The sequence below is a fragment of the Sinohyriopsis cumingii genome, chromosome 1 (genome assembly GCF_028554795.1).
Source record: "Sinohyriopsis cumingii isolate HCF-2022 chromosome 1, ASM2855479v2, whole genome shotgun sequence".
Lineage (NCBI taxonomy): Eukaryota > Metazoa > Mollusca > Bivalvia > Unionida > Unionidae > Sinohyriopsis > Sinohyriopsis cumingii.
Window position 1 is genome coordinate 16950579 of NC_142961.1, and position 55415 is coordinate 17005993.

General features: G+C 34.4%; 1 protein-coding gene across 2 annotated transcripts; it reads left to right on the top strand.

Moving 5' to 3' along the window:
* The first annotated feature begins 5408 nt into the window (after window positions 1-5408).
* On the top strand, window positions 5409-44303 carry LOC149806491 (transitional endoplasmic reticulum ATPase). Of its 2 annotated transcripts, none has more exons than XM_089953811.1 (19): window positions 5409-5563; window positions 6779-6881; window positions 14704-14876; window positions 15350-15430; window positions 16184-16376; window positions 17296-17427; window positions 20586-20688; window positions 22185-22318; window positions 23148-23283; window positions 24671-24783; window positions 25325-25489; window positions 28079-28201; window positions 30872-31084; window positions 32253-32337; window positions 32819-32912; window positions 34168-34297; window positions 36204-36362; window positions 37089-37246; window positions 39667-44303. In XM_089953811.1, exons 1-19 carry the CDS (start codon window positions 5547-5549, stop codon window positions 39761-39763), a joined length of 2409 nt encoding a protein of 802 aa, XP_089809937.1. In that variant the 5' UTR covers window positions 5409-5546; the 3' UTR covers window positions 39764-44303. The 2 variants fall into 2 exon arrangements, with proteins under 2 accessions (XP_089809937.1, XP_089809946.1); XM_089953820.1 differs by lacking the exon at window positions 5409-5563 and adding an exon at window positions 6230-6252.
* Window positions 44304-55415: the final 11112 nt, after the last annotated feature.

Genomic DNA, 55415 nt, shown 5'->3' on the forward strand with positions numbered 1-55415 from the left:
AGTGTGATGAACGAATAGAGAGAAACGTAGGCTGTGGTTATATATTGTCAAGATGTAATGTTTCTAAATTGGTTCATATGGATTCAAATGAGGCGTGTTTCCTGGCTGAAAATATAACTGAGTGAACGGAGACAAAAAGGAGACCGTAATTAATAATAATAATAATAATAATAATAACAACAACAAAAATAATAATAATAAATTAAAAATTGAGTTTGGGTTACCATTTTTGGGTGAGTTGATATAGCGACATCCGTAAATCTTATGTTTATAAGTTTTATATTTTATAAATCCTTTATCAAATTTTAAAAAAAAGGGGGTTATAAGTTTTAGCTATTGTGAGATTCTCACCGGCAGCCAATTGTAATTTTGCATAAGGTTGGCAAAGTTTTCATTGATTCGTTTCTTACAAATCTAAAACTGCATTAAAAGCAGTGGCATCCTGCGTTAACATTAGTACAAAACAATATCCCTTTTTATTCTTCTGATGCAGAAAAGAGATTATGCCGAATTCTATATTGTTTTGGCACTTTATTCCACCATTTTTAATTTTAATAAAATCTATTTTCGACTATAATACCATCTACAGTTTTTAGCCACTTCATCAATAACTTATTATGATTAGGTTCTCATGCCAACCTCTTATTATCTTCCAGACTTTATCTGTTATCCTCTTTAAAATTCATATTCGCTCTCAGTTCCTGTATCTAATTTCTTTTGACGCGTAGTTGAACATTTTATAAATACTTTATTTAATGATTATCTCTGTTTTAAATCGTACACTGATGTACAGTTCATATCTTATATTAAGTTTTACCCTTGCTAGTTTAATCAAATCGGTCTTTACTAAGCCATATTCTTATGGAACTGCCTCACACAAGGAAAATAAAGAATCATTTCTAGCAATATCAGTAAATTATTTCGGCTCTATTTTCAAATATTTATCATTTTCGATTGATTCTATATAGTTTACTGGTGAGGCATGAAGAAAAACGCAGAGAGACAAAAAATGAATGACACCTATGTTCTTTTCATCGCAAACCTCTTAAATCTTTTATTCTAATCGTTTAGTTTTAGTGGGGTATATGTGAGCACAAAATCCATTATGCAAACTTTGTTAGTCTTGTTGTGTACTAAGCTAGAGTTTGGTTATTGGGGTTGTACGTCGTCTCCAATGTTTTGTGAAACTAGCTTTATAAAATATTCAGTCATCTATAATCTCTCAATTTAAATGTCAAAATTCTAATGCTCTTTTATAATATATAAGTGCTCCCTCTAACGTTGTAAAGCCATATTCTCTAAGTTTTGTATTTGCAAATATGGAAGATGGACAATCTATTCAGTCTGTAATATGCGTGCCAATCCTCTTATTTATTTGTGAAGATCTTAAATGACATTCTGACTTATTTTAAATATGCGTTCTTATAACCATCATAATGAATAGATCTCCAATACTATTATATAGCTATTATACAGAGGACGGAATCTTACATTTCTTCTTTTCAATATTAACATGTTCCTTAATTAAAAAATAATCATCAATTTCTCGTTTATTACATGTCCCAGAAAAATCAAATGTACTAAGTCCCAAAATAGGTACTATCCAGTGTCATCTCCCACTAATCTCCCTGTTGCTGCTTGAGTAGTATTAGTAGTAGTAACTGCTGCTGATGGTATCTCAGTTGCAATGAGGATGGATTAACTAACGGAAAGCTTAGTATCTAAGCATGAGTAGGATCATTTGTCACGGATACTTTAACTTCGCAAAAATGTCTCGTACCACACACAGCGTATTGCTTTCACCCTTTCCTTCTCTTCTTTACACTTCAGTGTTATCCTCGTCTCTTCTTCTCCTTTGAATCCTTTCTCTTCTTGCTATTGTTGAACAAATACGTCTTCTGCTTCATTATAACGCTGCAAAACTCTCCAATTCTTCCTTCTGTCATTTTCTTAAATCATCAACCAATAGTAACAGTGGAGAATGGTGACAGCTGCATTTGTAGTCGTAGTACTGTCCCTCTGAGTATGCAAGGTATCCGCGGCAGGTTCAGCCCAATAAATAGCCTTCGTTGTTTCAGCGTAGGTATGGACTTAAACTGTTCCGTACTGATAAAACGCACGAAAGCTGGTGCGCCGTTGTACTAAAAGTAACGTCGCTTGTCAGCTCTCTTCTGATTGCTCTGACTGAGTTTTCTAACGCGCATTTGGATTGTTGGAGCATTTCAGTCTGGTCCTAGGAGTAGTTTAGCGAAGCTAATATATATTTAACGTCGACATGATTTAAAACAACAGTTCAGCATAAGTTCTAATGAGCTTTTACCAACATTAAAGTGGATTGTTCCATTGTCTCACCTGTTCGCAAGACAGCTCAAGAGATGGACTACTGGAATCTTCATCGCTTGTTTTAGACATGATTTTTAACCTGGACTACCTAGTCAATGTGAAGGCATCATGGGCCATCACATGATAACGGACATAGTGATATGGAAGAGTGTACGAGGATAGGCAAGGGTGTCTGAAGAGAATATTGCTGTATATATACAGCGTGCGAAGAAGTTTGAGGAGAAGAAGACCAGTGAAGAGGTGCAGTTTCTGCCTCATGTGTTAACTAATTTTGGTTAATAACTCCATCGGCCTTTTTCATGACCACCCAGATTTCTAGAAAAGATAGATACTATTTTTAATTGCCAAAATAAATTTTTGTCTTATGTTTTGTCTGTGTGTTTGTCAATGCCTATGTTGTTGACAACTAAAACTCAGAACCATATTTACCCTTTCTCTTGTGATAGTGTGTGTTGTATATAAGGATATAGTAGAGTGTGTCTGTTGATTTTGCCTAACCTTTGTGTGTGATAATATGTTTGTGCATCCACGCGTAATATCCTTTTCGTTGGATGATAGGAGTGTGTGTTTGGACCGTATAACTGGTGCGTGTAGATAACAGATCACAACTTAGGTGCTGGATTGTATAAGTCGTGTGTTTGCATAGTAGATACAAAATTATGTGCTGGGTTGTATAGGTGGTGTGTTGGATTGCACTAAAACGCTAGGTGATGAATTGTAGGGATCTGTGTTCAGAAGGTAATAAAAAAAAACAGGTGCTGGATTTTATATGTGGCATTTTGGATTGTAATCAAAAGCTGGAGCGGGATTGTAAGGTGTGTATTTGGATTGTAATAAAAAAGGGCGTTCTGGAAAGTGCTCAAAAGAGTGTCTTGAACAGTATCTACAAATTTTACCATTATATTAATCATAGGACATAAACACTTTTGATCCTAATATACCATTTCTCGTGTTAAACCAATGGACACACACACACACACACACACACACACACACACACACACACACATATATATATATATATATATATATATATATATATATATATATATATATATATATATATATATATATATATATACGATATGACCACCAAGTAACCCTGCATGTTAACCTATGGACGCATATGCGCCGATATTATATGGTATGACCCCAAAGTGCTCTCTACATGTTAAAATACAGTCGCTTATACAGACCCCATATGACACCAACTACCACATAAACCTATTTTTAAGGTTCCCTCTAGCGATGTTCATTTGTTGATAAATGTGATTAGAATTAAGGTTAACTTGGGTTCCTCTGTTAATCCTTTACTTTACGTCAGCGTCAACCGCTCCGGTGGCCTAGTGGTTAGAGCGTCCGCCTCGGAAGCGAAGGTCGTGGGTTCGATCCCTGGCTGAGTCATACCAAAGACTTAGAAAAATGGTACTAACAGCTGCCTCGTTTGGCGCTCAGCATTAAGAGATTAGTGTTAGGACTGGTCGGCCTGGTGTCAGGATAATGTGACTGGGTTGGACATCATGCTACATGTCTGCGGCATGATATCCCAGTGCTAGACATCACTATAAACTCTCACACTGCAGACATCGTAGCAATATGACTGAAAATTGTTAAAGCTACGTTAAAAATCCAAGTCACACACACACACACGCACGCACGCACACACACACACACACACACACACACACACACATCAGCGTCATGTATACACAGCGTGACGTAAAATTCGTCACTAATGATTCCTGCGGTTTTTTCTTCTTCTTCTAATAACTGCAACAACTGCCGCGGCATCATCTCCACTTGTAAATTCATTGTGGCCATGCTCTTTCATTGTTTCACATTTCATGACAGTGGTTTTGCATTTGTAACATATTTTACCATTGATGGGCATCTACCAGAAATGATGTTTATCACTTTTTCCACAATTAAATAATCTGGTTTCCAGTTTTGGTGGTAGTATTTCGTTTTTTTGTTTTGTTTTTTTTTTGGTTGTTTTTTTTTTTTTTTTTTTTTTGCATCTGTTGCAATCTCTCTTTTATCCCTGACTGTATTAATAGCTGATTTAGCTGCCTTCACTCGACATGTTTCGAATCTGACTTTTTTATATCTCGTCTGCCTTACAGATTGTCAATGTTCTTTCAAGGCCAAGTTAGTCCTCTCTCAATTATATTTACTTCGCTCTTTCAGAATGTGCCACACGCTCTTTTCTGTCACGAATATATTCATTTTGCAGGTTTTCAAACTATTTTATTCTCAATTTTTTTGTGTTTGTTTGATTCATGTCAATTTAATGTCATATTGTTGGTTATGATTCTTTTTTTTTGGGGGGGGGGCGATTGTGGGGGGTTATCGTGTTGAATTTATGAACTTATCCATATAGTGTATAGTAAGAGTCTGCTAATTTGTTTATGAGTGCAATTTTGATATATTATAAATATCTCTGCCATCTTGTCCAATGATAAGCTAAAAGTTCAATGTGTTACATCACAATTTCTTTGCATGCGCATTTCCTCAAGAAGTTTCAGTATGTTGATTTCGCCGATATATAATGATTAAATGAAATTAAATTTTCTCTGTTTAAGGTCAGTGGTACTGGATATATACAGTTTGATGGTATAGGCCGTACTGAAAGAAAAAAAAAAAAAAAACGTTAACATCTAACATGATGTTATGTTTGGTTTTTATATTTGCAGGCCACAGACTGCTTGACATTTGTTGTTGTCATTGGCCATTAAATTAAGTACATTTATTCAGTGCTTGAGTAATAGAACCAACCATAACGTTCGTCACAGTTTGAACATAATATGACGATATTCAACCTCAAGACTAAGGACAAATTTATGAATAATCCGAGTACCACGTCTACCAGGATTAGACTGGTACGCAACATTAGAGATAGAGTTCAATTTTGAATGTTAAATTTCTGAATCTCGTCCAACTTAATAGAGACATTTGAACGAATATAGGACTAATTTTAATTTATTCGTTTGATAGTTAATTTCTGTAAAATATACATGTAGTAAATTTTAAATTGTGTGAAATAGATAATCATTCAGAATTAGCTTGAGTTTTCATGCAATCACAGTCACGTCAATCGGCGAGACTTATACACCGACCATTTTCGACGCAACAGAGCAGACACGAAATCTAGCACTCTATTTTGTAAATTAGAACAGCATTTACAGCTCATAATTTAAAACAGTATGGCAGAAGGTACTGGGTAAGTTTATATTAACCGTTTCGATTCATCATAATGAAGTTTGAATTTAGAAGTCTGATGCGGAATATCTACAGTACAGGTCAATTTCACTTTGTCATTCTCATAATGGACGGTGTCATTATTAACATTTCATGAAAAAAATATACTTTTCATTACATATAAGCATGTAAAGAGAACTTGTTATAACAGAACGAGAATATGTGTAGTTGTCTCAGTAAGTACGTCGATTTATTTGGGTTCCTTTTGGGTATTTTTGAGGGAAAAAAATCGAATATAAAAAATGGACCTTTGTTTTGTGGACCGGTGCAAGCATGTTCGGGATCAGCTGATCTGCCGGTTATAAAACATTAAATTTATCATCAACGAATAATATCGTTCGAACACACGTACAGTTGCTGTTAATTTTACCATATAAAATGTTTATTCTTGAATTGTGCTGGAATAAGGTAACTTTATGGGAAGGGGATTCCTTGTTTCTAAAATTAGGTTGCTACGTCATCCGCAAGGTATGGTTTGTTTACAGGTTTTATACACGTGTCATTTATAAGAACGGGAGCTATATAAGCGTCACAGTCATCATGGCTTCTTTCAATTCTGTCAAGTCATAATTATGACAGGTGCATATAAATCAGGAGAGAATTACTTCATGAAATTTTTGATCACATTGAACAGGAACACAAAATGGAAAGGTATATTTTATTCAAGATCTACTGTTTTTTACTGTATGAGGAGAGATTGTTCTCCAGATATCTGCATATTATAAACATTGATCACTGGAAGCAGATGATAAAAATGTATAATTATAATGACTTGTACTTTGTATTTAACATGGTCCATTTATCAAAAACACTGATGAAAGTAAATACTACAGTAGGGCATGTTATAGCTTATACATATCAGGATAGAGGCCAGAAGGAAATTTGTACTTCAAATGCCATGGGAAAAAAAGTTTTGTTTTTATTCTGATGTTATGTAAAATTTATGTTCCAAGCACACTTAAACTACCATCACAATGTCATTAAATTTATGTAGAAAAGTTGTTTATCAATTTGTTAAGAATAGCAGGCAAATAAGTTTGATATATGTGATAGATTTTACACTTTGATCCTCTTTGTCACTGTTAGAAAGCTTGAGGAAGGGTTTCCAAGTTCCTGTAAAATGTGTGAAGATTGCTATGCAAGCCATTGCAGATGCTGATGTTTTCTTTCCTTTCAGTGATGATCTTTCTACTGCGATTCTTCGTAGGAAGGAGAGGCCAAATCGTCTCCTTGTTGAAGAGGCAATCAATGAAGACAACTCAGTTGTTTCCTTGTCTCAGGTAATATATCATATATTATTCTTTTTTGCCAACATTCATGGAATAACCAAACATTGCGATAAATATTTCTAAATTTTGTGTTGAATTTTTTCATGTGATCAAAACCACAAAAGGCCTTTGCCATAAGATTTATTTACTTGAATATTAACCATTAACAGACATTTAAGTGTATTATATGCCAGATATCTCCAATTTGTCCAGAATACAACTACAGGATGGCTTAGAACTTCCCGCTACTTTTATTACCAAATCAATAAACCCATGTTACCCCATCAACTCTCAAATGCAGTGTCTCTGTCATGAGGGTCAGTTAATTGTGCTGTAAATTTATTTATATCACAGTGGTCTTTCTCATACATGGCCCTCCTCTTCACTCCCAGTTTCCTTGACACAGTACCCCTCATGGACCTACACCCTTCTGATGCAGCATGTGGCCTGCATTTTAGGCAAGAAATGTCAAATTTAGTGTTTACTGGACATGGGCTCAACAATTTTGTGATAGTTTTGAGCTTCACACAACCTTATATAATTGTCAAGATCATAACATGGTCTGCAGAGGCTAAACGTAACTTTTGTGGATTCAGACAAAGAGAGAAATGAACGTTGAACAAAACAGTACCAGACCAAGACCGAAAATCTTGTGACAGTACATGTACCAGTTTCTTGATAAATGAGGCGTTTCATCTACTGTACAAAAGTTCTGTTTGCATGAATAAATTGCAGTACAATTAGCAACATATTAACAAATCATGCCATTGATTGAAAGTTGTATATATTTACATGTCTCGTTCTTGCATGTAATGAACAGTTTTATTACAAAGATATAAACATATTTTTTTAAAGAATGCTTGTAGAGTAGTAGGTTTTTTCTTAAACATGACATAGCTATGTGTGGCTGCATTACAGACCTGCCAACTCTTACAATTTTGCCATATGTCTTATGAAAATTACCCTTAAAAGATGGACTTATGGCATACTAGCAAAAACTATGAAAAAATAGTCATTGCCGAAAAATCCGGATAATTGGTTCATCTGTGTTTTATTTGGATCTGGGTTTCATGTTAGAATTAGTGAAATAAATCAGGGAACCAGACTAACTTTACAGCAGCACCACAGACGCTTTAAAGTGCACTTATTTGTTCATGCAAAGTGTCTGCATGATCTAACTGTTTATTACAGAATTTTTAAAAGTGGCATCCAGAAAGCTATGCATGTTTAAGACGAAAGGGAAAATAAGCTTCTAGAAAAGTGTTAATAATCAACACAGAAGAATAAAAAGAGTATTCAGATTCTTGTGAATAAAAGCTGGAAAGGACACAATTACATATTTTGGACATCACATGCCAATTTGAGTATGTCGTGGTGGGAGATATGATTGACATCATCATATGAAAAGGAAAAGAATTTCCAAGAATTATGTCATGTTGAGAGATAGTAACAAGCCATTGAGCTGCAACTGTACTAGTGGTAAATAAAGTCTGCATGTACTTTACAAACTTTTCAGTTGAACATAATGTTTATTGTCGAAGCATCGAACTTTTAATTATGTTTTCCAGCTTTACAATAGCAGTTATTGATATTTTGTTACACCTTACCGAAAACTGGTCAATCTTACAGAAAAAAAATAACTGCCTTACTGAGATGGACTCATCAGGGTTGGCAGGTCTGGCATTAAACCTTTCAGTTTAATGTGCTGTATCAAAAGATTAATGGGGACAGCAAAGATTATATATGGTTTGCTTTATATACTGCTTGAAGCCACTTTTACAAAAGAAAATGTAGAAACTTAACCTGATATTCCGATCCCAGCCTTTTTTAAAAACAAAGTAATATCTTATTAGTTTTGGCTCGTGACAAACAAAAAATGTTTTCACTTAGCAGTTAATGTTGTTTTTTTATTAAACATCAATACTAAAAATAATAGTGAAGTTATGCGCCTTCCTTGAATGTTAGAAACTGAATATATGTACATCCTGACTTACAATTGTTGGCTGAAAAGGTAGGAAGCTAATGTGCAATGGGGCTGACTTTACAGCAAGAATGTCATGTCTTTACTTTTTCTTCATTGTAAGAGTGATGAACAAAGTAACCCTTTTTTTGTTAATGACATTAATGACTGTTGATAGAACACATCTTTTAATACAGAGGATGCAAATTCCACACATTCAAAGATTGTTATCAGGGATGGTCCTGGCTTTTAAAAAGCTGTCGCAAAAAAAATCGCCAACCTCAATATTTTGTCGCCAATTTTCAAAAAGTGTCACCAAAACAAGTAGTGTACATTTTTTCCAAGTGTTAATTTAGTCTATTAATGTAACAGGCAAAGAAAATTACAAAAGATGGGTTAGTTAATACTTTAATTACAACAAGCATTAACAAAATGTTACAAAGTGTTACATGAAGATCCGTCGCGATTTTAGGGCTGCCCACTTGTTGAATGCAGTTTCAAAGTCTAATTTTTCACATCTGTACATGCTGATTCTCATTTAATTCTTGAGAGATGAGATGTAGAGCTTATTTCTGATGTCAATTTTTATGAGGTTCATCATACGGAATCCACGTTCACAGTGTACAGTGCTGACAGGTGACACCAGTAGTCTCTCAGCAGTCCCCCCCCCCCCCCCCCCGACTAGCTTCACAAAGCTTGTAGCGAATTGCTTCCTAACTCCCAAGAATGATCACTGAATGCTGTATAAATTTTCTCGACAAGAAAAATAGGATCTCCATTCCCACGAATGAAACTTACACGAGTCAACACCTGGCAATACTGGACCGTATATATAAGCATAAATTCACACCCAATTTAGGAATTCTTTCACTCCTGTATTTTGAGAAATAAATAATTATTATTAATTATGCAAAACTGTTTTTTTTTTTTTTTGCTATTTCTTGTTGCGGAGTGTAAGCCTCTGCAGCCGTAACACGGGACTGATGGCAAAAGGAAAATATCAATGAGTAAAATGCTGCACTGGCGACAGATGTAATTGTGATTGAGATTTTTTCCATTTGCTTTGTGTTAATACACAGTAGTCGGTACTTCAAAGGTTATCAGTTTTCTATGAAGGTTCAGCAAAACTATTGTATTGGTATATGTATAAAAAAACAGAAGGATTAGCCATACAATTAATTGTATCTGTTCTATTCGCGTCTTCAGAAGTCGGTCAGTTGTAGGTATAGTGCGGTAGCATGATTGACTGTATCGCAGCATACAGTCCTCAGCCCAGATGTCAGCATAAGCAGATTATGATGTAACAATGCACTGTAAAGATGGGGTTGTCAATAAGAACAAAGGATCGTTTGTGTAACAGATTGATTCCAATGCATTGCTTAGTCAAGTTTGTGGCTTCCTTTCGTTCTGCCTTTTAATTTAACCAGTCCAAATCCATGATTGTATGTACAGATTAAATAACCAAAAAGTATGTCGCCAAAAAAATCGCCAGATGGGATATTTTTGTCGCCAATAAGAAAAAAAAATCGCAATTTGCGACATTGGCGAAGCCCAGGACAATCCCTGGTTATACTCTTTACAAATCAATTTAATTTTCGTAGTTGTAATAACTGATTAAGCGATTGAAGAACATTTGCATCTTCAGTTTTTAATTATTTTATTGTTTGATGCGATGTCCAACACATTATTATTGAAGTATACATCATTGTTTAATATCTTATCTAAAGAACAGAAGTAATAAATGGTAAATATGTCTCTTACATGAATGTATTTCGTGTTTGTGATAAGATGCTGCTCATTTGTTATTTGTATACTACTTTCAGTATTTTGTTCAGTGGGGGGTCTTGGAAGTATGATGTGAATTAAAGAAAAACTATGACAGATTTATAACCAATACAGTAAGTATTTTTTATGAAGCATCATTTATAGAGAAAGAACATCAAAGGTACCGCCTGATGCTGCAGGGTAATAAACGACCTGAGCTTCTAGGTAAAATATGGATCAAATTCTCAAAGTTTGCATTATTTCTCTCAGAAAACACATTCCATTGACATGCATCATTTCCACCTACTTGATATCTTGCCCTGTCCATATCTATGGTATAAAGTGGGCATTCCAAAACCCACAATGTGTATAGTGTACCAAGTAAGGCCATCTCACCCATATTAAGCAAGAAATAGGCTGTAACTGTTACAAGTTTTTCTTGGTGAGAAAATTACAGAGACTTGTGGTGAACAAAATAAATAGACCTGGGAATTTTGGCTGGAAAGAAACATACATTTGTTACAGTTAATGATGTATGTGGCAACATTATCAAAATCTAGGCACTTTACAATACTTTTGTATATAGTCTTGAATTGGCAGATTTATCACTTTGCTAACTCTATATAATCAGTTACTATCAATAAAGTACTGCTCTAAATAGATAATTAATCGGAAAAGGCTACAATTTGTAATTGTTATAAGGGCTATTGGTTGCACGCTCCCATTATAGAGATTAAGTTCAGTATTGGAGAAGTGGGACAAGCCCCATTTTGTGTAAATCCATTGAGTTCCATTGGAAAGGGATGCAGGGCTATTGAATGTTTAACCCTTTACCTCATAGAGCATAGTGACAAAGTGCAGCTCGCTATACATAGAACACAGGTTACCTAGTCGACCGCATACGCATAGCTTGCCTGTGAACTATTAAGCAATGTAGTGTATGTTACGTTTAACAGCAATTTTAACCATTTTACATTTTTGGTACACATCTATTACATGTGGAACAATTTAAGAGTAAAGTCTGATTGTTATAGCTGTGTAATTATTTATCACGGAAGAATTTGTTATGTGCTTTAAAATCTGGAGAGAATTCATTCACCGTCATGTCAGTGAGGCTGTGTGACCAACCGTAGTGCTGCCATTTCTCATACTCGAAATTTACAAGTTTTTCATCTGTGTCTACATCACTAAGTCATCTAAATTTGATAATTTATAAAAACTAATTGCAGCCTATATTAATCTCAGAGCCTTTACCTAGGTTATTGAATCTTTCATAGTTGTGATTCTAATCATGAAAACTTCGTAAGTACTGAATGAAATCGCGACCGCCATTTTGGAGAGTGGAGATGACGACCCAGTTACTTTAAATAGCAGATATCAACCAGTACATAAACAGTGACCACATGATCTGACGTAATTGTCATTCACAGAAATGAATGTAGTATCTAATAAGGGGTTTTCCCCGAAGGTGGCGCTACGAAAACCGGCTTAAAATGGCTGATGTTTACAGCAGACGTCAAAAGGCGCTTCTATGGGACTTTTGTAGAAGCATCAAAAGTCGCTTCGATGCGACTTTTGTAGAGGCGTCCAAAGACGGTTGTATGAGGTAAAGGGTTAAACAAAAGCTATGTAAACATGGGTTGTATTTTAAAGTTACTTTGTCAAATATTACAAGAATTTTGTACAACAGTGTTAATTTAAGCAATTATTTAACTAAGATCCCATCAATTTTCAAATCTGGCTGCATTGCCAAAATAATTCTCAGTGTTTCCCTTTACCCTCATTTGCGCTTCAGAGACCCCCAAATTTTTTATTTGACCCCCAGTTCTGATACCAGAGTTTGTTTTTTACTCAGCCTGACCCCCAGTTTTGACTCTCAGTCTTGCAACCTTAAGGGATACACTGATTCTTTTTTAGTAGCATTCAAACACAGTAATGAATAGTAACAATGCCTATACATTGTGACTTCAATTTATACACACATCACCATTAATCATTTGTGTGGTTGTCATGAGTGATCAATTATTGTATAGCAGTGTACAATCTCTGGTTGGCAGCCGTGTTGTTTTGATTGGTGAGTAGTGGCACAAAAGGAGTTTTAAAAAATGAGTTCAGAGGAAAAAGACTGGTGATAGAAGAGGCCTTCAAAATTTTCTGAAATAAACAGGTTCAGAATTGATAGAATCATGGAGCTTGGCGGACGAAGAGGGGAGCTTCACAAATTTGGGCCACCCACCAGTGTGTTGCCCTGGATCCACAAGGACTTCATGTGACTTCCTTAATCCCCAATTTTCTGCATTTAGCAGAGATAGAAATTTTCTGCTTTAAGTCAGAAATCCAGTTTTTTAATACTGACCAATTTTCCCTCTCTTTGGTAAACTTTCTGGCCGACTTTTATCTATTTTAAAATCAGAATATTTGTTTGTTCCTGAATGTTATTTGAGTAGGAAAGAAGGTAATGAAACACCAAGACACCACATACCAGAAGTTAATTGTGCAGGCAGGTATTGTTCATTGTTTCAGTTGCTTATTATGCAGTTTCTAGTAATGTCTCTCACACTCAGGTCTTTTTGTGGCATCTTCAGATTTGAAATTTGTTGAAAGAGGAATGTGTATGGATATAACTTTGACCAGTCTGTAAGAACAATCCATTCAGATGGTGCTGGCTAGAAGAAAAATGTCACAATCAGGAGATGTTTTATTGTTTTCTTCCCGGAAATTGGAGGAACCAGAACTTGTCTGGTGCTTGGGCTGAGAGACAAAATTAATTTTGGATCAGCTGGCAAGAAAGTGCTCCCTAACCATCCTAAAATGATAAAGCACAGACAGGAAAGATCAGGTTTATACAGATGTTTCAGCAGTATTTTGGTCACTTTCATCTTTGAAAATGGCAGTACTGCCTCAGGCCAAAGGAAATTGTTTCCAGTCAGCTGACCATCCCAGTATTTCCTTGCCAACCCTAGCACCTTTTTCACCACAGGGTAAAAAAATATTAAACACAAAAAACTGAAATTGATATGTGCATCAAATTGATCTTGTGTATTCTTTATAATTTATAGAACATTAAAAGAAAGCTAAACCCTAATTTTAAAACCAGTGCAATAGGAAACGTTTTTTTGTGTGCCTCACAGCAGGCACCCCAGGATATTGAGAAAACAGTTAGATACAAGCTGAAAGAAGGGTTATCAACATTTCTTCACAGATGACTTGTCAAAACAATGAAAGTATTCAAGTTAATAAATGAGAATAATAATCTTTTCTTACATGTTTTAGGAAACTTGCACTGTACAAGGCCAGTGACAATCAAAGAAACTTTTATACAACCGTAAACCATCATTGTATAACCATCATAAACTTTCATATTTCTCCAAATACTCATGTCACAGCTTTTCCGTGTCTCATTTCAGCCATTCAAAATAATTTTCTTGGGATTACTGGTACTTTTGCCCTCTCCTCACTGGATCATAATTTTACAATTTTACTCTTGTCATCATATTTCTGATATATTGGTGGCTGCTACACACCTTACAAGAACTTCATCAATTCATTTGTCACGTGACAGTGTAGTGACTGTTTATCAACAGAGATCTGGAAATAAAACCTGCTTTCCAGTTAGCCAAGTTTTGGCACTAGCCTGATACCCTAGATTATTGTATATTATCAGAAAATGAATTTAGTACATTTAGCCAAAATGAAAGATTTTTGCTTTGTTTGGATTACATTGCCATGTTTTTTTCTGCCACAGACATTCATTGTCGCACCTCAGTTGCAGGTTTAGGCAGGTACTCCGTTCTTTTCAGTAGAGCATCAGTGCTTTCGTGGGACTCTTATTGTAATTTTTGCAGCTCACCTTGCCTTGATACTAACAGTTTTGACTCAAATGTAAAACATATTTTATTAGTACTTTCTGATTATAGAGGAGATACATAATGATACAAGTAAAAATGTTTAAAATAAGAATGACCTTTAGAGAATTTTTGGTGAACATAAAACTGCAGTACACTTGGTATGGATTCAAAGGTTGATAGACTTTGTTATAGAAAACTCTGTAAACATTTTTGCCATGTTGAATGTCAGTTGTTTCAAGTATCTTTCCATTTTGATTTGCAGAAAAAGATGGATGAACTGCAGTTGTTTCGAGGAGACACTGTGTTATTGAAGGGAAAGAGGCGAAGAGAAACTGTTTGCATTGTCCTTTCTGATGACACAGTTTCTGATGAGAAAATAAGAATTAACAGATGTGTCAGGAACAACCTGAGAGTTAGGTTGGGAGATATTGTCAGGTAAATACTATATATTCACCAGCATGAAATGTTTGTTACAGCTTGCCAAATTCATTCGTCAAGGCAGACAAATTTCATTATTTTAATCTGCCATTTGTTTGGTCTATTTTGGTAAACGTGATTTCAGTCTCAGACTATGCATGTATTTAAGGTGGATCTGTTGTTTCAGCCATTATGAATGCATTAAAATATGTTGAAGATGTGCTTATATTTGCTTTAAAATGTGTAGATGTACAGATATTTCAGTTCTTAAGGAAGAATCACATAATTTCCTATCTTTGCCTTTCTCATATGTACAGAAAGCTGTTCAGTGATGTTATTGCTATTTTTAAATTTAATCCACTGACAGAATATCTTTCTGTGATTGTAATACATGTATAATCAACTTTTTTTTATTTGAATTTAAATACAATAAAATCCTATGCATTCTAATTAAGCCATGTATTTTGCAAAATATCATTACTTATTTTCAGTATTCATCCATGCCCAGATGTTAAATATGGCAAAAGAATTCATGTTCTGCCTATTGATGACACAGTTGAAGGGATCACTGGGTGAGTAATTTGTAAGCAAAAAATTAATGAAAGAGTGTAAACTAGTTGAAACTTTGGCAGGAGAAGACAGAAAGTAAAAGTTACACCATAATGTAAATTAGCCTGGGTACAAAATTGTATAACTAATATAATTCTTGTGCTACACAATTTAGTTTTGAACAATTTTGAGTGTGTCTCACAAAAATTATTTGTTCATATTAAGTAATTTTCCTGATTGGTTCTGTATGGCAGATATTTCATTCAGTTTATATAATTTGTGAATTGTAATTAAAGAATTTTAGAAATTCTATATCCCCCATATGTCACTAAGAAAGTATTAATAAGTGCATTTTCAAAACACTCCTTGTATGTTTATATTACTTTTCTTTTGACCATAATTTTACATTAGCTGATAGTGAGACATGGGCATCTCTCTCTCTCCCAACTGCAGAGGCAGCAACAGTCTCAACTTGACGATTTTTAGTGAAAGATTATAGTTAAAATATTTTGAGTGGTCTAAAGCATTCACCATTATGGATCACTGCCATCTCACCTCTATCTGCGTAGGTTTGAGTCTCAGGCTTGGACTATGTAGGTATCTGATAAAGATTGCCAGTAGCTTCTCGGTGGTTCTTTCCAGGGATTTTGCCTGGTTCTTCGTCCACCATTTATACTGGCTGCCATGTATAGCTATCTGGTGCTGAAAAATAGTATTAATTCTTATAACAACAACAACAACCAGTACATGAGAAATTTTGAACTCTTTCTTTACAGGAATCTCTTTGAAGTCTACCTGAAGCCCTACTTTCTGGAGGCTTACAGACCAATAAAGAAGGGAGACATCTTTTTGGTCCGTGGTGGTATGCGAGCTGTGGAGTTCAAGGTCATAGAAACAGATCCTTCCCCATACTGTATTGTGGCACCTGACACTGTGATCCACTGTGAAGGAGAACCTGCAAAGAGAGAGGTGGGTAAAAACAACTACATAATGGTTATCCTTGCTTGGTTAAAAAGTCCATTTGAGTTGTTCAGTCAGAGTTTGGAGTTTGATATTTGCAGTCTATCATAAATGTACACACATCACCATCGGTACCCTTGTCTTTTCCAAATGTAGGATGGGAATTTGTTTTAGCACACTTAATAATTAGATATTTTTGTCACAGCAGATAGAAATAAAATGCTTGCTACTGTTGATAATTTTGTATGCGTATAGAAACGTATTTGTATAAGCCTTTAAATGTTAAAGGTTTTGTACAGATGCTTGCCATTATTCTAATTAAAATGAAGGAGTTGTGTTAAATAATATAAATTGTTTTTCATAATCATTTGCAAGATCTATATTTATTTAAAACTTGACAGATTTTCATAGAGCATTGCTCATGCTACGCCATGTACACATTGGCAATCTTAGGTTTGACTTGTTCATTTGCACCTGTATTGGTTAGTGGCTGCCAGTCCTTTGCCAATTTTGTTGTTTTTCCTGATCCTGCCACCTCATTGACTACCTTAAACACCACCATAGCTGTTGAAAACTTTGCATAAGTGGTTACTACTTCATGGTGAATATAGAATTAATTGAGAATCTCACATGAATACTTTATGCCTATTTTTTTTTATATGAAATGTAAGATGTAAAATTCTCTAAGCTTTTATTTATCAGTCTGTGATTTAATTTATTTAACTGAAAATAGTGTGGTGATGTGATTTTCAAGTTTATTTTTGGATACCTCATGATAACATCTTTACCTATATGATCATGTGATATTAAATCCATTTACCAAAAATGAATTTATTTATATTGATGATGTAAAAAAGTTAAAGCAGTTTTGCTGTCATTTCCTTCAAGATTTTCAGCATCATTTAATCTGATAAATGTTTATCATTAGGAAGAAGAAGAAGCACTGAATGAGGTTGGGTATGATGATATTGGAGGCTGCAGGAAACAGCTTGCCCAGATCAAGGAAATGGTTGAGCTTCCTCTGAGACACCCACAACTCTTCAAAGCCATAGGTGTGAAGGTAATGATCAACTGTTCAAGTACATTTTTAGCTCACATGACTGTAAAATTATAGGTTTATAGCATCAGGATTTTAGCCAATATTGAAAGCAATTACAGATTTGTGCATAATAATGAGGTAATCTTGCATCAGATTTGTTGAGCTTGTTGCTATTCTTTAAGGCATGTTTTTGATCTGATTGTCAAAAAACTTCAGATGTAGGCTATATCTATGTGATTACTTGCATATGATTAGCTAAGCTTTGTATCTCTCTAGATTTAGAGATTATGTTTCTCATCCTGTTTCTATTAGATTTGGTAAATGGGTTGATGTCATCCAGATCTTCTATGACTTGGATTCATGAGCAAGAGACAGTGCATATGAATTATGTCATTATCGTTCACAAGAAATTTGTATCAGGACATAGTAAATAGGTAAAATCAAATTATAATCATATGGAGTTTGCTTCAACTGAAATTGAACATTGTTTGGCATCAAGCATGACCACTGGTGGGCATCATGAAAGTCTCATTTTAGAATGATCTTTATAGCAATAATGTAAACATGAATGTGTGGCAAGAAGGGACAAAAGCAGATTTCTTCTTATTCGTCTATTATAATTACAGGCACAGATTTAATCTTGATAATATATCTAGATGAATTTTAAAAAAATCTGATGTAGAACATCATGATTAAATAGGTCTGATTATCATACATTTGACTTTTTATATCAATAACTAGGTAAATATTAACATTTTGTTGACATTTTACATGTTCAGGAGCATAACAAGTAGAACTGATAAATATATTTGTAATGTACAGTCAAACTTGTCACTAGTGGCCACTCTTGGGGGAAAAGATGGAAGTGGATGTTTCACACAGGTGACCACTGTATTCAGGTTCACCTTTTAAAATTGGTTTTTCAACAGATACCACAGACTGAATATCATTATTGTCAGAATTACATTACCTAGATTGTTTTATGTGTGCTGTACAACAAAATCATAAATTATGTGTATATGTTCTCTATCCAACTTGTGTTCCACACATGATTACTGTATTTGGCTCACTTTATTGCATCTGATAAATGAAGTCATCATTGACTTAAAATCTACGCCGATACTTATTCACACTTTACAAACAAATCTGGGTTAGTCACATGCTCATCTCACCGATATCAAAACACAGCCGCGGCTTGAGTGAGAAGCTTGCATTGAATCGGAAATCAGAGAAGCTATCTATGGCTATATTTTTTGTGACTCGTGAACTTAAACTTCACCTGTCTTTAGAAACAAGTTTAGAATATTGAATGCCCACTGACTTGGATGAGAAAGGTATGTAACTTTTATCTCTTCAAAACAACAAACTTTTTCTTTACAGATAGTTTTAATTGACAGACAGACACATAGATTAATATATCTAATTATGCCTGTCACACTGACACAGTAAGGTGAAATTTGTTTCTGATGTGATAACATCTACTTTTACCACCATCCAGCAAACAGATTGCTTTGACCATGTCCCCTAATGATAAATACTGCCTTGCTTTTGGATTTGACTTAATGACTTCTAACACTGTCAACATGACTAGAGTATGGTGAATAAAGTGAGATAAGAAATGTTTACAGATTGATTTACATGATGTTCCTTTATCTAAACAATGCCTTCTTGTGAAGCAGGAGACTGTGGTCACTGTTGTAGACATGCATCAGAGTGAGAAACCATTGACTGGTTAGGAAACACCTGGCCACTGACTGCAAAAGACAGGGGACTATTATATACAGTACATTTATAGAGAAAATTTGTTGCAGGAAATTAGAATTGCTATTGTAAACAGGTGGCCACTGAGCAAAGGTGACTGTTACGACAGATTTGACTGTACTTTAATTGAATACTAACATTCATAAGATTTTATTTATGCTTCACACCTGTTGGAGTTTCAATATTGAGCAGGGGCTTGGGAGTTTCTCACAAATTTTGTACCTGTGTCCTCCAATTCTTGCCTGGCATGCTTTATTGTCAGAAAAAAATTCAAAATACGCCAGAAGCTTTTCATTAGTGGATGTCTACTTGTGTCTCTGTTACAAAAACATTCAAAGTTTAGTAGTTGGCTGAGTGTAACATATTTAGTGATTGATGTCACCCCTATGGCAAGGATGATTAAATTTATTTTGAAGTTGAAATAATGATAGAAAATACTAAATATATGTTGTTACGTGTTTAGACTCTTTTAAACAGTAACAAGAAAACAGTGAAGACAACAAGCTTTGTAAAATTTAACAAATAATTTATTTCCCCGAGAAAAACAAGCTAAAAATGAGAAAAGAACATACTGTTTTATGAATCAAATCCAAAAATAATCCAAGAATTTAAAAAACGTCCTAGTAATAAAACGGAGTTTGAATCCTGATGAAATCCAAAATGGAAGGCAAAGAAGTATGCTCTGGGCAGTGTTGTACTGATCTGTCAACAGTTCTTTGTTGAATCGCAAAAAATAATATTCCAGTGTTTGAATTCTGTAAATTTCGATAACTGTCCTTGTCCAGGAATTAATTTAGAACACAAGTATTTCTGGGGAAAAATAATCTCTTGTAATCCAAATAATTTGAAGAAAAATTAAAAATTTCAGCTCAAACTGGTCTCAACATAAAACACCCGGATGTCTCCAGTGCTAAGTCAAGAATAATTATTCTTTTTCAAAACATCAATATTAAATCTGGCTACTGCACTAAACAGATGCTAGGATGTGGGTCACTCCACTGGGAAACCCAGAGTTTGAAACAGTTGCTACATGTTATTTGTCACGTACTCCAAGTATAGCCTCGATTTCACTATTTAAAAAAAAGTCGTTTGCTTCAGCTCATGAATCAAGGTCAGGAACTAGGTCAGCATGTAATTTTATAAGAACAATGAGTTCCAAGATTTTATTTTTTGGTATTGTTGAATATAAACAGATACCACTATATTTTATTTTCTTGAGATTTTTAATCAGCACCATATTGCTAGTATGAAGCGGACACGCTGTTTGACTCTAATACATACATACATGACCTTGAAGGTTTTGGTATTCATCCAGTCTGACTGTCCACCCACCCACCCCACAATTAGTTGAATGAATTTTGTCACTTAATTGTTTAAAAAAGAACAAAAAGAGCTTAATATGTTGTCTTTATATGCAGCCACCAAGAGGTATCCTACTGTATGGTCCACCAGGTACAGGAAAAACTCTGATAGCAAGAGCTGTGGCTAATGAAACAGGAGCCTTCTTCTTCCTCATCAATGGTATGTGCTGTGTGCTTTACATTAGTAAAGTGAAATGGAATAAATAATACTATTCCATATATTTCATCTGGTCCACAAAATTTGCTCAAAGTTAAAAGAGCATAATGGTTTGATTGTCTTTCAGAGATATGAAATTATGTTGATCCATCATAAAATATGGCTACATTTTTAAAAAAAATAGTAAAATGTTGGTTGGTTGATTGTTGGTTGTAAATGGCACATTCAGCAGTTTATTTTTCTGTATCACTGAGGAAATGGGAGCCAAGTATCATTCAGCAGTTTATTTGTCTGTGTCACTTAGGAAATGGGAGCCAAGTGTTAATTCCAACAGTACACTGTGGCAGCAGGTAGCCAACTGGGCTGACCTGGAGAGGTGTCAGACATGTGATACTTGAATTAGAGTTTGATATTCTACTTTCAACAGCTTCACAGTAATTATTAAACAGAAACCTAACTTTTTAACAATTTTACAAAAATGATCTTGATATGAAGGCCTTTCATAATAGTAAAAATAATGCAGTTCCACCTTCTAAAATGGCTACTGTTACTAAATATAGAACTTTAAGTGATTTTTCAAAAATTGTTCAGCTGAATCTAACCAGATTAAACAGTAAGCATTTGAGGTGTTGTCAAGAAAACTCATGGATAGTTTCCAGATGGAGTAGCACCCCTTTGCTGCAGTGGCATGTTTCTTTGTCTACTTTTGTTCTTCTGTATGCAGTGATAAACAAAGTAACTTATGAAAAATAAAATACTCATTGAAAATGTTTGTAAGACCTTATAATCTTCTTCACAATGAACTCTGCAGCTGAATGAACTGGTATGAAGACCTTTTATGGTTATGAAGATGTGCTATTCCACCACCAAAATGATCACTTTTATTAAAATGAGAGATTACATTTTTAAATTAAAGAAATCAGGTTCCAGCTTATGAACCCTGTTATTGGTCATCATGTTTTAAACATTTTAAGCCCTGCCACAAAGGGGACATTTTATTCCTTTAACACAGTTTTGTTTGCATTGATAACACATCAGAGATAATATTAAAGGATTTCCTCATTGCCTACGAGAAATATAACTCTGTATCAGTCTTGAGTATGTCCATGTCATTAAGAAAAAGACATTACAGTTAAAGTAGAATATACTGTTAGGTGTAATTTCCTGTCCTATTGTCTCAACTTATGATTAGAATTTAATTACATTTGACTGTTAATTGCTCCCAGAGTTATTCTGCAAGGTCTGTTATATGTTATTCAGATTAAATATGATATAAGTACTACTTAATCTAGTTGGCTGTGGCAGGATCATTGCTCTGTTGGTAGAAATGTCTCAAGTTAGCCATCGGACTTAAAATAGAAATGGCATAGCATATAATTTTTTCGTAATCTTAAGATAATGTTTCATGCATGCTTACAGATGTTGTGATTTGTTACTTTGATAGAAAACAAATAAAGATATCTTTTATATTGAGTCCTTCAATATGGCTTTCTTTACAGGTCCTGAAATCATGAGTAAATTAGCTGGAGAATCAGAAAGTAATCTCAGAAAAGCTTTTGAAGAGGCAGAAAAGAATGCACCTGCCATTATCTTCATCGATGAATTGGATGCAATTGCACCCAAGAGAGAAAAGGTATTTAACTCTGCTTTAAAATGCTATCGAATGTTGAACAAAAGCTTTTTCATCCCCATGCTTTGTTGGAATATATTGTGATACTCTCCATCTGTTTTTTGTCAGTCACCACATTTCCATGTAAACTGCTCTATGGCAAAGTCCATGGGACTGTGTTATTTTTCATGTTTCTCTTCATGTTGCTGTTAATAATTGGGGATGCATATCCTTGGACACACACCTGGGTCCCCTGTGATGGAGTTAAGGCTCAGTTTCAATTATAAAGACATTTCCAAAATATTTTCTCATCAAACTTTATATATGCAGCCATAGTAGAAAGATACATCATATATCTGACAGTCCTTGTATTTTGACTCATGGGTTGCTATCCCAGGGCAAGGGGGATATTGCAGTGAGATGAACTCTTTCAAGTAATCAGACTACACTGTAGTGGTATGTATATTTAAATGGAACAGCCATAAGCTTTTAATTTTCAGTTGCTAAAGCTTAATTGCCAAGATACGCTTTACATGATTTTACAATTGCAAAATCTTATTGGATCAGATATTATTAGAAGAAGCTTCATTATTTCCTTGAATCTCACAAGCTTGAAGTTGTTAATATGAACAAACCATAACTTGCTTTGATATTTGCACAACCAGAATAAGCAGTCTCCAAATTCTTTACCCTAACAAGTTACTATAAGCACCATAGTTTACATTTACATGGTTCCTGGACATGTTCAATCAAGTTCACTACATTTGGTATGGGCATTGTTATATGATCTGTAGAATAAATAGAAAGAACAATTTTTGTTCATTTTTGTTAGGTAGATATTTCTTAATTTCAGACACATGGTGAAGTAGAAAGGAGAATCGTTTCTCAGTTGCTCACTTTGATGGATGGGTTGAAACAGAGGTCCCATGTGATAGTCATGGCTGCTACTAACAGACCAAACAGCATTGATGCAGCTCTTCGAAGATTTGGTATGTGTACTTATCAATTTTTAAGAAAGAAAAACAAAAATAAGTAGACTTATTTCTGCAAAGTACCGCTGCCCAGAACAAAGTATGCAGATGAACGATGCTTAAAAATCCTGCATATTGTTTGAAACATATACACTTGTGTCCTGGACAGCTCTGCAATTAATATTCTTCAAGTTGCACATGTGCAAACTAGGGTCCATAACCTGAAGGTGAAATAGTAACTGATAGTTAAGCATAGCTGGGCAGAAAATTACTGTTTATTTTCAGGTACAAGTCAGTGGTGGCAGGAGTGTGCAAAGTAAACAGCAGAATTATCAGAGTGAACAATGGAATGGAATTTATTGCAAAACATAATGATAAGTTTAAAATGATTTCAGATGCTGGCTTAGATGAACCATTCGTTAAGCTAAGGAACAGATTAAGCTTAGAAACAGTCAGTAGATTAATGTTATTACAACCAGAGGAGACATCTGATAGAGATTTTAATTTCAGTAGCACCCTAACAGTAAAGCACAAAGAGGGAGAGATGGATAGTTAAATGTTAGGTAAATAAAGAACTGGCCAGAATCTCTTTTTTTTCTTCAGTTTATTCATGTCATATTTAAAGATCTCTTATTTCGTCCATGCCGTGGAGGAAGTTGCTCATCTAAGAAACTAAGATGATTCCTATATTACCGCACCCGTTTTCTAATCTCCCCTAGCTTTATTAACAATGGGAGGGGGATCCCTACTGTAGGTAAAATCCTGGCAGCACAGATGCTATCAGATTTAAAATGTTTCTCACCCAAACATATACAGCTGTAGTTTTAAAAAAATAATGTTTGGGCTTACTGCACTGTTCCTTTCAATAATCTTTAAAATGAAGATCAATTTTATCAGCTTGAATCCAGGATTGGAAGGTACAACATACATTATAATAACAACAGTTGGTCATACATTACCTTTTTTCCATACAATTCCAAACATTGAATTTAAGATGAATTTATTTGTAGCCAGATGGCCCTGCAGAATTTTCACCAGTTCTTCCCATGAGAGACTGAATGATGACAACTGAAAGATCAGTAGCCATCGGACTACTGGAATTATGAAAACTATTAATCCAACTGGATATTTACTATCCATGGGCTGGCCGACTACCATATATTTTGAGCCCTGATATCAGTAAATGTGTTTGTTGAAGTACCATATATGTTTATGTTACCTAAATCTTAAATTAGATATAAAAATACAAATGCATTTGTTTAGATTGAAACCTGTTAAAAATTTGATACTAATCTATCCAAAGTTGCTAAAACATGGAGGTTGTAGACTAATTGTCAGACATACTTTTCTCTTTCCATGTGGGAAAAAAAAGAAATGAAAATAAATTATTGACTTTAACCTGCAGGTCGCTTTGACAGAGAAGTTGATATTGGTATCCCAGATGCCACAGGACGTCTTGAAATTCTCCGAATTCACACAAAGAACATGAAATTGGCTGAAGATGTTGATTTGGAGCAGGTAACCTGTTTTGATCATATTTAGATGTATTTTTGGAGGACAATTCCTTTGTTTTTTGTTAAATAGTAAACATACCATGGGTATATTTAGCTGTTAAAAGTAGCTGTGATAAATATTTGTTTTGTTTGTTTATTGGATTAACATTCAGAAATTTTTAAAAAAAAGATTTTCTTAACTAGATGAAAGATTTATATATTTTGATGAGAAAAATAATTGCATTAATTTTTCTTTTGTTGTGCAAAGTATAGATTGGATTGAATATTATGATTAAACATGAGTATGATCATTGATGTGTAAAATGTAATTGAAATTAGGTTGATGATTTGAATTTACAATAGACGTTATGACAAATCACATTTTCATTTATTTCTACATGCCTCAATTTATGCCATTAGTCATGAGTCACTGATATTTAGTGAATGAAAATTAAACCAAACAGTATTTAGTATCCTTGCTAAATGACTAAAAAATCTGATGTGCTCATGTTTCCATATTTTTTTATATATTTGAAAAATTAGTTTTATTCTTCTTTCAAAAAAAGATTGCTTCAGAAACCCATGGTCATGTTGGAGCTGATTTGGCTGCACTTTGTTCCGAAGCTGCTTTGCAACAGATCCGTGAGAAGATGGACCTAATTGACCTGGAGGATGAACAGATTGATGCCGAAGTTTTGGATTCTCTGGCTGTCACCATGGAAAACTTCAGAGTAAGATGATCCTAAAATTTAAAGCCAGTCTTAAGGGTTGAATCCAGAGGAAAGTGATAAAATGAAAGCATTGGAACAGTTGAACATATCTGCAGACTTATAATGGAAATTGTACAGATTTCTGTTATGAATTGTTCAATGACCATTTCAAATTCTAGCAGCTGGCTTGATGATTCATTTTTAATGACACTTATATCATTACATTTTTTGACTATACCAAGCAGAGTCAATGGGTAGTAAGTGCATTTCCCAGGAACACATCGAGGGCTTGGTTGGGGAGTGAATATGTAATCTTTGAATTTTGTATCATGCTCTTAAACTGAACTACCCCAATATCCCAAACAGATTGGCATCGTGATCATTTTAAAAAAAAATAAAGCCTTAATTTTGTAAATAAATGGTTGCATACTCATTCAACTGAAATTAAAATCATGCCAAATAATGTCAGAACCAGAATAATGTTTTATGGTACATAAAAAAATTTGTTTGATGAGATGTTAGATCAGAATTTCTGTTTGGTAAGATGAATAAAGTTTGCAGCTTCAAAAGCCACAATTAGAACTGGATTAGAAGATTCATAATGGGACCTACATCTATGACTGTTCTAATAGGACAGATTGCTTTTGGCTTGTTTCTTTAACTTTGCTAGAGTTTAAATTGATATGTTACTTCCAAGTTATTTTTAAGACGTGTTTAATTTCTGTTTCATTTCTTTTTAAAATGCATATCAGATCTGATCATAACCTTGGTTATATGTTTCGGTCTGAATTCCTCTCCTAGAACTAATTTAATTTTTTTTAGCCTAAGAAGTAGAATAAAATTCATCCATCTGTAATGGAGTTCATTTACCCCCCCCCCCTTTTTTTTTTGTTGTTGTTGTTTGTAACCCCCTACCATTTTCATTGAAAACCATGAAGGATTTTTAAAATGCACAAAAAGTTTCAAACCAAATGGGAGTTTCTTCAGTAACATGGCACCATATTTGCCTTGGTCAGTTTATTTTTGGGGGGCATCACATCATGTAGTTTGCCATATTTGATAAGCTTTGAGGAAGATCATACATTTCCATAACTTTGGGAGATACATACATTATAAAATGTTTGTAAGAGTTAGTTTTTTATTTTGTTCATTTCTTTTTAGTAATTTAAAACTAGACATTGCAAATATTGGCTGAAGATGTAGTTTTTCCTGATATTGGACAGGTCTAGAAACTGGAAAAGGTCAGTGAGCAGTCTGTCTGGTTGTTTACAACAACAGCATCTGTTTTTTTTTAAATGCTAACACAATGACAATGTTAGGGGCCACCTGGTAACAATCAGTTTAAAAATGATAAATTGATGAATGCAATCATTAAGTTTTGTACATTCTTTTATATCCATGATGCTTTTGGGTTTTTAAAATCAACAGTGGTGTACAAATGAGAGGATAAGTGTATGCTTTAGCCTGAGTTATTGCTAGTCTTCTTAAATTACTTGGAAGTTTGCTCTCAAAATTTACATGCACTTGCATCCCAGAGTCTAGGTGGTCTTGAATGAAAATGGTGCTGTTTGGACATCCTGAAAATCTTGTTGTCACTACTCTTCCTGAATGGATGGTCATATCAACATGGGGTTTTCACTAAAAGACTTCTAATGATGTCATTGTGACCTAAATGAATTGTTGTCAAACTGGCATTCAGTATCTTGTACCACAGCAACTGATTTGAAATCTTGTTATTGCTGAAAAATATTACAGATTGTTTCAGCACTTTGAAGTTAGGAAGAAATGGTCTTTTCTTGAATTCCTGGAAGAAATATTTTCCAGTAAAGTATCCTCTCTTTAAGGGACTGTTGTTAAAGGCTATACCTGCATCATGATACAAAGTTCTCAGTAATAGCTGCTTTTGTATAGTTGAAGTCAGCTAGAAATTAGTGGGAGGAGATTCATCATCTTGTAAGGAAGGTTATTAATTTACTGAATTAAATTATTCTGATTTTGTAAAATCAGTGCTAACTGCAGAGTGAGAAATGATATAATCATGATACTGTGCTGTCTTTAACAGTGTCACTCTTTATCAGTGTGTATTACTGCATTATGAGCTCTGAAAGGGATGGGATGTAAAATGAAATGGTTGCATCTTCTGTATCTTGTTAAATAATGAAAAAGAAAAATTCCAGCACAGTTTGTTAATTGTGAAAGAAAATTTTCAAACCAGCCAAAAGTATGTGAGATTATGGGTAATGTTTTGCAATTTACAATTTTCTGTAAATTGGTCATGTAGGCTTTTTATTATAAAAGATCACTGTGATTGCAATCAATGTGTCATGTTTAAAATAATTCACCAGCATACCCTTTTATTTGTGCATTCGATAGGAGTCTGATTTTCAACCTGTGCAGATATGATGAATTTTTAAATGGTTATTTGGCTATTTTTCCATGGGAACATCATGTCATTAATTTTTCCCAAGCATTTTCTTTGCAGTGATCCTTAGTTGGGAATAATTGGATTGCTTGGATCTTGATCTATGTAAACCTGTTTGTTTCTGCAAAGTTAAACATTTTCTAACATTTGAAAGCAATCACCCATCATTGATCAATCTTCTACAACAGTGGGCTTTAAGCAAGAGCAACCCAAGTGCCCTGAGGGAGACAGCTGTGGAGGTGCCTACAGTCACCTGGGAAGATGTTGGTGGCCTGGAAAACGTCAAGAAAGAGCTACAGGAATTGGTGCAGGTAAAAATACTAATTCTGTAATAATCCAACTGCTTCAGCTTGAGATTTTGTGGTTAGTTGGCAAGATTTAAGAATAACATACCATTTGAAAGCAGTTTTTATTTATCCCATATTATGGGAAGCAAGACATTGCAATCACTTTTATGCCACCAGTGGCAGTAGGATCAACACTTGCGAAGGATTTGGTTCAAGTTTTTCATTTGGTTATATTTTCATCTTACTTGGCATGAATCGTTATGAAGCTAGACAATTCCTCTGCAATATGTTTGCTTGCCCACTTTACCTTGGTGTCAAATTTACAGTCATAGAAGGGGCCCCGAGTGGCCGAGTGGTCTAAAGCGCTCTTCGTTACGGATCACTGCCATCTCACCTCTGTCTGCGGCGGTTCGAGTCTAAGATTCAGCCAATGTGGGCATGTGAGAAAGCCTGCCAGTAGCTTCTCGTGGGTCGGTGGTTCTTTCCGGGGTTTTCCGGGTTCTTCCTCCACCATTAATACTGGCCGCCATGTATAGCCTATCGTGCTGAAAAATGGCGTTAAACCCCACAACAACAACAACAACAACAGTCATAGAAAATTTACATAAAGGCTTCATTTAAAGCTTTTCATTTAGTTACATTTGATAAAGCCCTTGATTGATTCTTATAAAAGTTGGGGATTTGTTTAGATTTAAATTGTCTAAAATTACTTGGGATAAATCATGATGGAGCTAAGTTGTTTCGTTCTGCAGCATGCTTGCCCCTTTTGAAATTACAGTCGAGGTCATGGTCATAGAAAATTTTTGGTTAAAGTTTTTTTCATTTCTTTATATTTCCAGTACTCTTGATTCATTTTCTTCATACTTTGCATGAATCATTATAAAGCTAAAATAATTCATTCTGTCGCATGCACACTTAACTATTTGCCTTTCAGGTTAACTTCATACATTTTACACCAGTGCTTTGATCACTGGCTCGACATGCTGGCGATGGACTTATTGTTAGCTTAAACTCCTTTTTTTCTCACCTGCTTCAAATATCCCAGATATTGTGGAATTGTGATTTGTACATACAGGTCTATTAAAAGGTATATAGTACTGTTGGCCACTTAGTCACATTTAATTAATTACGGGTGATGAAAGTGCAGACAAAGCAGCCAGAGCTCTGTTGCATTGATCTGTTTCCAGGTGGGAGATTCCATATAGTGACTTAAAATATATAAATCGGTATGTTCAGTTTACTTGGCAAAATATGTAAAATGAAAACTCCACAAACAAGCTTATAAAATCAGACCCATGTTTGGAGGTTGGTATTGTAGAGAATGAGTCCCAGAGATGAGTTGGCATTGTGCTGATGAATTGACCTTGACCAGAATGAATACCATGGAACACATTCTTGTTGAGTATATTGACTTGCACCCTGTGGGGTAGAATTTTTTGGTGAAATAAATTAAGGAACTTTTTTAATAAATACCTCCAGAGAAACTTTTTGAGGGAAAATGGTTTATATATATAAAAAAAATGTTGGCAATATATTTTTAACGATTTATATTTTTTTACCATCATATTTATTTTGTATACATTTTACAGTATTTTAACATGTTATCTTTTGTAGTACTTAATATTTAAAGTTTTTGGAAGGGTTATCTTCCTAAATATTTGTGTGTACTTTGTCATTTTTATTATTAGAACTTTGTTTTTAAATGACACTTTGTAGTCATTGTTGTGCTGAAGTGTCATTAACTACTAATGCATACATACTTACTCATGCGTTCACAAATAACCAGATATAGGTATCAAAAAATTCCATATTGATATAAAAGAAAATCCTGGAATCTTGGAAAGTAATGTCAAAACTGCGGAGTTATGCCAAAGACTTTAAAACAAAGATACAAGGAGCTGCCACACTTGGCGCTCAGCATTAAGAGGTTGGTGTTAAGACTGATTGGCCTGGTGTGAGGATAATGTGGCTGTGTGCAGCATGATGCCCTAGTGCTAGACATCACTATAATCTGTCACACTGCAGACAACGTAGTGATATGACAAAAAAATTAAAATCTACATTTAAAACAAAATCTAAAAAATCACAAATTAAGAAAATTATATGATAGTTTGATTATGAACAGCATATATGAAAAGAAACTCTTACACTTATAAATAATATAACTTAATGAATCATGATACTGATAAATGTTGAAAGTTTTCTCTCAGCGGAAAAATTAAATAGTAATTTTCTTCATTTTAAGAATAAAAGCTAGAGATGAAAGCCCTGACCATGCTTTTTCAGATTTAAATTTGTCCTTCCCCTCTTCCTCATGCCTTCACTAATTTCTGTATCCAGAATTTGAAACCTTCATTGTTATCTACTCAACCTAGTTAAACATGCCCCCTCAGTCAGTGTAGATAATATTACCTGAGAGTATGTGGCCTTTGACCGCACCCCCCACCCCTACCATTCATTCTGCTGGGACTTTGTGTAGGATTTGTATCCTTTAGTGTACTTTATTGTAATCTACTCATCCTACTGAAACATACAAACTATGAACACCCTCCCTCAACCAGTGTAAGACAGAGTACAGGTTACAAGGAAGATAATGGCAGGCAGATGAATTCATCTTTGTATAAATGAATATGACCTGTCACAGTATATCAGCAAAGGTGCAGATATAAATATGTTGTCATTGTTATTTTTCAGTACCCAGTGGAACATCCAGAGAAGTTCCTGAAGTTTGGTATGACTCCATCAAAAGGTGTTCTGTTCTATGGCCCCCCAGGATGTGGTAAGACTCTTTTGGCTAAAGCCATTGCCAATGAGTGTCAGGCCAACTTCATTTCTATTAAGGGTCCAGAGCTGCTTACCATGTGGTTTGGTGAATCTGAAGCAAATGTTCGTGATATATTTGACAAGGTAAATATTACTGAGAAAAAATATCTACATTTTCGAAAGTATCCTTTAGACAGTGTTCATTTTCAGCTGTGCTATTGACCCTTAGTTTCATCTTTAGCACAAGAAAGTTTTTATGCACATGTAGGACATGTAATAAATTTCCCATAAGGTAAAGATAAAAGATCATTACAGTTGATTTCAGACTGAATCAAGCACTAAGATGGCTTACTGAATATAGTTTGCTCAGAGATCGAGAAGCAGGCTTTCAATCAGTTTAATGGGCTGTCAAAATTGTCTGCTGATTTTATATGGCTTGGATACCAATCTCGAGCAAATGGTCAGTGATCAAAGATAGATAATGTAAAGAAGAGAGGATGCAATTTTCAGGGGAAAAAATGGCTGCATATTTTACAAAGTAAGTATACAGAGAACAAACATTTAGACAAGTGTCAAGAATAAAGTTTAGAAGGGAATGGTTTCTCAAAAAGCATAATTCCAATATTGAAGGCTTGTAGCAGGAGCTTCTGATGATGTGTGTTTGAGTTTTTGCAAATTGAAAAGAAATCCCACTGTTTGACATGGTAGGGCCCTCCATTTTTGCCTATTTCTGAAAGGAACACTGCTTGAAGGCTGTTTACAAAATCATATCCAGCAGACTGAATGTATTCTGTCAGTGTGATGATGGGTTGATAATAAAAGGAAAACATTAAATGTTGCCTGTATGTGTCAAACCTTTGTTAGCAATTTGATGTCTATTTTTAATGTTGACATTCATTTAAGACATTTTAGTAACATTTTTCCCTTACTAATCCTTCAAAATTTCTATAAGGTTTACATTCTTAATGGCAAAATAATTTTAAATCTTTACTTGTTAGCTTAGATTGATACTTTTTCAGCAAAAGTAACATATCTTTTTAAAGATTACGATATTTCATTCAAGAGAAAAATCGTTCATATATCATCATAGTATGTTTTATGAAGATGTTCATTAACAGTGTCAGAGAAAGGAAGTTACCAGATTGTTATTATATTTGTTCTCATCAGTTGATGTGTATTTGAGAATTTGCTTGTGCATTTGAAAAGTAATTTGCCCTTGGCTAATGGAAAATCAGAATTTCAAAGGTTTTACAACATGAAAAGCCTTGCAAAATGATTAAGAGCATTTATTTTATTTTATTGTTCCTCTCAGGCCCGCCAGGCAGCCCCCTGTGTTCTTTTCTTTGATGAATTAGATTCTATTGCAAAGGCCAGAGGAGGGAGTGTTGGTGATGGAGGTAAAATACTTAGATTTCTAGTTAGAGTTTGTACTTTTAATAGTAATACAACATTAACTTTTTGAAGTTGAGACCACTCATGCTTTTGAATTTGTCTGGTTTTAAATTCTTCAAACTTTCAAGACATAATAAGATTTATAAAACGTTTAGGATTCATGATCTTCAAAGTTATTGGTCATAAATGCTGTAAATTTTCAAGCACAAACTGATTTGATTATTTTGGTTGTTACTGTAAATTTTGATTACTTTGTGCTGTCCTTTGGCAGTTTGATTACCTCACTCCTGGATTACTTTGCTATGAAATTGATTACTTTGTTACACTATACTGGTTACTCATACAGAAACCATAATTTTTAGTCTCTGTCTGTATTTTGCATTGTTTCATTTGTATCACCGACATAAGGAAGAATAAGGTATGTGAAATGTATGGTTTCTTGTATTTAAGTAATTTAGGTAACTTGAATATGACTTTTTTTGATAGGTGGAGCTGCTGACAGAGTAATCAACCAGCTGCTCACAGAAATGGATGGCATGAGTGCAAAGAAAAACGTTTTCATCATTGGTGCAACAAATAGGTATTTAATCTGTGAGAAACTTGTATACCTTGTATACCATCTTCAGAAATAACAAAGAAATTTCCATAAATTTGCTTTTGGGCCTTCTACCATTATGAGCCACTCAAAATAAGAAACATGAATTCTTCCATGGAAGTTTAACATGCGGGTTTGAGATTAGAAGCAAACTTTGTTGTCATTTCAGTTTACTACATTTATAAATCAGTTATATTAATATATTGCTTTATTAATATTCATGGTAATATTTCTGTATATGGTTAGACATTTTCCATTAGAAATCAAACATAACCAAAGATGTTTTTGAAAGTGGTGATGCGACTACAATAACAACCACTCTCAGCAAAGAAATGAGTATTGAATTTCATTTCTGCAACTTTTGTTCTTAAAGTTAGGATTGGGGATGAAACCTTCTGTTTCGCTCACCTGGTCATAAGAACAAGTGCATTTCTGGTATTGTCATTTGTCCATCATGTATTGTCCTTTTACAGTTTATGTAAAAAATGTCTCAAGAACTGCTGCACAGGATTTAACCACATTTGACAGACGACATCCTGGCATGAAGCTCTTCTTAATTTGTACAAATGATTCCAATTTGACATCAAATATGGCAACCAATACTAAAAATAGAAAAACCTTTTAACAACTTTTATCGAACCACTCAGCAAAATTTGACCAAATTTGAAAGAAAGTTTCCTGGCATTAAGGTCTTTCAAATTTGTTCAGATAATGCCAATCTGACATTTATTATGACCACCATTACTAAATATAGACAATCCTTTAAATGAAATCTTAAAACCCACTAAACAGAATTTTATTAAATTTGGCAGGTTATCTTTGCAGGAAGGGATCTTAAGATTGTACACATGTTGTAATATGCCATCAAATATTGCTGCTTGTTCTAAAAATAGAAAAACTTGTAATAACTTATCTAAATAGTGACCAAGCAGAATTTGACCACAATTTTACAGATCTTGTCCTAGCATGAAGCCTTTCATATTTTTAGAAATGATGCTCCCCCACCATCAGAAGTGGTGGCCATTATTAGAAACATCTACACAGCTTTATTTAAAAAGAAAAAAAAAGCACTGAAAGAATTTGATGAACTTATATAGAAGCTTTTCAGTATTTAGCAGAATAATGTGTCTGTTAAAACTGCATTTTGTTGTTATGCTGACACAGAATAATTCACTAAACAATAAAATTGGAGGGCTGCATTGCAATTTTATAGGTTTCATATGTCAGAATTATCTTTCAGGCCAGATATAATTGACCCAGCCATCTTGCGACCTGGACGTCTGGATCAACTGATCTACATACCTCTTCCTGATGAGAAGTCTCGTATACAGATCCTCAAGGCAAATCTCAGGAAATCACCTATTGCCAAAGTGAGTATCATTCACAGTAGAGGTACATGTTTTGGACTCATTTCAGGATAACTTCTCTCATAATATAATTGTACAAAATATCACCTAGTTTATGATTAGATCTTTAGCAGTGTCATATAAAAATCATTTTTAGAAAGACTTTTAAAGTTTATTTGTTTATTTGTCTTTGACTTAGTTTGTCTTTATATGTTAACACAAATGAAGCTTTTTACATTCATTCAGTATAGTTAGGGCTTTTCCATTTAAACATACATGGTACGCAAGGAAGGCAGTTTTTTAAAATACATGCCTGGGTACTTTGATTTCACAGAGTTCATATTAAAATGAAAAGAAAATTCTAAATTGCATCTGTGGATGAGTACCCCACATTAAAAGTGCCTTCGCTGCATCCTAGGTACGTTTTACTGGAACAGTTGTCTATAATTTTATTAGTAATATTTGAAGCTGTCACCGAACAAACTATGTGAATCCCATGACAGCCTTTGCAGACAATAAATTGCATTTTTTTTCCAGGTCTGGAGCTACACTGTAAACTCTGACCTATTACAGGGTTATATGTCAAGCCTGCCTTTATGGAAGCTTGGTAAAGCAATCGCTTAAATATCCATGTGTCATATCTTACCTTAGATCTGTGCACTCTCTAGATTAATCTCAGTGATAAAAAATTAGCTTAAGTGTTTAAAGGAGGCTCTTGTGGAAAGAAAAGGAGCTGAAAACAATCCCATTCTCAGCTTTACATCTACATTTGGTGTCAGAAACTATCCTTGCATGTAAAGAGTCTGTATGACTGCTTTTCTTGCTGATATGTTCTAAGGGTTTTCATTCTCTGTCTCTGATGTTGTGCCTGGGGTAGGTTTGTTCCATTAGCCATCTTCTTACATACTTCCTCCATGTGGTTTTAAAGGGCGGTTGGAAGAAAATGGCTGTGAGCTCAGTGTGGCTTTGTAGTGCTTTTTAAAAGGCAAGTGAAGAGAAATACAGCTCTTTTCGCAAGGTTTCAATTAAGTGCTACTGTCAGGGCCTTGGACAGCATCTGTTGTGCTGCCCTGTTCATTACTTATGCCATTTATGAGTCGTGGGACAGACTTCCATGCATGTCCAATGGCTACCATGGTGGGACAGACTCCCATGCATGTCCAATGGATACCATGGTGGGACAGAATAAGCTGTTTTCTGTGTGCTGGAAAATGGCCATTGAAATCATGTCTAACATCAAGCTTTTAGCGACAACATTCCAGATTAACTGTTGTATCAATGAAGTTCTTTCAGTCCATCCTTACTGAAGAGGGTGACATTCCCAGGGCCTGCAACTTCTCGGTCTACCATTGGTACTTCTGTGTGAAACACTTGTGTGGGGGGTGTACAGAATGTTCTACAGAAACTGGATGGTATTTAACCCTGTGAAAAGAAAGGTCATTCATACTAGGGTTCTCTAATTGCCTTTGGAAACAATCCATTAAGCCAACTACTTGACACAGAAATAACTAACAATCCATTATATATTTTGCAAGTCCTGGTACAATGATGGTGTGTTTTACAGATTGTTGAAAAATTACTCCAAAGCATCACTTCAGCAGCATCTTTTTTTAAAAACAAATATTTTGACATCTGACCGCATCTCAGAAACCCATGAGAGAGACTCAAAACTACACCCTGGTTGCAGGTGATTATCACTTGGGCAATCTCTATACCATGTCTGAATTTCTACCCTCCAGTTCTAAATAAGATAGTTATATTAGGAAAGACAGATGGACAGAAGTAGGGTTTCTTAGTATCCTCTGTGAAAGTTTCAGGATGATAAAGGCAGTATACCGGTACCTGAGTTACAAATGAAATATCAGTCAATATATTCCCCAATCACCTTAAATTTGACAATTATATAATTTTTGTTCTTTCCTTAACAAAGGATGTTGACCTTGATTACTTGGCCAAAGTGACCCATGGATTTAGTGGTGCTGACTTGACTGAGATCTGCCAGCGAGCCTGCAAGCTGGCCATTAGGATGTCTATTGAGGCAGAGATCAGGATGGAGAAGCAGCGAGCCCAGAACCCAGATCAAGATATGGTAGGTTCAGAGAATGGTTTGGGTTTAAGTTACCTCTTATCCATACATTTAGTCTTATGCAAGAGGACATTTAGCAATAAATGCTTTTTTAGATGCATTCTCTCAAAAAGAGATAGGTTTTCTTGGTTTTTATTGTATTTCATCTTTTAGAAGTTACCCATTAGGCCAGACAACAGAATATTTGTGTTTCCTGTTGGCTGACCATCCGTCGCTATTTGTGAATCATAGCAGTTCTTTCCCCCATGGTAAAAAAAAATTCAAATTAAATACATATAATGTTTAAAAGAAAAGAAAGAAAACTGACCTGCCTACTCTAATTTTAAAAACCTACGGAACCTGAAATGTGCAGTATTTTGTTGCCCTAAGAAGAGATAGTTGCATGGTAGGTTATACTCCAAACTGTAACCTATCTTAGTCATAGATTTTGAAAAAAACAGTAAAACATCCTTAAACTATACCTTGTTGGGACCAGCATTTTTGGCCATTTAACAGAGATGATCAGTTGAAAGATGTATTTCAAAACAGCCTTATTGGCCGCCATGTATAGCCTATCTTGTGCTGAAAATGGCGTTAAACGCCATTACAACAACAACAATATCCCTGCTATTTTTGCTAGATTGCTAGTCAAGGGTCACTGATCCTCTTCATTGTATATCTTCTCTTGGCACATGTAGCATCCCCTTTATTTGTTTCCAATACTGTATTGTGATGTGTTTCTTCTTTCAGGAAATGGATGATTATGACCCAGTCCCAGAAATCACCCGAGTTCATTTTGAAGAGGCCATGAAGTTTGCCAGGAGGTCTGTCACAGACAATGACATACGCAAATACGAAATGTTCGCTCAAACATTACAACAGAGCCGTGGATTTGGTGGTGCTTTTAGGTATGTTTGTAGGATTTTATGTGGAAGGGCCATAAAATATTTACCTTTTCCATCAGCGTATACATCCCCATTTCAACATCCCACCTTGGTTGAGCTTTGCATTTTGGTAATTTTCTTTTGGATTTTGACTGCAGGTCGTAACAACATTGTGTGTTATTGTCTTTTGACTAGCACACCTCAGTTCCACAGAAAGTGGGTCTGTATGATCTACTTCAGCAACTTTAAGATTTTCATTCAAGTTAGCTTCCTGTTTAATATTGGCTGCAAGAAACCAGATGTTGGTCATTGTTAGCTATATTTCTTGCTTCATTAACTTGGGTTTAAAGATAGTTTAGCAAGGAATTCATTCATAATAAGTCACAGTTATAAAAATGGTACTAATAGCTGCCTCATTTGGCACTCAGCATTAAGAGGTTAGTAATATGACTGGTTGACCTAGTGTCAGGATAATGTGACTGGGTGGGACATCATGCAACATGTCTGCGGCATGATGCCCTAGTGCTAGACATCACTATTAACTGCCACACTGCAGACATCGTAGTGATATGACAGAAAAATTCTTAAAGCATACACACATTCATTACAAGAAAGGCTTGTCAAGTATTCATGTTCTGTGAACATGTTTCAACCAAGTTGCAATAAGATGCATGCAGAGGAAGGCAAGATATATCTGGAACCTTTTGAATGTATTTTCTGTAAAATACTTGTGTTTTAGAGATTTAATCAGATAGTTAAAATGTGCATTAAGATAAGTAGCTGCTCAACAGAAGTTTTTGAATAAGGAGGAAGTAGAAGTTTTACATGTCTTTTGAGCTTAAAATATTGGTAATTTAAGAACAGATGGCTCTTATATTGCCAAAGTAGATTTTTAAAATGTTTATATGAATACTTGAGAATTATTTTGAGCACTGTTAAGAGATCATGTAGCCCTTGCCTCATGTTTATGGGCTGGCGGGGTAATGTCATTTAGAAATGTAATGACTACTTCATGCTGTATAGTTTGAGTGGCATGGGAATCTTAAAAATAATGTTGTTATCATTACTTCTTCAAGACTTGTTATATTGATAATTTTCTTTCACCAAAAGACTTTTTATGATGTCTAGATGTCCTAAATGGAAATGGTGTCAGTTTGAGATTCAGTATAGCAACATAGCAGCCATCTTAAAAATCTCATTGTTACTCCTTCAAAAAGGAAGTCCTATCCACATTTTCCAGTAGATGACTTTCTTATGTCTTTTTGGCCCTGACATCCAATGTATCCACCACAAATTTGAAGATCTTGTTATTTTTGAAGAATATCCAAGATGGTTTCAACTCTCTGCAGTTAAAAAGAAGAAAATATATCTCGAATTCCAGGATGTTCTTTTTTGCAAGTAGAAGCCAGTCCTTTCAAGGGACTTTTGCTACCACTTGAAATACTTCTAATCCCAATTCATTAATCTGCATTAGATTGGGAAAAGATCTTTCGTGAAATTAGTCTGCAGGATTTCTGAACTTCTGCAAAAACAAGAATAATGCTGTTGCTTGTTACAACAAGAAGTTTCAGCACATGATAAGCTATAAATGGTCACCAGTATATTTTGGTGGAGGAACATCCAGTGACCCACTGGAAGCTACAGGCGAGCTTTCTGATGTATGCACATTGGTCAGGCTGAGACTTGAACTTGTGTGAAAAAAGATGAGATGTGTGTGATCTTAAATGGTGTCTGCTTTAAACCACTCCTTAGCCCCCACCCTCCCCCAAAAAACAAAATTGGAATGAAGGACAGGAAAAATCACAAAATTAACTTGAATTATATTCATCCAGATCTGTAAAAAAAAACAACCAATAATTGCCAAATTTAGGAATGACCAGTTTTGTTGTGGCTTTGCACTTGTGTAAATAGCCATTGCATTGTCAAGAAGTGTTCTCCAATTGATATCTCAGTGCATTCTGTGTGAGAATCTATCATCCATATATTTATGTACATTTATGCATATGCATTGAGGCAGATTACTGACTTCTTTGCAAGGGTCCTGGCACTAAATAATGATTGCATTTGATGCAGAAACAAAATTTATATTTGGCCAACATGTTACTTTTCAATCCTTACTGCTTTACACCTCCTACCCCACCCCATTTTAGGCTGAGGGAGGGGGAGCACCCCACTTTTGCAAAATTCTGAATACAACACTGAGAACTAACTAGAAATGGAAAAGTTTCCTGTTAGCTGCATCTATTTACACACGTAATCTTCAGTGCCGCTATGCCTTGTATTTTTTTCTTCTGAATGCCCTAAATAGGGAATTTGTATTATGGTGCAGTTTACAAGTAAGACGTAGAGTTTGCAGAACTTTGTTTGTAAAAATAACAATGTTAGAGTTAAATTTGTGAGTTTAAACTTCAGTTAATACAAAATTGGTCTTCTTTTCTGTACAGATTCCCAGGTGGTGCCTCAGGATCTGGCCAAAACCCAAGTCAAGGTGGCAATCAGGGCAACTTTGCAGATGATGGAGATGATGATTTGTATAGCTAATTTCAAGGATTTCATTCCCACTTTATTGTCACCAATTACATGGTGAATACATGTGGACAAAAATAAATATGTGATGATTCAGATTTCAATATGGACACAGTAATTCGACTTTGTTTGAATAAAAACTTTCATTTACATTTAAGTACAATGTATGAATTTGCATTTTTTTGAAAGTATCTGTATAGCTTGTTGCTGGTCACATTGTCATGCTCACTGGAAAGAAAGATACATGTCAGTTTGTCATTCCATTGCAGCTTTTTTTTATTTGATCCATTGGAAAGTTAAAGATTGTATCATTATTTGTTGAAATCTTGATGTCATTTTAACAGAGTGCAGGAAATTAAGGAACAAAGAAGGTGATGCGTTAATGTTGAAAATGTACCTTTATTGTTTTTTCTATGCCATTTGACTTAAATTATTCAGCTAATCTAAGCCTTGACAGAATGTATGGTGTTTTGTTGAGCTCACATTAGTGGGAAAGTGAGACATAGCAGTCACTTTTTCTCTTTAGGTGGTTCAAGAATTTGTGAAAGTTTTGGTTAAATTTTTATTTGCATATATTTCCTAAATTCCTTGATGGATTATTTTCATGCTTGACATGATTCAGTATGAAGCTACAACAGTTCATTCTGTTACCTTGCAGTCAAGTTCACAGACATATAAAAAAAATTGTTTAGGTTTTAGTTCAAGTATTTTCTTTTGCATGTATTTCCTCAACCCTTTATGGATTTTGTATCATACAGGGCATTATTCTAAGACATTTCATTCTATAACACTTGCCTTTTACCTAATTTGTCTTCTGTCAGAAATCCTCCAAGTCTGTACAAAACTAAGTTCATTCTATAATACACTTGAATGCCTCTTTGACCTAAGTTGTTTGTCTTCTGTCAGCAATTACTATTTTCAACTTTTTCCAAAAATCCTCTGAACTAGTTTCAACCAAACTTGACAGAGCATCCTGGCATGAAATCCTTTCAAATTTATGAAAATGATATTGATCCACAATCAGTATAGCTGCTGTTAGTAAAAATAGAATACTTTTAAATGACATTTCTGAAATTGCTTAACAGAAATTTACCAGATTTGACATCCACTATCCTGGCATGAAGACCTTAAGTATTTACAAAATGATGCTGATTCACAGGAAGATAAGGCTGCCATTTGTGAGAAAAAAAGAACCTTTAAACTAATTCTTATCAAAACTGTCAGTAGAATTTTACAAGATTTCGAAGCATTCTAGCATGAAGGCCTGTCAGGATTTTCTTGATGATGCCAAATTGCAGTTAGATATGGCCACTGCCCTGAAAATATAACAGAATATAAAAACAATCTGACAGCAGTTGTACATGTAGATGTTTCAGTTTTGTACAAATGATGCAGATATGACATTAGATATGGGTGCTATTACTAAAAATAGAGCAATCTTTTAATGACTTCTTTGAAAATCCTTGCAGCAAAATTTGACAAAGTATCCAAGCATGAAGCCTCTAAAGTTCATACAAATTATGACGATCCATTATTAAATATGACTGCCATTACTAAATATAGAAAAACTCTTAAGAAGCCTTCTCACAAATCATTGAAAAGAACTTGACAAAATCAACAGAAAACATTAGGGTATGGACGAATTTTTCAATTTGTACATATGATAATCATTCAGCTGTCAATAATGGCACTACTCGTAACTTTTGAATTTGACCATACCTGACAGATGATATTTTGGCGAGGCCTTTGAAGATTTTACTACTTATGCTTATGTACTATTAAATTTGGCCAACTTAACTAATACTAAAATAAAACATAAAATGTATTCTTTTCAAACAACTGCTCAAGAGAATTTAATCAAGATTGACAGAAAGCATCCTTGCATAAAATCTTTGTTTTGTACAAAAGATGGAAATCCATTATTAAACATGGCCATTGTTATTACCGTACAATAAACATTTAAATGCCTTCATCTAAAAAACCAGTCAACTGCAGTGAATTTCACAAAAAATATCTTGGCATAAGACTTTTAAAATTTACACATTGATACTGATCTGCCATCCAATATTGCTGCCATCAGAAACAATTAAAAATGCTAAAGATCATAACAAATCCAGGAGAATCCACTTGGACTCCTGTTTTCATTGTTGGAATAGTGTTTTTCAAACAGAAAAGTTTGTGCAGGATAGAAGCAGAAAACTTGCACACAGATTATATATTATACTATTGGTTTGGTTGTTGCAAGTTCAGAAATTTCCTCATGAGAGAAATATCAGAATCCTATTATCCTACCTGTAAAATGCTGGAAGAATCCCATATGCTGCAATTATTTAAATTTGTAAATATCTATACGTAATGTATTGATGACAAAAGTATATTATGCAATCACTATGACAAACAATATAATGACACTATACAGTAAGGGTTATTCTGTTTAAATATGCATGGTACCCAAGGAAGGCAGTTTTGTATAATTAAAGACCAGGGTGATCTGATTACATGGAGTTCATATGAAAATAATACAGAATTTTAAATTGTATTCCAGGATCTCAAGTATGTTTTACTAAGACCCCTCCCTAAATATAGAGGGATGATTTTTTTTATAAGGGTCCATTTATTTTTCATTTTGGTGTATTTCTTCCACACAAGTTTCAGTTTGAAGTGTCCTGGTTATTTCTATTTTTCATAAGTTTCCAATACAATTAAACTTTGCATTGACAGCAGAAAGATGTGGTTTAACATACCAGAGTTGTTTAGTAAGAGTATGCCTTTAGTGTTTATTTTTATTTATAATTTGAAATAGCATTAGTCTAACAAATTTTTATTAGACAAGACAATGCTGTAACCTTTATATGTCATTGTACATAATCACAGAATGAAGGGCTGAGTTCCATAGCAACATCAGCGTGGAGGAAAGTCTGATATCAGAATGTATTGACATTAAATTTTTTAAACTTAAAGCCCTCAATATGTATTTATGTAATCTATTATGGCACCTATACTTCATTGATTATATATGTTAAATACTTGTTTGGAGAGAAATTAAGTTATTTGTCAGTTTACTTTTTAGTGCCTACGTCTGGCAGTATTCTTAATCTTTGATGGAAAATAACATGTCTTAAAGTAGATACATGTTAGTTTTCTTTTACATTCAGTCTAGTCTTTTTTTAATATCACAGTTACAGTTCTGCCTTGTAACAGTTCTCTCATTTAACTGATTTTTCAAATTTTCTCCTGCTTTTCTGTTTTGTTTGCAATAGCAGATACTGAGACAGTTGTCACTTTTTTCACAGCAGTGATAGTGGTGCGGAAGCTTTCAAAATATCAAGTCTTATAGTCATCAACTTTTTAAAAACATCAATGACTACTGTACATATTAAAATAATGTGTTGTTATCAGTGTAATACTGCATTTGGGAGCAACATAGTACTATGAGCTCTGGACAAGACGGGGTATAAAATGATGTCATGAATGTGATGCTTCATTTTAGTGAAGTATACAGTGCTGTGAGCTCTGGGAAAGACTGGGTGTGATGCTGCTTTTTATCTGGGTGTAACAGTACTGTGAGCTCTAGCAAATACTGGACATAAAACGATGTTGTCGCAACTTCTGTCTCTTACTAAATGATGAATAAGAAAATTGGTTTTACAGAACAGCAAATCACAATAACGTATGGAAAAAAAGATGAAGTCAACAAAACATATACGAGACCTTATGAAACCTATAGCAATTCATGAATTGCTGCAAATTAGGTACAAAGGCTTTCTTTTGTAGAAAACTGATGTGACTGCAATAATTGTGTCATACTAATTCATTTTCTTTGTTTATTTTCCTAAGAGGAGTATATGATGTTGAACAAATACAAATTGGCTGAATTTCATACTTGAGAGATTCATCAAAGAATAGCATGAAAAAAATGAATACCAACCTTCAAACTTTTAAGAGATTTCGATCAACTGGAAGCCAAGCTTGGTCAGAATATTAATTTTTAGAAAAGTTTTTTTTTTACATTTTACAAGCGGTCATTCTTAAATAACATTAAATATTTGAAAGTGCTGTTGCAAACAAGACAAAGTTACTTTAAATATAAGAAAGTGCTGTAAATGCTGTTGCAGACAAGACATAAAATTATGTAAAATATATGAAATTGCTGTTGTACAGACATCAAGTTAAATTGTACAAAAAAGACATTAAATACATGAAAGTGCAAGTGCTCTTGCAGACAAGACAAAGTTACATTAAATATATGAAAGTGCTTTTGCAGACAAGATGTTACATTAAATATATGAAAATGCTGTTGCGGACAAGACATCAGGTTGCATTAAATATATAAAAGTGTTATTTTTAATTGTCCTGAGTTCTAAGATGACCTTCACAACACTAACTGGTTTGGTTTCTGTGTCAGAGTGTGTGAATGGCTGATCAAGCCAATTTGTGCTCTGAATTGTGCTGTTGCAGACAATGTGTAATGTTTGAAGGTGACAAGTTCATCTGGTTGCCCTGCCCTATTATATCCAATGATAAAAAATAAAAAAAATAAAATAGTCAACATTCATGTTAAGTGCTTGGGATTTTTTTTATGTAGGTCGACTTTGTAACAGTAAGTCTCAGTTTTACAACCACTACCATAGCAAAAGAATATGGCACTTTTATTCTGCCTCCAGACCTACATGTTATTCTGTTGATATATCTATCCTGGAATCACTTCAGACACCAAACATTCAAGCCAGTATTTCTTGACATGTATCATGGCTTTCAGATCACTGCAACCTACTTTTAAAACCTAACCTGTACACTAAATTCTTGTATTGTTCTTTTCATTGACCAAACACTAATGAGTACAGTTCGGGTATCATTTTGACAAATGTCAAGTGGTAAAACAAAAAAGTCAGTATCACTTGCAGAGCCCAAAATATTATTTAAACTCGAGTCTTTAAAGTGAGGTTATGTCTGAGCTAAAGGTAAAAACTCTGGCAATATTTACCCATGCATATCCATAACCTTTGAAAAAGCATGTAATGCTTATGTTATACCACTGTGCTGTAGCTACAGTTAATACCTTATTGCCAGAGAAGCAAAGCAATAAAGATGTACTATAATTGAAAGAATTACATTTGCGTACTATATACAAATACATTTCTGCACAGCTAGCACTGATAAATGGGAGCATCTAGTGGGAATTTAGTATCTTTGTTTAGCATTAATATGATGGAAACTACTTTTAGTGAGGAAAGAATGGAAATCAGGAAAAGAATGAAATTAAACATGTAAGACCCAATTAGAACTTTAATTGCTGACACATTTTACTTTTCATTTTATGCAAAATTTATGATGCATCATAGTTATGAACTTTTGCTTTGTAGTGACAGTCGATGGTGGCTCAAATATGATCCACTGATGTTTTTAATATTTTTGCGTGACCATTGGCTGATAATAATATTTCTTGCATCAAAATACAATCTGTTGGTTTGGTTTTTGTTGCAAAAACAGCGTCATTATATGGACCTCATCACAGGCAAGATTACTAGTTAAAACATTAATGTTTTTCAGCCCTTTTAGGTACAAAGACATGTTGTCTTGGTAGGTTTGAATATTGCTCTAAACTTTCCTTTAGAAAATGGTGTTGAGGGATCCAGGATATTTGTGAGTTTTGAGTGGTTGTATTTTTGGGAATGGGATAGTTCTTTTTGCCCCAAACAACCCATTTTCTCGTTTTTTAGCCTATAATGGGTTTTGTCTGCAATGGTCACAAATATTACACTTTTATTAGATTCTAATAACATTTACCAAAATCAAGGAGCATTTGAGCTTTATTATTATAATATTCCATCTATGGAATATGTTCCCAACTGGAACGGTTTTGGAGTACGCTTATTTTATTCTTTTGGGATCGTTTCTCTTATTGTATATTCAGATGATTCAGCAAAAAGTCCATAAATACATTAATTGCTAACTTAAAAGTATTTCATTTTTTGGAGAATTTCACTGGTGATTGCTGAAGTTCCTCTTTCGGAAAATTGCACTAAAAGTTTATACTGTATGAATGACACATTTAGAGTGGACTTGAATAGGCCATTCATTTAATGTCTGTCATGGCTGCAAATATTATAAATTAGACAATTGCACAAATTGGCTCTAAGTACATATTTGGAAGTCATTTTCAAAAATTTACAGAGTTTGTAATAAGCTATAAAAAGCATTGCAATATCTGGGATTAGTGAAAATTTTCTTTCACAATATTACCTTCAGACAATCATGTAGAAGATGGCTTTTGACCAGTATTCCACTGGAATGTTTGCAACCATCAGAAATGTTTTTGTGAGTAATGATTCTGCAAACTTCTCTAACAATAATGAATTCTACATTTTAAAATGCAGATACGGTCAAAAGCAAAAGTTTTTGAAACAGCATTGGGACTGGTCAGACCAGCATTTAGCAAGTGGAAAACACAGATGAGCCAATATTAGGGGGAAGTAACATGGTAGACACTTAAGTGGCTGTGGTAGCATCAATGGCTGAGATTATGATCCAAGTTTTAGTTTCCATGTGGATGTTTTTTCATAGTAGGGTGACACGCTCATTTGTCCCTTTTACCTTCTGGTTCTAGGTCACAGAAAATTTGCATGAAGGTTTTAGTTCTTTATTGTTTGCTTATATAGTTTAAACTCCAGGCTTTGTGGATTTTCTTGAGATAAATCATTGTGAAGCTAAGCTAATTCATTGTGCAACATGTATGCTCATTCCTTTGACTCTGGATGGGGTGGGGTAATGTGAAAGAAAATGGCTGTAAAAGTTGGTTAAAACTTTTTCATTTGTCTATATTTCATAGGCATTTTGATGGGATTTCTTTGGTCTTGGAAGAGTTATTATGAAGCTATTATTGGTTAAAGTCACACATTTTTCTACAATGCTATGATCAAGGGCTTTTACTGGTTATTGGTATCAAATCACAGAAGTAAAAGGGTTGTCATTAAAATGGTAATGCAGATGTAATCAATTTCATATATGCTACCAGTATTATAATCATCTGGCATTTAGAACATGTTTGTGTTACAGATTTACATGTTTTCCACTCCCCATGAAATTCAACATATTATGATATCCGTTAGTCTGTTCCTTAATTTTGTTCTACATGTTAACTTTTCAGCAATCTGCCCACACCAACTTGATCCATAGTCAGATATAATTATGGTTACTAAAAAAGAAAAACATAATTTGATCAATATTGACTTAAAGCATAAAAAGTGACTTCAGATTTACACAAATACTGCTGATCTGCAGCATCACAAATGGCCACCATTACTTAAAACTTGAAAAGCCTTCTCAAAAACTGTTTAACGTAATTTTACAGAGTTTGATGCAACTAGTAGAAATTGTGTACAAAATATCCAATTAGATAAACCATGGAGGAGAATATTTCCAAAGATCATAAGACATGGAGAGAAATTGTAAATGGAGTGGTAGTGAAAGCGCAAACAAAATCTCAGAGCTACACAAATAGATTGATGATAATAGAAGAAAGAACAGAATTTAGATGCACAGGAATTGTTTACAGAGATATAATACCTGTTAAACCTAACAAATTAATTTCTCAAAGTTATAAAATGAAAATATAAGAGGATCTTAACAGTATTTGAATATATCCAAAATAATCTTAAAAGTTCTATCATAAGTCCAAAAGAATCATGATCCGAATGAATTCCAGGTCTCAGATGTGCTGTTGTAACAATATCCTTGAATATGCTGAAGTGCAAAGTCTTGATGTTCAAACTAGCATTCTTCAAAACTCCTTTGAGTGAATTTACAATAATTCCAGAGCTATGTTTAGTCCAAACAGTAATATGAGCACTTTTTAACTCCGATGAAACAAATGATTCTCTCAGATTAAATCTAAATATAACATTGAATACATCTGCAGACTATTACAACAAGAACAGTTAAAAGACATTTGAAAAATTATTCTGATTCCTAATCCTCTCAGGCCTTGTATACGTCTCCACGACTGTTGCAATACATCCTATGTGACGTGTTGCCACACAACCCACCAGACTTGTGTCACAACATTACCCACCTGACTTGATCATCCAATGGGAAATTACCCAAAACTGGTTCATTAATTAGAATACAAACTCCAACAAGCCTATTTATAACTCATACAATCTAGTCATGGGTCAAAGTTAAAGATATAAAAATAAGATATAACTGCTACTGAAATATTGCAACCAAAAAGGCAAAGAAAAAAAAATGAGATGCCTAGCATTCACCAATATTTACAAATAATTGAACAGGATATAATCCGTGAAAGAGATTCTTTTGAAAGCGATCGGGAGAAAATTAAAAACACAAGAAGACGCTCATCTGGAACAGTTGCAGAGAGATTTGTTTGATTTCATTAATAACCAGGGGCTGAACAGCTAATGATTTTAGCGTAAAATTTACTGACAAGATGTGTGCGTCACTAACAAAGTTGCAAACGAAAATCTAATGGGGATGACGTACAAGAGGATGCATAAAGTTAAATAAATGTGAATGACAGCCATTGTAGATGATCTGATATATGAAATTAACTTGTGATTTATCTATTACATATTTAAACTGAAAGATTATAACAATTAAAGATGGCACCTTTCAATAGTTTTACAACAAGTTGCATTACAAGTTTGAAGAATCGAAATAAAAGAACCAATACACAATGTAGAAAACTGGTTAATAATCTTGGGGTGGTACAAACTATTTTTGCTGATAAAGACTGAAATGTACAAAGAAAATGATTTTCACTTATTTTGGAAGATTTGAAATAGACATTAGCAATTATAATAATTTAAATAATTCCTCTCAAAATGTATTAGAACACAACAGCAAACACTGATCATACATTTCCAAAGACGGATTGAGAAAAGAATGAATTTTGTTTACTAAATCAGTTAATACCCACTTAACACACGATGCAGTAGATTGTTCTGTAATTCACCTAGATGGGATTTCTAATAGAAGATTCCATAAAATTATACACGAGTTCTCTTCCAGAACAATCTATGCTGATAAACGAGATTAAGCATTTAACCCAAATTTTAATGAACATCTTAAATATATGACAAAAGTCAGGTAGGCAAAAACTCCAGTTTCACAACTCTGAATCATTAAATATACATAATAAAACTGAATTGAACACAGCAATTGGTATAAATTTTCTCCCATGGGGTGCTAGAATGGATGCATTAAAATAGCATGATAAAATAAACAAGGGGTTTGAAGACAAAGCAAAGCAATGCCGAGATGCATATTGCTTTTTGTTTGAATGTCCAAAGGTGCTAATTAGGTTTTGGATCAAATGATATACAATTGTTAAAGAGACAACATCCGAATCCTTAGCTGGAGCTGATCTTGAATATCCCAAAAATCAAAAGATGTGTTAGAAGCTAAACGACAGCTTTAGACAACTATGTTTCATCAAAAAATTGATAAATACAAGTTACACACTATATCTTTTTTATAGTTGGAGGAATATGTTTTTAAAATAGAATAATAGTTGGGTTATATACAATTATAAATTCCAGTATTGACACCATACGATTCTTGGGATTTTTAACAAAATTGATTTAAACAACGTGTTGGTACTCATAACATGGCAAAAAAATCTGGACATAATTTTTGCCATTTTAAAGAATAAAGTACATGCTATACGAAAGAGAAGAATATTTTGATATTTCCATTAAGATAAGAACTCCATACAGCATAGTTTAATATTTGTTGCACACTGCACGTTATTAAAATGGTAATCCCTTGGCCATTTGGCTCACCGTATTCTATTATTATTATTATTATTATTATTTTGATGCGTCAAAACGAATCTGTTGTACTCAATTGAAAGCATCTTCATTAGATAGCTTTAAAGTCGGGCTGGTATAGTAAGTGTTGGCATTAACATAGTCTGCTGGTATTTGATTTCTCGACATGTTCATTAATTTTGTTCTGTGTGGTAAAAAGATGTGCAGTCATATTAAATGTAACTAAGGTCCCTAATCTATACATGTTTGTCATTGAGTTCAAAGATGACCATTACGTCACTAACTTGTTTGGGTTTTGTGAACACATGAGTTGTCAGTATGAACTTTTATTTGAATATGCAAATATTTGTTATATACATAAAATTCAAAATTTTCTGATAAACGTACCACTTGTCATTTATAATAAACCAAAAATGAGAAATAAAGACCAAAACAAAAATAGAAAAGATACATATTTCCTTCAATGGTACTTAACATGTTATAACCAAATTTGAAAAGGAAAGATTAAAAAATATTGGCCCAGCAAGTGATCAAACGATTTTTATATTTGTTTAGCGAACTAAATTAAGTTACATCGAGTTTTGATAGACATTTCGTATGAAGCGCACGCGTTCTGTAGAATTGCTTTATTGAACAGATTGTTTTTGTATGCGTTTTAATCTGTGCTAAAAATGTATTATCTTATATATTTTATAAACTTTTAATTGTTCTTTTTTATGTTAGTCGATAATTCAAACAAATCATTTGTAGCGGCAAATTTATCATTGTAATTCTAAAACCTTGAAGCTCATTTCTTGCAGCATTTTAAGAGACACCAAAGTCTTTGCCTTATATAGTGTAATGAACTTTCATTTAAGAAATTTGGGACATTACTGAGACTTTAAGCAATTTAGTTTTAATCAGTATATCCACTGTTTAAGAAAAAACAAATTGTTGCAGAGTATATTATTTATCGGGTAGGATACTAAATATATAATTTATAACCACACGTTTATTTTGTTTCATTTTTATCTGATAAAACATCCTTTTTGGATAAAATTTGTGGTAGTATACCCATATTTGAAGTTGATATTGTACACAAGAATACATGTTTATGGGACTATTTTTCATTGTCTCATCACAACAGGCTGCTATGACTGGGTTTGAAAAACTAAACGCTTTAAAAAAAAACATCTGTTCATGTGAGGTGTTGTTGATTGATAATATGTACTGCTCTTGCAAGTCTTCTTAACATCTTGTATGTATATCTATGTTATGTATGTTAATTTTCGTGATTATAGATTGTGAGGGTCACTTAGTAAATAACATATTAAATGCTAATTTTCTTTAGATTTATTGTTTTGCATTTTAAGATGAGAAAAACACATAACATAGTTCCAGGATAGAAGTAAACATATTGACGAGATCAGTTCAGATCATGGGTTTTCTTTCTTGAAAAGCCAGGCTGACCTAATTCTTGATTGGCTAGCTGCTAAACTAGGTAACCCTGTTGATAAAGTTGGAGTGATTTAGAAGCGATTATTCGACCCTCATTCTGCCTCTAAAATTGCGTCTTATTTTTTTTTTATATGTAAGGGATGATTTACTGCAAATTAGTTATTCCCTGCATAAACATAAATCTTAGAGGAGACAAATAGTTGTGTTCAATTCAGTTGAGAAGGCCTTATTTATCTGTTCTAATTATTAATTGGAATTACAAGGTGCTATGACTTTATGATTTAGTAGCTGTTCTGTAATTACTGTTAATTCATTTATTGACATTTTGGCTATTTTCGAATTATTTGTGATAAAACTTGTAGGACTATTTAAAATTTCATTCACCATACTGTAATTTATTTTAAATTTTTCACCTTCTATTTTAGGTAAAGACATTTTTTGCTCAATTTTGCAAAACTTTTGTTAGTTTTCGCTCTTTTCTGTTACTTAGATTAAGACCAAAGAATCTTAACAACTTCCCATAATCCAGTTGATGAGATTCCTGCTGTCATCTTTTTCTGATACCATGCAGAAAAAGGAACACCGTTAATTACATCAGGGGTCGGAGACTGCCATTTCATGCTCTCTCACTCCCGGTCCGTTGAACGGTTAAAAAAAAAAAAAACAATTTTATTCAGTCACTTTCACCAGATTTTTTCTATGCTGTGTTACAATGCGCTCAGATTGGGAAAATTTCCTTAACGCGGACTATGATTTCCCTTGCCATGGTTTCGAAACGTCCATTACATAGTGTCTATCAGGCTGTACAAACGGGTCAAAAGACTTGATATTTAAGGCGCCAAATGCGACCTTCAGCCACACATGAGAAGGATCTTGAGGATTTCAGTCGAACTGAGCAATGTAGTCAAACCAGCGAATTTTCTTTTTGGTAAGAAAAGGAAAATATGAACCCGTAACCATTTTGTGGCACTGATGGAAAACAATGTCAGTGAAATCTTACAGACCACATTCTAGAAAAGTAAATGTTTTCTCATCATCTATTCATTAAAGTTGTCCAACCTGATGCACGGATACAGGATATAAAACGATTCTGATACGCGAACAATTGATCCGTGTAAATGTGGATAAAACATGTACTTAAATCGTTTTCAAAAACAGAAGCCGTATACGAACCAATATCGGAGTTTTTTCATTTCTTTGGCTCATCTTTTCTACAATAAAAATCTGACTTTGAAACGTACAATGCTTTCCTTTCGCAAACTGACAGTAATTACACGAATGAAGAAATAAAAACTTGATTGATGACACCTAACTGGATGGACAGATAGACATCTATTGAACACATACACATATGTTCCTGTCATTGTATGTTTTTATACATATTTCATGTATATAATATATTCATGTTTACTAGTTTATAATATTAATATTTCAAATCCAATGTATAGTATAATGCATGTATTAATTATATCATGTACCAGATACTTATCTCCAAATTGTTGGATATTCATAAAAGTCTTTGTTTTGGAGAAAATATAGTTTTGCATTTCCCATGCTTTCCATACTGACTACAACATTAATGAAATTCAGGCAGAATATATAATCAAAATGGGGAGGTCTGATGACAAAATAGAGGGAAATGGTATACTTTACCTTTTAGTTCTATGTAGGCCACAGTCTTCTATACACATTGGCTTTTGCTCATGTTTACATAAACACCACATACTATGTGTAACTGGGGGGCCCCGAGTGGTCTAAAGCGCTATCCGTCACGGATCACTGCCATCTCACCTCTGTCTGCGTGGGTTCGAGTCTCGGATTCGGCTAATGTGGGTATGTGAGAAAGTTTGCCAGTAGCTTCTCTCGGGTCGGTGGTTCTTTCCGGGGGTTTTCCGGGTTCTTCCTCCACCATTAATACTGGCAGCCATGTATGGCCTATCGTGTGCTGAAAAATAGCGTTAAACCCCACAAGAACAACAACAACAACAGCAAAGTGCAACTTGTGGAGTATTAATCGATGAAAGTGAAGCGGCCAAACAGCGGCCTGAGCCATAAAAGATATACTCAATGACCTGAACTAGTAACCGTCAAAATCGTCGTTGAGATTTTTTTATTACTTTTTATTGTCTATAAAGCCATTACCACACATTTCCTTATCTGTGCTCGGAGTTGTCGGGGATTTTCCATCTCAGCAAAAGTCTCAAACTCCGCCGTGCCAATTATTTTATCCTCGATGGCCACCGAAAACACTTTACATATTGCGTTGAGACTACCTTGTGCCGCTGCAAGAAGTTCTAAATTTACACGTACCCGTGAATAAATAAGCATCGAAATTATATTACCAGCACCACCCACAACATCGGTTATTATTAATATAACCTGACAACAATTCCGATAGGTGCACCTAGTTTGTTGATGTTGCAGTGATTTACAGCCTCACCCAGACCAACAGTTGCTGTAGTGGAAATTCCGCAAATTGAATTAGTGACAGGACATGTAGGTTTGTATTTTACTAATGTTTCTGTCCTCTTAGTGATTTCATTTTGCAGTTGCAATTCCGCTGTGGTTATTTTTTTTTCACGTCGGTAACATTGAGGGTCGGCATATTTCTTCGTTTATCACAATTGCACGACAGGCCGACTTTGATCAGGTGCGAGTCTGAACTCGTACACTCACTTCTAATCAATGACCCATTTTTACTGCGCAGCTGCCATACAGTCATAGAAAATATCTGCTTGTGAAATATTTAAATATCCAGCGATTGTGAGTTCTGGTGGACTATGCCTTATTTTCATTTTTTAAAAATAAAAACATACTAATCAAAAAGTGTTTGCTTGGTTTGGCTGTTTAAACCAGTGTATGCAACGCTTTAACAAGAAGATGACCACAAATGGGACCGTCCAATCGAGTTTATAACGTCAGAGTAGAATACAACAGTGGTTGTCGTCCACCGTCCCGAGTTAAGTGATTAACAACTTTAACGGGTGTTGCAAAGGTCAGTATGAGTCAAATACAAATGATGTCGATGTATAACCTCGTATGCAACCCAAATGAGTGTTAGCTCACGTTGTTAAATCTAGGTTGACAATACTGGTTTCACGTGTGCGTGACATTTTTGATGCAGGTTCATTTTCGCATAAAGACACCATGAAATTGATTCTATCATCGCGAGTAAATCAAGATTGGATAACGGCTTGGCTTTCTGCGTGTTGTACCTGGTTACGGAAGACATCTTCCTGTTGGTATTCAACAACTTGTTCCTGGAAATCGAAAGCCGTTTTCTATTGTTTTCGTATACAACCACAATTGCCTTTTTCTAATGCCATTCTGGATGCAGTTCCGACAGCCCCTAACTTGGTCGCTTTTGTAACCGCTGAAGCCGCCACTGCTAACAACGATGGTCTCTGCAAGGAATATAAATATCCTACCGGTCTTTTTCACTTGCATTATATCGGATTTGGATACTTTTAATACCACTGAGGTGCTATTTCGTTTGGCCGTATTAATCTGATCTAGTTGTATTTGGGACAACCACACTGGGACAATTCCGATTAATTTTATTGAAGAAAGCCTAGGTGTTACCGCACAATTGTTTTCTACTGCGTTTAAAAAAAAATAATTTCAAGTTAAGTTTTACTAAGGCCGACTTTCACTTCGTGATATAACAATATTATTCAAAGACTAACATGTCAAATTATAAACTTGAGAAAATTCTAACTCTATACGTTTTCCATTTGCACATCAAGGACTCTCGTTCGGTCAACCTCACCCTACAACAACAAAGTCTTGTCAGAAAGAATTGCAGCACTTCATCTGTATCGATCTGTGACTGGTAGAGCGACGCAGGGGATTGGCGGCGAGAATAATTCCAGCCATACGTGCATGAAAATACATATGTACAACGGATTGTCTGAAAAACTCCATGTGTTCCAATGAAAAATAATAAATAATGTAAGAAACTCGTGTTGGGAAATTTGCAAATCAGTGGCAATATTTTGATGTCGGTTCATGTAAGACCACAGTTTAGTATACACATGTGCGATTTGATTGCATAATTAAGTTAAATTTCTTCAGAGAGTTCCGGGTGAAAGGAAACTTTACTTACTCCTAAGGCATAAATTATCAGGGCACTAATGTATTGCTTTTTTCCGAATCCTTATTTTGAAACGCCACAAACACGGTTAGGTACTGTAAGACTTGTTTGGTACCTGTTTGCCATGTTAACTGTCCCATTTTATAAATTCTTCAATGCTCATCTTTGGAATGTGCAAGAAATTATAGCGCTGAAGCAGTTCCAGATTGCATGAACGATAACAAACGTGATTCCGTAAACAGTAAATGGGGTTAGCACAGTCATCCACAAAGTCATCTTTAACATTAGTGACAACTGCATCACGCCAAATTGCATCGTTGAAGTTGTATTTACGAAATAAGGTGACCAT

What these genes read in the sequence shown, in the direction of transcription:
- LOC149806491 (XM_089953811.1), top strand. An exon ending in AAGATGTTGATTTGGAGCAG is followed by an intron (nt 24,784 to 25,324) that starts GTAACCTGTTTT and finishes TTTCAAAAAAAG; the next exon opens with ATTGCTTCAGAAACCCATGG. An exon ending in TTCGTGATATATTTGACAAG is followed by an intron (nt 31,085 to 32,252) that starts GTAAATATTACT and finishes TGTTCCTCTCAG; the next exon opens with GCCCGCCAGGCAGCCCCCTG.